The sequence below is a fragment of the Cryptomeria japonica genome, chromosome 5 (genome assembly GCF_030272615.1).
Source record: "Cryptomeria japonica chromosome 5, Sugi_1.0, whole genome shotgun sequence".
NCBI lineage: Eukaryota > Viridiplantae > Streptophyta > Pinopsida > Cupressales > Cupressaceae > Cryptomeria > Cryptomeria japonica.
Window position 1 is genome coordinate 549,850,093 of NC_081409.1, and position 72,089 is coordinate 549,922,181.

The following is a 72,089-nucleotide window of genomic DNA, read 5'->3' on the forward strand; positions in this document are numbered from 1 at the left end:
TTGTGGTTAGAAGGATGCTTAGGGAGGCATGGCAAAATATTTTTGATAGCTTTTGAGCGAAATTTAATCACTAGACACATAGATGGTTATCCTTTGTAGGGGGAGTTAAGTTAATTAATTTTGTGGTGCAAGCACTACCCATTTATAGGTGTATGCTCCAGGTTACCCCATTGGGCTTTGTCAAGGACTTGGATTATGTTACTAGAAAAATTTTATGGGTTGGATCTTTGGAGTCCTCCAAATGGAGTTTGGTTAGATGGGAGGTCATTTGTAGTTCGAAGCAGTTCGGCGGTCTTGTGCTTAGGTAGATGACTTGGGTTGGAGTGGCTTTGGCTATGAAGTTGTTTTGGCGATGGTGTGTTGAGCAGGAGAGGGTTTGGGATAGGGTTTTATTTCAGAAGTATATCTCGGGGACCTCCCAGCGTGATAATCCTCATTATCCCCTCGAGGGGAAAGGCTCAGGTATTTGGGGTATTTTGAAAAAAGGGGCGACACTTATTAAGGAAGGTTTATTTTGGATTTGTAAGAAATGAAATGAGGCTCATTTCTAGTTGGATTATTGGGATGGTTATCCTCCCATCATCTCTTAGTTCCCTAACATGTTGAATCTTTGCTAAAGGTTCCTAGAGGTGGGTTGGTCTTGGGTTAGTGATTTAAAAACCTTCACTTCCTATGGGTAGCTGGAGAGTTCAAGGTGGAAGGCTCTGGATGATTGGGAGGGATTCTTCGAGGCAAGTGATGTTCTTTTTTTCATTTTATGAAGGGGTGTATAGAGGGGGTCAGTTAGTAGCTGGCTTTGGTGGTGCAACAAATTTTGTAGATTAGTTATATGATGGATTCGATGACTTGTGTTCATATCCCAAGGGAGTGAAATAGGGCTTCTAATTGCCTGGCAAAATGGGATTATAAGAGGTTAGATGATGGACAATTTGAGGACTGGGAGTTGGTTCCCTTGGAGCTTTGATATGAGATGGAGATATTTCTTGCTGACGATAGAGATGGTTGTGGCACAGGATGATTTTGCTTGATCTTTGTGCTTGTATCTATTTCTTTCTGGGACCTTGCTTCTGTGTCCTTATGTAATGCCCGCCAAAATACCCTAGACAAATACAACTATCTAACATACAATTAGAGATACTTTTAAAAAAAAATATCTACTAATGCAACATAACAATTAACTACTCAAGTACATAAACAATCATTAACAAGATAAACACATAATCAATCATGAACATAATCACAAGACCATAACGTAAGTGAAAATAAACACAATTATATGCATCAATAATATTCCCTAGGGTATCTTAATGCTATTACCTAATCCAAACATATAACATAAACTACCTAAGAATATATCTTCATAGACATGATAACACAATTACCACCATGATCTAATGCATCACCAAATTCTAACATTATTTATCCTTTCGACAATATATATGATCATTTACTATCCTTGATATGAATACATCCATCTACCATGCATACATTAACCATCCCATTAGGTTCATTTTAAAACACCATTACTAAATGTTCCTAATCCCATACATGAAACTAAATACATAACAATATATCCAATACCGTTATTTCCATTAATGAATCAATATCCAAAGAACATATGATACATCAATACATCCACTACTATACCATATACTACACAATATCGGACTACATTAAGAGCATAGATCTCAATTGCAAATACAATTACATCATGAGTCTAATACGTACATATGCCATGTAAATCATATACATCTATTTGCTACTAGTATCCATCCATAGTTGAGAATACAAAAGATCCACAACCACACAGAAGCATCCAACAAAGAACATCCCAATGGAAGAAGGCATCAAACCACCCGACCATGTGGAACCATAAAGAACCACCCCCATGCTAGGAGATGATACAAGACCCCATTCACACTCTAGATATAGGTTGACACCTAACTACCAAAGAGATGAAACTACTCCAAGACACAACATATGACATAATCCATCATATAGGACATCTAGAGGCACCACAATACAAGGCATAATGAACTGGGACCAACATGTAGGGAAGAGTGTCATCACATGCTATCACCAATAAAGATATCCTAGAACACAGTCCAACATCCGTGATACACATGTGGAACTATCTCAACCTTTGAGGAAATCAAGGGAGTTCAATTTATCCGGTTACCAGATCTACCACCTCACTCCAGTCTTCCAAGTCATGAGATGGGACACAACAACACAATTCTTATCTTACTTAGATGAGTTACTACTACCCAACCCACATAAGATTAATTATTATGATATCACTTGGTTATTACAATAAACCTCCAATGAGCTATCCAAATGGCCTAGACCCTGGCTCCAACCAACAAGGAATCCTAGTAGTCTATTCCTCATGACCTCGATAGACTGATGGAATCCCACTCTCCCTAACCATGCACTTAGGCCTTATCAACACATGCAATCAAGCAAAAAGGATCACAAAACATAATTCAGCTAACCAAGATCTCCTTAATATAAGAGTACCATAAGAGAACAACAAGCCTACATCACAGCCTTATAGGCCATGTAAATCACATATCAAGTGAAGACCCTAGAGCTCTATACATTAGCAAACTATCAATCATCTTTCACACAACATATCAATGAAAAAACCAATATAAGCCATATCACAACTCTGATTCATCCAAGAGTACTTAGTAAATACAACACAACCTTTGGACAATCATAAAATCCAGTTAAGAAACCCAGAAACCCAACTGAAAACACCAAAACCAAAAATACATAGAATAGTGCATATGACAAGTGATTCAACGCCTTTGTTAAATACTTTAGCGTATATAAGAAATATTCTAGCTCTTTTATAACATCTCCTGGTGTATTTCCAACAGGAAGTATATTTACTGGTGCATTTGTGACAGGAAGTAGCGCATTTGCCACCCAGTCTGGCGCATTTGTGACATGAAGAAGTGCATCTGTCGCCTAGTCTGGTGCACTTGCGACAAGAATTAGCACATCTATCACCCAATCTAGTACATTTGGGATAGGAAGTAGCGCATCTAAAACAAATCCTTATAAACTCAGACTAATGGAACACAGTGTGACGATTTGCTTAGAAAAATACTAAGGCGCAAAAATATGACCTGAAAACACTATAGATAGAGATGCGAGGAAGAAAGGAATCCAAGGAACCAAACTAGATCCGAAAATGAATTCAAAACATGGAGATTATATCAAGTTCCCCATGAAACTCAGTCACAAAGAAAAAACTAAAACACAAAACCATTCTAGAAAACTACTCATAGAAGATTCAAAAAAAACTATTCTCAATCTTATACATTTATCCCAAACCATATAATATATCTATAGATTTAATCTGTAACTAAAAATAATTCCCAAAGCTTCCCAAATATAATCACAGAGAAAACAATCTTTCAGAATTGAAAATGCAAAGGAAAATCACTCCAACCTAGGAAAGTAGAAGTGGTCTATGAAAATATGATGAAGAAAATTCTAATCCAAAGATCAACCAAATCAATCCAAGCTCCTAGAAAGAAACTCCAAAATCCAAATCACAGAAAAACACATTCGATAGCCAACCTTCGGGCAATCACTAGAAATTAATTAAACAGAAATCAAACCCAAACTATACAAAAATGTTGGCCAATAAGAATAATAGAATAAATAATATTTCTTACCAACCCTTCCACATACCAAGGCAAATATTAATATAATAATATTTAATTTACTTACCCAATTGTAGCGTCCTAAAATTGTGACACTTGCAATTTCGACTGCATTTCGGTCTTCACGATGGCGACGCAACACGCAACCTGAATGGAGACCCCGAAACTTGCTCACGACACCAAAAACTGCATTTTTCAAGTACCCTGGCCTGAACCTCCTTGCACCCTGATGTCCCGGGAGGTGGGACCAGAGCGCCCAACGCCCTGGTCCCTCAGGACCAGGGCACCCAGCGCCCTAGTCCCCAGGACCAGGGCGCCCAGCGCCCTGGTCCCTGGGTCCTATTTTGGGCTCGGTCTCCTAAGGGGTCTCGGGTCTTTTTGTTTGCAATTTGGAAATTAACTTTCCTGGTCGGCCTAAGGTCGGGAAAATCAGTCTATCAGCCCTAATTGACAAGTATATAAACTACATTTTTTCTCTCTCATTTAGGGATAACACATACATGACGGAAAAAGCGTGGAAACTATACTCAAGCATTCAAGCATTCAAGCATTCCTTCAAGCAATTGATCATTTCAAGTCTCCATTCAAGGCTAAGTGTTGCATTCAAGACAAGGATTCAACCATTGAAGAGGAGATCACATACTACATGCTACATACAACATACAAACATACAACAAACAACAACATCTAAACTTTCGCACATAAGGATACAAACATCCTTAGAACAAGGTATTAGTATTTGTTTTACAGTCATTTACATTTACAGCTCTTGCTCATTTCTTGGTTAATTCCAAAACCGGGGTTTGACCTAAAGGCAAACCCCTAATCCCTAACCCCCCAATCATCTTCGCTTTTCTATGTGTAGGTTGCAGGTACGCGGCTGAAATTGAAGATCTGGAATCCTTGTGCAGAGACGAACAGATCCCCCTTCGTTCCGCGGATTTTTCGGAGGACCATGGTGCCGGGTGCCATCATCCTGACAACTTTTGCTCAAATTTGTAGGACAGCGCCGTATCGACATTTTACTGCTAATTCCAGGTCCGCAGCTTCATACTGTATTCCTATCTCAGTTTATAAGCGAATCTTTGTCACTTTCTATGCATTCCTAGCTTAATTCCTTTATGCACATTCTTTACAAAAGAGGGTAGCCTTGCTGTCTTAACCCTTGAAACTCATTTAGCATTCAATCTTGCATTGTGTGGGATTGGATCTTGTGGGTTTCAACCCCTCTTTTGAATGTAAAGTCTCTCCCCTAAGTGAAAACCATCGAATCCTAGCGAACCTCCCTTCTCTCTCCTTGGAGTTGGAAGAGGGGAGAGTAACTAGGGTTCGATCGTGATTTTCCGCTTTACATTTTGGTGAACCCGATGTGAACATCCTTTCTGATTTTTCATGCTTAGATCTGAAAAAATTGATTACATTTCCATGTTTGATCTTTTGCAAAATTTTAGAGGTGATTGCATAAAAACCCTAAAATTTCTTTTTAGTAATTAAACTTGTGAAATAGTTAATTGTTAATGCTTGTTTCAGATCTGTCCTTCTATTACAAATTATCAATTCATATCTATGCTTTAATTTTGAAAATTAAGTGGTTAAGTGTCAAAACCCTAATTTTTAAAACCCTCTTGATTCAACCTTTGTCCGATAATTTCACTGATCAAAACATCTCCAAATCAGCTGTAACTTTGGATTCCGCAATAAAATCACAATATCTTTCATCCTTGAAAATTTGGAAAAAAGTTGCGAGGACCGTGGCGCCAAGCGCCATCGTCCCCGACATTTTTTCCAAAATTTCGGGAGCGAGATCTTACTGTATTTTTCTGCTAAAATCCAGAATTTTGGCTGATTTTATCAATTTTAACACCTTCAAAATTACAGTCAAAGTTGGTCTTGTGATTGCTTGGATTAAGGCTTTTAAACATTCAAAAATCATTGAAACTGAAATTTTGTGTCAAAATTGTGTTCTTACTGTCCTAAATCTGAAAAGTGCGTTAACATTCATTAAAAATTTCAGTGTTTTATTCAAATTCTTGCATTTTGTGACTTTTGAAATTAAGTGCTTAATTACAACAACTTTGATTTCCGCTTTCAAAATTGAATTTTGCGTGAAATTGAGTCAATTTTTAAATTTCAAAATTTGCATTGCTTTTGACATTCCCTCTAAAATCATAAAATTCAAAATTTCAGTTTCCCTCTCTCTTTCAAAATTCAAATTTTGCATTTTTCAACAATCTTGGTAGGGTTCAATTTTGAGATTGCAACTTTAATTTGGCCTATCTACAGATCGTAAAATCACTCAATTTTTTCAGATTGGCTTTAAAATCATCATACCTTTCATCCCTGCAAATTTCGAAAAAAGTTGCAAGGACCGTGTTGCACTCCGAGCGCCACGGTCCCAGACATTTTTTTCGAAATTTCGGGAGACTATCGTGATTGCATTTAATAGCTTAAATCCAGAAGATTGGCTGATTTTACTGAAAATTGCTACCTCTAAAATCAAAATTTTCTCTCCTTCTCTAGTGCATGAGTTTTACAACAATAAGCCCTACTTACACTATTCCCGTTAGACGAAGCCATAGAATTAAGTCTTTCCGAGGTTTAACTACTGAGGAGATGGAACCTAATTTGAATAGCCTTTTTAACGAGGACATGGGTAATTCCTCTAATCCTCCTAATGATGAAGAAGCTGTCCATGAGGTTTCTGAAGAACAACTTTCGAAATTGGATAACCAATTTGACGATTTTCGACAATGGATGTCTCAAGAATACCCTGATAGTCAAGCTCTTCCTTTAATTGAGGGTCTAAAACATATGCTTCAAAGTGATAAGAATGGAATTGATATTTTGTGTGGTATTTCACACATTGTGAATTCGAACGTGATGCCTATGAAGAGTTGTGCCGAAACTTTAGGTTATACACAACCTCCTACACAAGTCAATCATTCTATTCCTTTGATGACTTCTATTGCTAGCATACCTACCTTTACATCAAACATAATGGCTACTTCTACACAAGACATTCCTCCTATGATCACTAGTCATGAGGGCAATCCTTCCTTTTCAATTAACCCTCTTCCTTCATTCAATCTGACTTCTTCATTTACTCCTTCAATGAGTGTTCCTATGACATCTCCGCAAATGAACATGACGCAAGGGGGCAATTCATTTAATCATTCCATTCCTCCTTGTAGCGTTCCTCCTGTCCAATCATCTCCTATGACTAATTATCATAGGGTCCCACCACCTTACTCTTTACCTTCTTTCAATAACATAACACCTCCATCTCAATCTAACACATCTAATATGAACCCTTCGAGTGAAGCGACCATTAACAATCTTGCACAAACTGTCTCTTCTTTACAGCAACAAATTGCCTCTATGAATCAATCTAAGTTTAGTGTGCCCACATTTGATGTTGCAAGCCCACTTTCTCTTGACATTGTTCAAGCTATCCCTCCTAAACATGTTGAAATCCCGCATTTGGAGCTTTATAATGGTAAAGGAGATCCTCTAACACATGTTAAGACTTTTCAAACAATATGTACTGATTTTGCTTATGACCAAAGGTTGCTTGCAAAACTATTTACGAGAACATTAAGAGACAAAGCCCTACAATGGTATTGCTCGTTGCCTTCCTATTCTATTACTTCTTTCGAACAACTTGCAAATGCTTTCATTCAACAATTTCAAAACAATATAAGTCCTAAAGTTACTTTGATTGATTTAATGCATTGTAAACAAGGTGTTAAAGAAAAAGTGACTGATTTCATTGGTAGATATAAGCATTTGTATGCTCAAATTTCTTTTCCAGTGCCTGACAATGATATTCAAAGAATCTTTATTTCTAATTTACAAAAAGATATTCGAGACAAACTTCTGTTTTCTGAGTTTACTTCTTTCCAACAGTTGTGTGCAACTCTTCACAATTATCAACTGACTGTGAGTCAAATGGAACAATCACATCCTATGGCTCCGAGTGATAAGGGTGATAGCAGTCAACAACCATTTGGGAAGTTTAAACCGAACAAAGATTCCATCAAATTCAATGAAAACATCATCAACAACAATGTGAATGCAGCATCAGGTGTGCCTCCTATTTCTAAATTTTTCAAGAAAGAAAGAAAGTATACTCCTTTGAATGAATCATTGCATAGTATTATGAATAAGTTATTGGAACAAAATGTGCTTACTCTTCCTCCTATAAGACAAATTGATCCTGCAAAGATTACTTCACCTTATTTTGATAACAAAGCCTTTTGTCAATTTCATCGTCAGCCTGGGCATGATACTGAAAAATGTTTTTCTTTAAAGGGTAAAATTCAAGATTTGATTGATAATAATACTATTTCTATTTCTGGAGTGAATGATAAAGGCAATACATCTGTAGCTCCTCCTAATCAAAATCTTCAGATTTTCACTGATCCATTACCTTCTCATACCTCTAATGCGATTGAGACTAATGATTCCTCTCTTTCATCTGATGGTCTTGTGTCTATGACTCCAAATGTGATTAACTTTGTAGAGCAGCAAGAAAACCCTAAAGAACCTTCCATCACATTTGATTCCAGTGAAACCATCAGGGCACCTGATGGTCCTTTATACATAGTTGCAAAAGTCAAAAATACACCTTGCCATGGAGTTCTTATTGATCCTTCGTGCATGGTTAATGTTATTACTGAAGAATTTCTTTTTACTTTGCAATTGAATCAAGTGATTTATGACAAAACAGATGTAATTGTGAAACTATTTGATGCATTTTCTTCTCCCGCAATTGGTTCTATTACACTGCCTATTGAGGTCTATAACAAATCCCTTGATGTGAACTTTGCTATTATTCCATCTTCCGAACAATTTCGTGTGAAGCTTGGCTATCCTTGGCTATCTTCCATGAAAGCTATTGCTTCTCCTATACATAAGTGTTTGAAATTTCCCCATAATGGTGAAGTTGTTATTGTCAATCATAGTCTCTTTAAACCAGTTGAAAGAACCTCTAGTGTTCCTCTTGATTACTTTTGGCCTAAACAATTTCAATCCCTTCCTCCGCGAAGTGATCATCTTTTCAAATCTTATCAAAAGTGGAAAACAGATATGATCCTATCTTTAAGTGAACCTAGAACACCTAAACTTGACATTCCTATCATTCTTGAGAAGGAAGTTCTTCCTTTGAAAGATAAAACTAATGTCTTTACTCAAGAAGATTCCCAACCCATCCCTATGGATGTGACTATGTCTATGCCTAATAAACCTTCTACAAGTAGACCTATACCTCCTCGTCATGATGGACTTGGTCTTCTTCCTAAACCAAAAATTCCTCCTTTATATGGAGCAGTTCCTCCTCCTTCCTTTTATAGAGAGAAGAGACCTTCTTCTTCTCCTATTATCCAGCCTAAGAGACCACAACCTAAACACCCAAGTGATAGGGATGAGAACATTCCTCCTCCTCAATCTTCTTCACTTCCTACTAAGACTAGACGAAATCGTTCTGCACATGAACGCCAACGAAAGCGTCGTCTTAGGGCTCAAGCAGCTGCTTCTCAAACTTTGAAATCTCCAAAAACACCTTCAACAAGCATTATTCCATTTTCTCCTCAGCCGGACATTGAGCCTAAATCTCCTAAACATAAGATGCATGATGGTCTTGATCCTGTGCGAGTTAAAGATCCTATTTTTATAAATCTTGATGATGATATAGATGAAAATGTTATTCATGATGAAAATATTACTTCTCTTGCTTCTGATAGTGAATATGAACTTGTTGATGTTGATAACCATTTATCTAATGAATTTTCTAAAGCACTTATCCTAGCTCCTAGACAAGAACAATGTGGCTCGGAACATGAACATAGCCCTTGTTTGGATCTTGTGATAGCTCCATCTGTTGTGTTGAATGTTCCTCCTCTAGCATGTTCCCTGCCTTCCCGAAACATTGATCAGCAAGATCAGGGGGTAGATGACGTGCTAGACTAGTTACATTAGCATAGCAGATTCTCTCCCCCTCTCTTTTGTTACTTCTTCTATACGTTATTCTCATTCTTCTATTTGTTGTCCTTAGTGTTGTCTACTTGAGGACGATGCAAAGCATTGAGATCTCTCGATCTCTCTCATGTTGACTCAAAAGACACATGTGTTCCCTTCTTCTAGGTGACCTTCCTTGATTGGGGAATGAAGAACAATTATGCATACATAAATATGATATATATACATGACTTATCATACAGCATACTTACCCCAAGGAAAGCGAAGTCACCTCGTGCTTTGTGTTTTGTGTCTATTATCCTTGGGCTTATCTCACACTTGGGGGCTAAATCCTTGCGATAACGTGCTCCTTTCCTTTCTCATTTCTTATGTGTATCACTATGTTAAAACAATCACCCCCGGTGAGGTTTGTGCGATCGCTTTAACGTAGGGGGGCATACATACCGTTCATATCTTTTCAAGATACTTGAAAATTTCTTGGCAAATTTAACCTTGCCTTGAAAATTTTTGATATCTTTCTTGCATGACTCATAGTGAGGGAACCTTACTACTGACAGTCATGGTTCTCCCTCGTGATCTTCCCTTTTACTTTGTCAATCGAAGTCGTAAGATCCTTAGTCCACTGGGGGCTTGGTGTGTCTTGCCTCCTTGATGTGGTGAAAGTTTTTCAATGTTGTTTCCTTGTACTTTACCGGAAGTATGAGCATACATACTCCCGCTAAAGTGGGGGCTAAATGTAGCGTCCTAAAATTGTGACACTTGCAATTTTGACTGCATTTCGGTCTTCATGATGGCGACGCAACACGCAACCTGAATGGAGACCCCGAAACTTGCTCACGACACCAAAAACTGCATTTTTCAAGTACCCTGGCCTGAACCTCCTTGCACCCTGATGTCCCGGGAGGTCGGACTAGAGTGCCCAGCACCCTGGTCCCTCAGGACCAGGGCACCTAGCACCCTGGTCCCCAGGACCATGGCGCCCAGCGCCCTGGTCCCTGGGTCCTATTTTGGGCCCGGTCTCCTAAGGGGTCTCGGGTCTTTTTGTTTGCAATTTGGAAATTAACTTTCCTGGTCGGCCTAAGGTCGGGAAAATCAGTCTATCAGCCCTAATTGACAAGTATATAAACTACATTTTTTCTCTCTCATTTAGGGATAACACATACATGACGGAAAAAGCGTGGAAACTATACTCAAGCATTCAAGCATTCAAGCATTCCTTCAAGCAATTGATCATTTCAAGTCTCCATTCAAGGCTAAGTGTTGCATTCAAGACAAGGATTCAACCATTGAAGAGGAGATCACATACTACATGCTACATACAACATACAAACATACAACAAACAACAACATCTAAACCTTCGCACATAAGGATACAAACATCCTTAGAACAAGGTATTAGTATTTGTTTTACAGTCATTTACATTTACAGCTCTTGCTCATTTCTTGGTTAATTCCAAAACCGGGGTTTGACCTAAAGGCAAACCCCTAATCCCTAACCCCCCAATCGTCTTCGCTTTTCTGTGTGTAGGTTGCAGGTACGCGGCTGAAATTGAAGATTTGGAATCCTTGTGCAGAGACGAACAGATCCCCCTTCGTTCCGCGGATTTTTCGGAGGACCGTGGTGCCGGGCGCCATCATCCTGACAACTTTTGCTCAAATTTGCAGGACAGCGCCGTATCGACATTTTACTGCTAATTCCAGGTCCGCAGCTTCATACTGTATTCCTATCTCAGTTTATAAGCGAATCTTTGTCACTTTCTATGCATTCCTAGCTTAATTCCTTTATGCACATTCTTTACAAAAGAGGGTAGCCTTGCTGTCTTAACCCTTGAAACTCATTTAGCATTCAATCTTGCATTGTGTGGGATTGGATCTTGTGGGTTTCAACCCCTCTTTTGAATGTAAAGTCTCTCCCCTAAGTGAAAACCATCGAATCCTAGCGAACCTCCCTTCTCTCTCCTTGGAGTTGGAAGAGGGGAGAGTAACTAGGGTTCGATCGCGATTTTCCGCTTTACACCAATAAACTCAATCAATAATACAATAGGGTAGGTAGGATAAATAATTATTTAAAGTAACCCAAGAGGGTAAATAGCAAATAATAATATAAACAACCAATCATAAATAAACCCATGGGCACAATTAAATATAAAGCCCAATAAATACAATAATCAAAGGCTATATAATTAAATATTCCAAATTAATATTTAAGCCTTAACTTTAAAAATGGATAATAATTCCAAAAGGCCAATTAATAAATAATAAATAATAAATGATAACTAGTGAATATCAAATAATATAAAATCACTCATCAAATATAAATCCAATATTGCTCTTCCCATGATATTAAATATTAATACCAGCTATTTATTTATTTTATTATTATAAAGTATGTAAACTCATTAATTTAATTTATCATTAATTAAACTATATAAATCAATCAATTAATTAATTAATTAATTAATTAATTAATTAATTAATTAATTAATAAATCAATCAATAATCATAACACTCCAAGCAAACAAACAAAGGATAACTCAAGAGACCACTCAATACTAAACAACAACTCACACCAAGACACTAAACTAGCAAGGGTAATCAACTTAAACCTAGAGTGTAGAATGAGTTTTCATGTCATCTCCGATCAAGTTTGTTGGCAATTTGGTGGAATTGATTACGTGTTGCATTGATGTTTTGTCATTGATGTCAACACTAGCTGTTTTGGTTGCTTTACTAGTATCCTTCTGATCCCGGTAAGTTGTTTGGTTTCTAGTTGGATTAGATCATGATCATTCGGCATGCATCGGTATGTTTTCCTTATGGAATTGGCTTATTCATGCTACTCTGATTCATGCTCAGTCATTTGGTTTTGATTTGGTTATCAGATTCTTTCCTATATGCTGGCAAGCTTGGTTTGTTGTTTCGATGAGGTTTTCACCGACAGAGCATTGTTGAAGATCTTTTGGTGATATGCATAAGTGGTGTTGGTGTAGCCTCTAGTGAAGTTCCAAGATGTTGATGGTGATTGTGTTTAAGGCTTGGCTGATTGGGATCATTACTTTAGCACGTATGGACCTAAATTGGGTCCCGATATATCTAGGTTATGGTCTGACTTAATGTAACATGTGGATTGGTCCTCTTGACGTGTTTCCGAGATGTATTATGTGTTGGATATTATTTGTTTGGTCTTTGGCTGACATATTTTGTAATTATGTAATTGTTTTATTCTCTGGTGGCCGACCTTATTATTTATGGTCGAGGGTTTGTATATATAGATGTAAGATCTCATTGTAGATCATATATGGGTTCTGGGATTATGAGATTATCTGTGCGAATAATGTAATTATCATTCAGATAGAGGATTTGGTTGATCATTGGTGATTGAGTTGGGTTTATGTAAGAGGATTTAGTCCTCCGGTATAGAGATTAACAGACACTGTACTCAGGCATAGGAGATGATATCTTTGCAGTTCAAACACTTCTCTAGATTGTAGTCTTGATTTCTATGTAGTCAGTGAGACTCCTTTTGTGATGAGCAGTGCACTCTAGGCTGTTGGCCTTTCTTGCAAGTGCAGGCTCCTCAATTGTAATTCACATACTTATTGCTGAAGTATTATCTGACTGTGGGTAGGCTTCCCACCGTGGTTTTTCCCTTTATCGAGTTTTCCACGTATAAATCTTGGTGTCACGTGGATGGTACTTATTTTGTGATTATTGTTTATGCTTAATTGGTTTAACTATTATTCCGGTATTTGGTTTAAGCATTCTGGTATTAATGTTTTGGGTTCTGGTATTAAAGTTTTAATTGCTAAATATTCTGGTAATCTGTGACAACTTGTTCACCCCCCCTCTTAGTTGTCTTCTGGTTATTTGAATTGTCTAACAATTGGTATGAGAGCCTTGTCCTCTCTGCAGAATCTTAACCGCTTGAGGAAGATCCTATGACATTTAACAGTTCAAGTTCATCATGCACATCTGTAGCTGTGTTCCAGAGAGAAATCCCTAGCTTGATGAAACAAATTACAGGGTATGGAAGATTCAGATGGAGACTCGTCTGAGATGTCTTGGAAAGGAGATTTGAGAAATCACAGAAACTGGAGTTATACCTTATAATCTGGCATCTGGCAATCCTTGTCTAGCAGGCCTGAATAAGGAGCTTGAGAATGATTGTAGAGCTAGAGAAGCACTTTTGTGTGCACTCTCTGATCAACAAATAATGAGACTAATTGACAAAGCAACTACAAAGGCTATATGGGACAAATTGGAGACTCTAAATGAAGCTGACCCTACTATTAAAATTGCAAAACTTGATGGTTATCAGGTGAGATATGAGAATCTGAAGATGGAAGAAGATGAAAGGATTACTTCTTTTATGGAAAGAGTTAATGAGATTGTTATGGGAGTTCAATGTTGTGGTAGATCTTTGAGAAAAGATGAAATAGTTTCTAAAGTTCTGAGAGCTTTACCACTGGCTTATAAGATGAAGGCTACTATAATTAATGAGTTGAGAACTATGGATAACACTACTATTAACTGAGATACTTTGGTTGGGAAAATATCTTCTTTTGAGCTTGAAGAATTTGGACCTTCTGGAGCTGTGAAGTTTGAACCTACTTTTCATGCATCTACATCATCAACCGGCAATCAAGATTGGAAAGCTTTGTATGAAAAAGAATTGGATGATATGAAGTGAGAAGATGAAGAATTTGAGCAACATAAAGCCCTATTTTCTAGAAGAGTACCTAAAGGACCGATAGGAAATAAGTATGAAGGAAAAGTACCTTTTAAATGTTCTGCATGTAATAAGATAGGTCATTTTGCATCTAGATTTCCTGAAAGGAATTCAATATTCGAGGAAAGAGCTAGAATATCTTTTAAGCCTAATCTTGATTATCAGAACAAACATAAGTACAAGATAAACAAAGAAAAATCATGATATATTGCTAATGAGGAAGGTGTGACTGATTATGATGATGAACCGACATAAGATTCTGCTAGTGGTTTCGGCAATGGAAATGAATGGGTGTTTCTGGCCATCAAGGAGAATGTTTCGGCACTGGAAGAGAATGTACCTAAAGAGAAGGAGCATGCTGCTAAAATTGAAGACATGTATATATCTTTAATGATCTCTCTCTCTCTCTCTAAAATTAATGGTAGATCTCTCTCTCTCTCTCTGAAATTAATTATGTTATCTCTCTCTCTTTGTCATGAAAATGATCTCCCTCTCTCTCTCATTAATGTTTTAATTTAATTTAAAATGTACATATATATATATATTATGCGAGAACTTCACGTGAACATTTTAATTTTTAATGAGCTCAAGATTAACGATCTCTCTCTCTCTCTATCTAGAATTTAACTGATTTTAATTTTTAATGTTTTAAATTGAATGCACTTCATGTGTGTGTGTGCTTACGTATTTATTTTAACTTTGTGACCTACCTAGATAGATGGTGTCCAAGGATCCACCTGCACAGGCTCTTGATCAGGAGCCACACATTGATGATATAGATCCTCCACACTAGGATCTCCTGTTGCCCAACATTTCTACCATTTTCCAGTACACTGATTGTGAGTTGCATAGGTTGAGGGTCATATTAGATGACCCCCATACTGATGGCGTGTACAAGAGTACATGCACATCCATTTTTGATAGTTTGCAGACATTGAGGGACCGCTTAGTTTCTCACACCTCATTCTCACCTGAGGTTATAAAGGATATTTATAGACAGTTGAGGAGTCCTGATTCTTTTGCTAATGTGGTGAGGGTGGTCTCGAAGGAGACCATCAAGGAGAGATGATTTCCACAGTACTAGGAGAAGAGTAAGGTGAGAGGATATTATGTCACGAGATGTATCAACCCACAGGTTGCATCATTGATTTGCCCACGCTTCTTAACTGCCCATGGTTGTTATCCTAATAACGACTAGATACTATTATACTTTGCACAATAGGTATTTACTGAGGTTCATTGTCAGATAAAACCAAGCTACCTTGATATTCTAGCATATTATGAATAGGGGAGGGGTAGGATTGCTCATAGAGATGCATATCGTAGGTGTGATAGAGCTCTGCCTAGACATAGGGACCTTGTTGGCTAGAGATTTCTGGCAGTAGTCCGAGCCCTCGCCCCCATAGTGGATAACGTTGTGATTTCTTCTCAAAGAGAAGCAATTGATAGGATTGGACAGATTGCATCAGCAACAACCACCATATCATTTGACAGGCTAGGCAGATATATGATGAGCCGACCACGTTCGAGATCATCCACGGATCATGCATCTTCTAGTCACGGGGTGGCTTCAGATTTAGATGATCATTATATTACTGCTAGCATCCCCTCCCCAGATGAGATAGTAGCTATAGTTAGAGGTAGTAGACATTTACAGATGTTGCAGTATTTAGCCAAGGACCTACTACATTCTTACCATTTTATTTCATCTCGACTTGGGATACCATTGGCTATTGTTAGAGAGGAGATTCTCAAAGATGGGCAGGCTACCGCTGCATCGATGCATACCCCAAGACAGTCACAACATTCTCATCACTCTATGCATGCTCCAGGCACCGACCCACCTATAGATCACTTTGTTGCTGCAAGGGAGGAGATATGAGCTGATTAGGTCCATATCACAGATGAGGGCTTGGATTCATTTGAGGAGTAGCTGCGAGGTTTGAGCCATACTAGGTTTATGGATATGCTACTATAGTCAGACACTTCATCCACGATGCCTAGTCATCTAGTTAGCCCCTTACACTCCTCAGTCATACGTACAACTAGAGAGAGATATGCAGGCAAGAGTGATGTGGTTGATATGATCACAGGACATGATCAAACTATACAGCCTACTCCTGATACACAGGTATGTACATACATGTGCATTTAAATTTTTACAAGACATGTATATGTTGTAATGTACGATAAATCTATATGTAGATCATTTAATAAATAATAGTTCTAAGTTAATTTGTATCTATTTAAATTGATCCTGGAGTAATCCTTAAATACATACATACATACATACATATATATATATAATAGTTAGCTCATGTCACTCCTATCTTGAACTCTGAGCATGTGCATAGGAGAGATTCTTTCGATGCTGTTAGTGGGCAGGTTAGTTATGTTTTTTTGTATATACGTACATGTATGTATGTGCGTTACAATTTATATTTTAATTTTAATTTAACTAGATAGTCGGGTTTGATGTACATGTGTCTAGAGATCTATATTTAATATTTAAATAAATTCTACTTTTGCAGGGGTCTATTGGACCTCCAGACTCTCACCAAGACTCTCCCTTAGATGGTCTCTCTGTTCGTGGCCGACATGATGCATGTTGATTTGCTGGACTTTATATCTCATTTGTTTATCTTTTTATATACACATGTATATTTTAGAATTTCATATTATATATTCATGTATGTATGAAGTTTAGACTAGATTATACTTTATACAGTTTGTGTTTGATCAGATTATATATTTCATGCATGTATGTTAGATTATGTGTAGTTTATACATTTTGTGATTGATGGACTAGATTATATATATCATGTGCATGTATGGTTACATTATACTTTATATATGTATAGTTTGTACATTTGATCCTGGATTAAATATATCACATCATTTGTATTCAAATAATTATATATGATTGAATGCACATGTTCTCTAAAACTTTCAAATTTATATATATCTATGACTTAATTTACATTTACATGTAGATAGATTAAAAAACGATTGATACATGTTTATAATTTAAATTTTAAATTTTAAATTTTACTACATGGATCATGTATATATAGATATGCATTAATTTAAAAGAATTTGTGAACAATATATATCCACTCCACTGTGCAAGCCATGAACAATATAAAAATCACACTTGTTCATATCAAATGAACAAACTAAAGTTAATGAACATATTCAATAATTTAAATTCTAGGTGTACTAAATAGTTCACACCATATACTTCTAGGTATATATAAGTTAAATAGTTCACAACGCATCACTTAGTGGTTCATACCGCTCTTCTAGATTATTACACACATGTCCTAATTTAATATCAAATTTACACATGTACATTCTAATTTAAATATGCATTTTTAATTAAATTTACATGCATGTGCATTTTTAATTAAATAAATACAAGTCCTAATTTACTTTACATACATGCTTTAAAATTATTTTAACAACTTACAAATTACATATGCATACATGCATTTAGAATTAGATAGACTATACATCCTAATCAACTGCATACATCAGGGCTTAACACATTTTAAACTCATCCACATGTCCTAATTTACTTTACATACGTGCACGCAAGTATTATTTAACATACATACAAAAATTAACTTCATACATCCTAATTTAATATAATTGAAAATATCATATTTAACTACACAATATATGGTCCACACAAGCCATATATATATATAGATCAAATATTAAATTCAAATATTTGTCCAAGTTTCAAAACAAGTAAGTTCTAATTTATCAAGTATTAATTCAATTCATCCCAGTTGAACCACATGTACTTTGGTTTACTAAATACATCATACCACATCAAGTGGTTCAGAATGCTCTTCAATAACACCTAATATTTTGTCATGATCTTCACTATCTACTCTCCACTTTTGAGACCGCCCGCGACGTGGAACTGTTTGAAGAATTAGGCCAACAACAATGACCAAGTGGCTATACTGATATACCTTGTTGTCAATTTGGTATTCAGTGAAATGAATCCCATGTTGAACATTTTTAACTTGTTTGAAATATGTCCCTTGCACTACAACTGAGCCTGCATGTACATGTATATAAGAAATGAGAAATTAAAAATTTGCACATAAGCGATCTGTGTACATATAAAAATGAAAACATGTGCAGATGTGTGCATGTTTAAAATAAATTTATTTAAAATAATTTAAGCGTAGATTGAATCAGTTCAAACCTATGGGAAAGGACATTCCATCGCTAATTTCAGATTTTATTAACTTCTTTCTCTCTTTTGTGCAACACAATAAATAATAACTAACACCTTCTATATTTCCATCTTCTGCTATGACTGAAAAAAATATCTCCTGCTATTTGAAACAAGTTAAATAATTTTTAAACATCATGTACTCGATTTAAAACATTTATATAATTTATTTACATGTACGCAACATTTTTTAAGGAAATAAATATATGTGTATGTCATATACCTTTTTTAATCAATCCTGAAATATGATCATAATCACCAAAAATCAAAGGAATGTCTTCAAAGATTTTGTCCTCATTTGAATCCTCGTATGTGTCAAAAACATCTAGTGGCACCAATTTCCATTCACTAACATATCTAAGCTCTTAGTTCTTGCAATCAACATAGTTTTCCAAAATGCAATCAGAACAAAAACATGAAAAATCCCTAGTGTATAATGTCCATGGGAGATTATCTGTACTCATGACACAATGCAAAGATCTTGTCCTCTCCACGCTCTTGCATCCATGCATTTATCTTCTATCAATATCAGCATTTAATGTACACGTGTACATGAACATACATGTAGATCAAGTTGTTAAATTAAAAAAATTGAACTAGGAACATTTTTTAAAAAATTAATTTTTTTTAAATAAAACACTAAAAGAGAGCATGTGCCGGTTATCTCCGAAAACACTCTATATGGAATGGGTTTGTATGTTCTCGATGATGATTCACCAAGATAATTAGGTTGCTCAAAGTGTTTCTTACACCATTCAATAACATCATGTGCATCGTCTATACAATCTCCTGTGTAGTTTATTTGATGCTTTCTTAGAGCACGCTTGATACAAGCTCCTGCACCATCATGTTCACCCTTTCCATGACCACTCTCAAAAAAACTCTAAACATGTGGTATTTTGTCATTTTGATGATATCTACATAATGCATCAAATGGCCTCGAAGATTTGAATAATGCCACACATCCTTCAGACCAAATAAAATGTTTAACTATTGTTGTGCCTCTCTCTTTCAAATATTCAAAAAACTTCTTAAAGCAATGTTGTACAAAAAGTGTGTCATGCTCCTTATCTTCAATGATATAGAAGTGGTAGTATTTCTTAATGACATGATTTTCAAATGTACTATCAACACCATCCAAATCCATCTGTGCATATCGATAACACACATGCACCCAAATAGTGATTTGCTTTGAAAAGTAATACTCTGATTGAATCTCTTTTTGATGTGCAAAAGAGTAATTTTCTGCGAAGTCCACTACGGATAGAATAGTTCCAAGTGGGAAAGTGTCTCTTAATCTTTTAAATTGTTCTGCTTGACACTTGGTAGAAAAACCATGGCAAATGTATGGCTTTATCAACTTACGAAAATTTTCCATAAATGTTCCAATAGGTATTTCGTCTTCTACATAATCTAACCTTGTAGATTCCTTTCCAAATTTTGTTTCAATTTTTTTGTACTTGTAACTCTTGCAATTTACCATCTTCCTCATGTCAGTATCTTCATCTCTCAAAGGCAATTTAGCCAAGTCCCCAATGTTCCACAAATTCCTTTTATGCAATTTTTTTGACCGGTTGCATTATCATTTGATTTATCACATAAGATGGATGCTATGAATTGACTTGTTCATTTAAGAGGATCTTTTTCATAACCATCACTATCTTCTCTAATCTTTCGAAACACCTAATAGTATAGATCAAATTCAATGTGATAACAATAACAACAAGTTTCAAAAATGTTTTTTACCTTTACATAATATGGCCTTAACCATTCAAACATGGTTTGTCCAATCTTTATATGAGGGTTTGTTTTAGTAAACAACACATACAATTCATGTTTTGTTGTGTCTATCCAATGTTTTACATGGAGATCATAACGATCAGGGCCAATCCTTTTCTTGATAACAACTCTACTGTTTGATGAAGGATGAGTATTATCATTCCAAAAACTTGTCACGAAGTTCCTAACAACATCTTCAATTATATCAGATTGAGGAGCTCTACGCATAATTGCCCAATTCCCTTCCGAGGTAGTATCATCCAAACTCTTTCTCCTTTTAACATATTTTGATATTGTCCTTCTACTAAAACCAAACTCAGATGACAGTGAAGAGATTCATCTTTTTTGAGGCAATCTTTCATTTACTAAAGATGTCAACATCACTCTTCTTGAAATGGTCTTATCTATTGTTCGAGATTTTTTACCAATGTTCACCAAACCTTTCTTAACATTATCAACAATAGATTTTTGTAGCTGATAAGTTTTCCTCTTTTGACTTGTTGTATCTATACCTAACAATTTCAGTGGATCTATTAAGTCTTTACGAGTAAGTACAATTGATAACAATTGAGCTTTCTCTAGTGTAGGATCAAGATTGTAGAAATGAGACATTATTTATTTTGTACTTTTATTCATTAACCTCCTTTTAGTATGTCTAGGTTCTTCACTAAGACATTTCAACTCATCCACATCCATTTCAAGTAAATGATATAATTTTTTGTAAGAAATATTTCTCTTCACCTATTTAGCTAGATCCACAATATGCTCATCCATACCAATGGTAGGAGGTAAGGAGCCTGACCCCTCTCCTTCAACCTCCATTGGTTCGACTTGGGCAAGCTCCTCCCTATGTTCATCAACTATATTGTGTTCTTCAATAGGTTCATTTGCCTCGACTCCCGCTTCAGAACTCCCTTCTTCTTGAGCCCGTTCTGTACATAATTTAAGATGACAAAGAATGTTTTTAATGCAATGAAATTCCAAGTTTAATTTGAAACCAAAATTTCAAGACGTTTAAAAATTATGTCATAACAAGTGGACTATAATGTCTTGTATTTAAGACCTATTATTGTATAATAGACCTCCTAATATCACATGTTATAGGTCCTAATATGATTTGCATAATATAGGACTCTTGAGTATAATGTGAAATGTTTGTGCATGTACATCAAGTCATATAAATAGAAATAATAGGTTCTAAATTTACGTCACATTTAAGACATATAATCACATAGTAAGTCCTAATATCACATAATAGGCCTTATTATTACTTAATATGACCACACATGCAAAACAAATTCACATTAATATACTTGACTCCCCTTAAGATAGATATATTATGTGATATTAAAGGACCTATCACATGAAATTAAGTACCTGTCTTAAATATGATATAAGTTAGAACCTAAATTATGACATAATAGGTCTTATTAATTTTATGACTTAATACAAGACCACATATATGAAAAAACATTTCACATTGTACTTGACTCCCCTTAAGACCTATATTATGCAAATATTACCTGACCTATTATGTATGTGATATTAGGACCTAAATTATGCGATAATAGGTCATTAATTTATCACATTTACATAATAGGCCCCAATACATCATAAATATAGACCTTTTAAGGCCCGAACTCAAGTATATAATGTGAAATGTTTTTGCATACGTGATCATGTTATTAAGTCACAATAAGAACTATTATGTCATAATAGGTTCTATTATGTCATACTTAAGATAGGTATTATCGCATATAATAGGTCTTAATATCACATAATAGGTCCTAGTATTACATAATATAGGTTTTAAGGGGACTCAAGTATAATGTGAAATATTTTTACATACACTTGAAAACAAAGAAGACACAATGTTTGTTTGCTTGAAAGTGTTTGATTGTTTTGATCATGCAAGCACAAATCATAGGGATGGACGAGATAGTAGTTGTTGAATCTCACTTGGGGGGTTACCCTGAGCTACGCAATTCAGAGCGGATACTTAGGTGCTTGACCCCACTGGCTCCCCTCCATGACACTCACTTCTCTGGGGAAGCCAAGCACCAATCCCCATGAAAACTCCCCATGGCGAAATTTGTCTCTACTAATAACCGTAAGAATGTGAGCCGCTTCAAAGGTCCGACCTCCTGCGCCAACAACTAGAAGGTTTTTGGCTTCTAACACAAAAGGTGTCTAGTACGAGCATTCGTTCGGGTGGCTATAATCAACAGCGTGTTATGCTCCGTTAAATGGAAGGCCTCCCAGCCTATAGAGGTTGCGCTCTATAGTGTTTATAGGGAGTCATAACGTCGTTATAGGAGCATGTAACAGTCGTTTCTTGCAGCTTTCGTCACAAACACATTTATTTATAGTGGCTTGGAAGAGCTTGGCTTTAGCTTGTTACCACTTTGGTTCATTCCCTCTCACCAAGCCTTAGGGGCTACTCGGGAGGCAAACCCCTTTCTAAGGAAAAAACAAAAAGAGCCTATTGTTGAAGACACAAAAGACAAGTTTGTTAATTTAAGAGAACCAATTGAAGTGTTTGCTAAACCATAAAGACACATGGTTTCAAAATCTAAATCAAATTATATATTTATGGACTATCTAAATTAAATTATAAATTATAAATAATAAATGGGAAAGAGAGGGGTCCAAAAGATCTAAATTTTAAATTAAAACCACGATCTATTATAAATGGACTTAATTATATAGGACAAAAAGTCAATTACACAACAAGCAAGTTAATGGAATTTGAAATTTGCAAATACACATATTATTTCAAATTAAAGCATAATTAATTTTAATTAAAATGAGATTATTTTTAATCCTACTATTTCCAATTAATTTAATAAAAATAACATCATTTATAATTAATTAAGATAAAATTATTATATAAATTAAATTAATTTAATTAATATTATTTAAATTATTTTTCATTAAAAATATTAGATAAAAAATATTTAACTAATACTAACAAATAAACACAATTTTTGGTACATAATACATATAAAATTAAATAGAAATAAAAATAAAAATACATACTTGCATCATGATATCTTTGCCTTCTTTGTTCTCGATATCTTTGTTATGTTTCGGGAGAATAATTTCTTGAAGTCTTAATTTGCCTTCTCTTCTTGTTCCCCATGCTTTTAAAAAAACCTTCAAATATCTTCAAATTATTGCCCTCAAAATAATTTTCAAATGTCTTCTTTCATCCAAAAATGTGAATTGTTTTAATCATTTGTGAGTTAAAAAATGAAAAAAATTATGTATATTTATATGACTCTACTAAAATGGAAAAAAAAAAAAATTGAGTCGGCTAGGGTTCAAGTGAATGCCAACAATTAGAAAAGGTTGGGTTCGTTCGAACCTGGTCGTTACATAAATATGCGCATCATACTTTTGCCTATGGGTTCGAGCAAAGGGGGGTTCGATCGAACCCCTTAGGGTTCGAGCGAACCCCCCTTCGCTCGAACTAGTGTTCATTCGAACCCTCTTCTTAGAGGTCTCTCCCAAAAAAATTCAGAGTTCTGAGGAATTTTTGCTTTCGGACCTTTGGTTCAAGGCACAAACTAGATAATCTTGATAACCAAAAAATATTATATGGTAGTACTTGGAGAAAGCTTTCCAATGAGTATAATTTATTACATTGTGAATTTATTATGTTCTTGTTTTTTTAATTTTATGGAATATTGGTTTTTCACCGAACATGAACTTCTATGTTCAACGCATTGGGAAAAATAGGAAACGAATTCAAAAAAAATCTGAAAAATATCTCTTCCCTAGGTATTGATGCCTTCTTTCTAACAAAAAATAAATAAATTGAATTTCAATATATATAGAACAATTTATGTGTTCAAACTTAAACCTGTGTCTAAATTATGACTAGCCAGACTTCAAAACTTAATAAAATGAAAAATATTCAACATATCACTATCAAACCAACTGCAAGCTCTGGATATTGATGTTGCAAACCAAAATTCTAAAGAATTTAGTTTGTATCATTCATAGAAAAAAAATTAAGCGTTTCAGGAGGCACATCACTCTTAAAAAATGTAGTTTGTTGTAAAAAACTACTTTACGGGGGAGATGGAATTTTTAAAAAAAAATCTTTGAAAAAAAATTGAAAAAAATATATATAGAATCTACATACAAAATTCTATAAATCACTAATTTACATCATCTTCAAATTTTTAATAGTTTAAAAGTTATAGTTCTTGGAAGTTGAAGATTATTTTAAAAATGTTCATCTCAGTGTCAAAAGTGGCAAAAAAGTGGGAATCATTATTGTGAGTTTACTCACATACAAATTTACTAAATTAAAACACACACACACACACACACACACACACACACACACATATATATATATATATATATATATATATATATATATATATATATATATTTGTCATTTAAATCTTGAATACATAAAAAATTCAAGAACATGATAATTTTTTTATAAGTCAATAACAAAAAAAATTAGACCTAAATTTTATTGTAACGTATAAATATTTTTGTGTATATCAAAATTATTTTTTTAACATTCACTAAAACATGGGCATTGATCTACAAAATGGAATGTAACTTCTCTAAATTTTTTGATATTGTTTGTTATTGAACTCCATATCTCAAAAAAATAGAGGTCATTGTATTTTTGTAATGGGCATATGATTATAAAATAATTAAATATGTAATATGTGATCCTAAGGGGAATGTCGTATGTACACTAGGATGTTATAAGGGGTCATATGTGGTCTTAAGGGGTCACACATGCGTGACCCCTTAGGAGCACATATTCAACCCCTTAGGACATTGTACATGTGATCTTAAGGGATCGTATGTTGTAGACACTAGGATGTTATAAGGGGTCACACATGTACAGTGTTAGAACACACATGCATGACCCCTAATGATTGGACACATGACCCCTTCTAGGACACTATGTGATCCTAAGGGGTACATGTTATATACAATAGGATGTTATAAGGGGTCATATGTGGTCCTAACGGGTCACACGTGTTAACGCATGCGTGACCCCTTAAGACCACATATGACTCCTTAGGACACTATGTGATGGACTAAGGGGTATGTCGTTCACACTAAGATTTTATAAGTGGTCATATGCTGTTTTGAGGGGTCATGCATGTGTTAGAACACATGCGTGACCCCTTAGTACCACATATGACCCCTTAGGACACTATGTGATCCTAAGGGGAATGTCATATGTACACTAGGATGTTATAAGGGGTCATATGTGGTCCTAAGGGGTCACGCATGTGTTAATGCATGTGTGACCCCTTAGGACACTATGTGATGGACTAAAGGGTATGTCATTCAAACTAGGATTTTACAAGGGGTCATATGGGGTTCTAAGGGCTCACGCATGTGTTAGAACACATGTGTGATCCCTTAGGAGAATGTCATATGTACACTAGGATGTTATAAGGGGTCATATGTGGTCCTAAGGAGTCATGCATGTGTTAATGCATGTGTGACCCCTTATGACCACATATGACCGCTTAGGACACTATGTGATGGACTAAGGGGTATGTTGTTCACACTAGGATTTTATAATGGGTCATATACGGTTCTAAGGTGTCATGCATGTGTTAGAATACATGTGTGACCCCTTAGGACCGGATATGACCCCTTAGGAGACTATGTGATCCTAAGGGGAATGTCAGATGTACACTAGGATGTTATAAGGGGTCATATGTGGTCCTAAGGGGTCACAAATGTGTTAATGCATGCGTGACCCCTTAGGACCACATATAACCCCTTAGGACACTATATGATGGACTAAGGGGTATGTTGCTCAAACTAGGATTTTATAAGGGGACATATGTGGTTCTAAGGGGTCACGGATGTGTTAGAACACATGCGAGACCCCTTAGGCAATGTCGTATGTACACTAGGATGTTATAAGGGTTCATATGTGGTCCTAAGGGGTCACACATATGTTAACACATGTGTGACCCCTTAGGAACACATATCACCCCTTAGGACACTATGTGATGGACTAAGGGGTATGTTGTTCACACTAGGATTTTATAAGGGGTCATATGCGGTTCTAAGGGGTCACACAAACACATGCGTGACCCCTTGGGACCACATATGACCCCTTAGGAGACTATGTGATCCTAAGGGGAATGTCGTATGTACACTAGGATGTTATAAGGGGTCATATGTTCTCCTAATGGGTCACACATGCATTACCCCTTAGGACTACATATGACCCCTTAGGACACTATGTGATGGACTAAGGGTTATGTCATTCACATGGATTTTATAAGGGGTCATATGCAGTTCTAAGGGGTCACACATGTGTTAGAACACATGCGTGAACCCTTAGGACCACATATGACCCCTTAGGACACTATGTGATCCTAAGGGGAATGTCGTATGTACACTAGGATGTTATAGGGGGTCACACATGTGTTAACACATGTGTGACCCCTTAGGACCACATATGACCCCTTAGGACACTATGTGATGGACTAAGGGGTATGTCGTTCAATATAGGATTTATAAGGGGTAGTATGCGGTTGTAATAGAACACATGCGTGACCCCTTAGGATCACATATGACCCCTTAGGAAACTATGTGATCCTAAGGGGAATGTCGTATGTACACTCTAGGATGTTATAAGGGATCAATGCATTTGTTAACACATGCATGACCCCTTAGGACCACATATGACCCCTTAGAACACTATGTAATGGACTAAGGGGTATATCGTACACACTAGGCTTTTATAAGGGGTCACATGCGGTCCTAAGGGGTCACGCATTTGTTAGACCACATGTGTGACCCCTTAGGGTCCACTATGCGATCCTCTATGGTCCTAAGGGGACGTATAGTGTCATCAGGGGCATATGTAGTCTTAAGGGGTCGTAAGGGGTCATGTTGTGTGTGTAATAGGATGTGAAAAGGGGTCACATTGTAGAGGATTTATTTTGTCTAATTTGTTTAAATTTGTTAACTAAGTTTTCTAATGTTTTTTTAAATTTAAATTTATTATTTTTTCTAATGTTTTAATTTATTATATTTATATTTGTAAAAATTTTCTAATTTTTTTTTTGCTAATGTTTTTCTAAGTTCTAATTTACTACCTTAATTTTCTAAGTTTTTCATAACATTTTTTTAAAAAGTTGAAAAAAAAATACATATACAGTTATTTAATTTTAAAAACAAGTTGACAAATTTAAATCAAAACATTAAATTAACAAATGTTTTTCTAAAATCCTGAAAAATAATAAATATACAATTATTTAATTAAAAAAATAAAATAACAAAAAAATTATTTATTAATTTTTAAATAAATTTAATAAAAAAAGACATTATTAAACAAAAAAAGGGTTATTTGTGCACCTGAAATAATGTAGGTCGAAAGATGAAAGGTGAGACGCGCTGGCTGCTGCACACAAGGCACGGTGACGTGGTGTTGATGTCGGGTTCGTTCTAACCCCCTCTAGACATAGAAAAACACAAGTTTGAAAATGACAGTTTAACTGTCGTTTTCGGATTTTATAAAAGTTAAAAAAAAACCAATTTTAAATAGGGTTCGATCGAACCCGTGTCCGATGGAGGGTTCGATCGAACCCTGAGGGGGGGGGAAGTTCGCTCAAACCCCCTTAGTTCGTTCGAACCCCCCCCCCCCTCCCCCCCCTAAAACAAATTCTCCACTTTTGCCAATTTCCTTCGTTGGCAAAAGTGGGAACCATTAATGTGGGATAGCCCTTTATTATGTTGAAGGTTTGAGGCATAATCTTTTGAGTGTAGAACAATTGGTGGATAAGGGATTTCAATTACAGTTCAAGATTGGAAAATGCAAAATCATTAACAGATCAGGTTTGGAGATTGCAACTAGTACATAGACTAAAGGTAATATCTTTCAATTGAATTCTGGTGAGAAGACATGTTTGATTGCACAAATTGATGAGAGTTGGCTATGGCATCAGAGGCTGTGTCATGTAAATTTTGATTGCACTGTGAAGATCAGTTCAACTAAGGCAGTTAGAGATACACCTAAGATTGTGAAGCCCTATAATCCGGTATATAAAGAATGTCAAATGGTTAAACAAGTCAGAACCTCTTTTAAGAGTATACAAGACAAATCTAATGATGTTATTGATCTTATTCATACTGATTTGTGTGGCCCTGCTAGAATCAAAAGTTTTCAAGGTGATAGATATTTTATGCTAAGCACTGATGACTATTCTAGAATGATGTGGGTTACTTAGGGATAAATCTGAGGCTTTTGAAAATTTTAAAATCTTTAAAAATAAAAGTTGAGACAGAGACAGGTTTGAAGATTAAATTCTTAAGATCAGATCATGGTGGAGAATTCACATCCAGTGAATTTAACAACTATTGTGAGAAGAATGGGATAAGGAGATAGTTGTCTGCACCCCGGACACCTCAGCAAAATGGAGTTGTGGAAAGGAAAAACAAAACTATCTTGGATGCAGCTATAACTATGATGGTGGAAGCTAATCTACCTCATGTCTACTGGAGAGAAGCTGTAAGCATGATGGTATACACATTCAACAAAGTTCATATCAAAGGAGAAATCGGTAAGACATCTTATGAGTTATGGTTTGGTCATACACCGACAATTAAGTATTTCAGAATCTTTGGTAGTAAATGCTATATCAAAAGAGATGATTCCATTGGAAAGTTTGATTCTAGATGTGATGAAGGAATATTACTTGGTTAATCTAATGAAACAAAAACATATAAATGTTATAACAAAGATTGCAGAGAATTTGGAGAGCTCTAATGTCAAGGTACATGAGGATAACAGAAGTCAAATCAGAGCTTATGAGAAGGAACTAGTAGTGAAAATGATCACAACTGAACAGGTAGCACCTACACCAGAACAAAATGTTGAACCAGTTACCCCGACAATATCAAAAAATTCAATAGTAACTGAAAAATAGAGCAGAGAAACAGAAAACTAGAAGACTCCTAGGTATGGGAGGTTGAATCATTCAGAAGATCGAATCATTGGAGATAAGAATAAAGGAGTGATGACAAGAAGGAGGTTGGCAGCTAATGAGGTATGTTTAATTTCTCAAATTGAATTGGTATTAGTAATTGAAGCATGCAAAGATGAATGTTGGATGAAAGCTATGGAAGAAGAATTAGATCAGATAGAAAAGAACAACACATGGACTTTAGTTCCCCGACCTAAAAAATAAGAATGTTATTGGAACTAAATGGGTTTTTAGGAATAAATTGAATGAAGATGGACAAGTTGTAAAAAATAAAGCTAGATTGGTTTGTAAAGGATATTCTCAAAAGGAAGGAATTGATTATGATGAAGCCTTTGCCCTGGTAGCTAGGATTGAAGCTGTAAGATTATTTCTTGCTTATGTTGCACATAAGAACTACAAGGTTTATCAGATGGATGCTAAGTGCGCCTTTCCAAATGGAGATCTTGAAGGGGAAGTTTATATTGAGCAGCTTGATAGTTTTTCACTTTGAGATGATAAAAACATGGTTTGCTGGATAAAATCGGCTTTATATGGATTAAAACAGGCACCTAGAGCTTGGTATGCAAGGTTGGATAAATATCTTTTGAAGCTTGGATTCACTAAAGGTAATGTTGCAGTAATTTATATTATAAGACCATTGATGATGATATACTAATTATTGAGGTCTTTGTTGATGACATCATTTTTGGAGGTGAAGATAAGTTGTGTAAGGAATTTGCTAACAATATGAAGAATGAATTTGAGATGTCTATGATTGGGGAGATGAAATTTTTATTAGGTTTGCAGATTACTCAAACTGATAAAGGTATTTTCATCTATCAAACTAAGTATGCTAGAGAGTTATTGAAGAAATTTGGTTTGGAAAACTCTAAACTAGCTAGTACTCCTATGGTTACAAGTGCGAAATTGACAAAGAAGGATGCATCTGCACCGGTATATCCTACTGGTTACAAGTTTATGATTGGAGGTTTGTTATATCTGACTTAAACTAGACCGGATATAATGAATGAAGTTTGTATTGTATCAAGATTTCAGAGTGATCCTAGAGAAATTCATGTGAGTGCGGTGAAGAGGATTTTTTAGGTATTTATGGGGAACAACTGAATATGGTTTATGGTACCCTAAAAATTGACGAATTTATATTATGTGCATATACAGATGCAGATTGGGCTGGAGATGTTGATGACCGAAAGAGAACATCCGGTGGAACTTTCTTTCTTCAAAAGAAACATTTCATGGATCAACAAGAAGCAGTCATGTACCTCTTTATCTACTATTGAAGTTGAGTATGTTTCTGCTGTTACTAACTATACACAAGTTCTATGGATGAAGCAAATGTTGAAGGATATAAAGGTGGATTGTAATGAACTAGTAGTTATTCAATGTGATACTCTGCTGCTATTGATATATCAAAGAATCCGGTATTTCATTCTAAGACAAAACACATATCTATCAAGTACAACTTTTTGAAGGAAAAGGTGGAAGCAAATGAAGTTACACTGGTTTATGTGAACACTAAAGAGCATATTGCAAATATCTTCACTAAACCTTTTCCTAAGGAATCATTTGAGTACTTCAGAGATAGATTGGGAGTTTCTGCCCCTCTGGTAGAGACTTGATTGATGCAGTTTGGCATCAGTTTGGTATGCATTATAAGAGATACTACTCCTTCCGGATTGATTTGGGGATGCTACTACTCAAGGGGAGTAGTTAGCCTTGTGATTCAGTGGTTTATATTTTTGCTTTGATATTTTTGTCAGATCTCTAACATTATTGTCAAAGGGGAGAGATATTTGTGAAAAATAGAGCTTACAAAGCTTTATTGAGATATCATTCATAGGGGGAGTTTTTGGTTCAGAACTTCATCAAAATATTATCTTGGAGAGTCTGTTGGATGTCTTCCATTGGGGGAGAATTTTTTGGCATTTCTTGGCACTTGGATGTTTTTCACATCTAGTGTTGCCATCAATGCCAAAGGGGTAAATTGTTGGAAATTTGGTGGAATTGATTATGCGTTGCATTGATGTTTTGTCATTAACATCAACACTAGCCGTTTTGTTTGCTTTACTAGTATCCTTTTGATCTCGGTAGGTTGTTTGGTTTCTAGTTGGATTAGATCATGATGATTCGACATTCCGTGGTATGTTTGGCTTATGGAATTGGCTTATTCATGCTACTCTGAATCATGCTCAGTCATTTGGTTTTGATTTGGTGATTGGATTCTTTCCTGTATGCTGGCAAGATTGGTTTGTTGTTTCGGCAATGGTTTCACCAACATAGCATTGTTGAAGATCTTTTGGTGATATGCATAAGTGGTGTTGGTGCAGCCTCTAGTGAAGTTTCTGGATGGTGATGGTGATTGTGTTCAAGGTTTGGCTGATTGGGATCATTACTTTAGCATGTGTGGACCTAAATTGGGTCCCAGTATATCTAGGTTATGGTTCGACTTAATGTAATGTGTGGATTGGTCCTCTTGATGTGTTTCCGGGATGTCTTATGGGTTGGATATTATTTTTTTGGTCTCTGGCCGACATATTTTGTAATTATGTAATTGTTTTATTGTTTGGTGGCCGACCTTATTGTTTATGGTCGAGGGTTTGTATATATAGATGTAAGATCTCATTGTAGATCATATATGGGCTATGAGATTATGAGATTATCTGTGTGAATAATGTAATTATCATTCAAGCAGAGGATTTGGTCAATCATTGGTGATTGAATTGGGTTTATGTAAGAGGATTTAGTTCTCTGATATAGAGTTGAACCAGAACTATACTCATGCATAGGAGATGCTATCTTTGCAGTTCAAACACTTCTCTGGATTGTAGTATGGATTTCTATGTAGTCAGTGAGACTCCTTTTGTGATGAGCAGTGTGCTCTAGGTTGTTGGCCTTCTTACAAGTGTAGGCCCCTCAATTGTGATTTACATACTTACGGCAGAAGTATTATCTGACTGTGGGTGGGCTTCCCACCATGGTTTTTCCATTTACTGAGTTTTCCATGTATAAATCTTGGTGTCATGTGGATGACATTTATTCTGTGATTATTGTTTATGCTTAATTGGTTTAAGCATTCTGGTATTAATGTTTTGGGTTTTGATATTAAAGTTTCAATTGCTAAATGTTCTAGTAATTTGTGACAACTGATTCACCCCCCCTCTCAGTTATCTTCCAGTTATTTGAGCTATCTAACAAACTTGCCATTGGGATAAGACACACTCAGACCTTTGAAGCTAGGTGGAGCAACCTATTACCACCAATACATGTACAAAAACATATATAATAACATATATCATAAATTATTAGGCAAGTGAAGAGATTCACAACATCATATCATACTCGCGATGAGTGATATGACATCGTCTCTATCACAAATGCAGTATAAGACAATCATGACAACCAAGCACTATCAAAATTATCATCATATCCAACATAATCATGAATTAGGGTTAGTACATCATATGATGCCATCAAATCATCATAAAGTAGACTAAGCTATATTAATATGGTCTATGGATGAACCTAAAGCAAAATAATCAGAGAGGGGCACTACATCTTATGTAATGTTGTTTTTTGAATTTCAATAAAGTTTTACCCCCTTTTTATTTTACAAAAATATTTTAATTAAAATAATAAATTAAATTGTAAGTTTAAACTAAAATTATATCTTGGAATGTTAGGGAATTAAATGTCCCTAACAAAAGACGCTTGATTAAGTCCCAATTAGACTTAATGAAGTGTGATATTGTGATGGTGCAAGAAACTAAGTTAGATTTAACTTCTTCAGATTTGTTATTTTCTTCTTGGAGATCCTGGAAATTTTGTGCCTCTCCCTCTTTAGGGGCCTCAGGAGGGCTTGCATTTCTTTGGAAAGGTTCTACTGTGGACCTCTCTTTGGTTGCCTCTTCATCCAATTGGATGCTTGGTTTAGTTAAGAGTAGGTTATCAAATATTAAATTCTGGCTTTTTAATGTTTATGGCCCTATTGGGGTGGTAGAAAAAAGGAAGCTTTGGGAAAGTTTAGCCTTGATTTCTTCTCCTTTGTTGAATTCCTTCTTGATTTTTGGGGGTGATTTTAAAGCAATTTCTTGTCTAGAAGAGAAAGCTGGGGGTATCATTTCTAATAAGCATACTATTGCTGATTTTTGCCTCTTTATCAGTAAGTTGAATTTAGTTGATTGTAAACCTCAAAATGGTCCTTTCACTTGGACTAATATGCGAAACGATTTTTGTCAAATTGCTGAAAGATTGGACTAGTTTTTGGTATCTGATAATTGGTATAATTCTGGTCTAGACTTCTTTTCCTCAATTTTACCTTTTACTGGGTCAGATCATTTTCCTATAATGCTTTCTATTCTTGAGGATGGGGCTCCTAGGAAGCTTCTTTTCAAATTTGAACCGATGTGGTTTAGGGACCAATCTTTTTTGCCTTCACTAAAAAAATGGTGGTCATCTACTCCATATGTTAATGGATCAAGGATGTTTTAGATAGTTAAGAAATTGGCTTTTTTGAAAAATAAAATTAGAGGTTGGAATTCTTTTAATTTTAAGAACATTTTTGGGGAAAAGGCTAGGATTTAGGAGGAAATAAAACAGATTAATAAGATTAATTTGAGCTCGGGTATGACTTCTTTGTCCTTTGATAGGCTTAAATTTTTGAAAGTCCAGTTAGAGGAAGTTCTAGCTAGGGAAGAATCTTATTGGAAGCAGAAATCTAGGGATCTTTGGTTATCAAAGGGGGATAGAAATACCAAGTTTTTTCACTCTTCAACAAAGTTAAGGCGACAACGCAATAGAATATCTTGTATTATTGATTCTCATGGGAAGAGTTTATCCGATGAAGATGATATTGCTTCTGAAGCAGTAAATTGATTTAAGTCTTTGCTCTCAACTGAGCCTATTTCCTTAGATAACACCTTTGTTAATTCGGTTCCCCCTTTAGTTAGTCATGAGGATAATAGGATGCTTATGGCTCCTTTCTCTTTGGATGAGTTAAGGGGGGTGGTATTTTCCATGAATCTGGGAGAGGTCTCGGGCCCAGATGGGTTTACGACTTTATTTTTTCAAAAAGTGTTGGAACTTTGTGGGGAATGATGTCTTATTAGCCTTGGAAGAGTCTAGGTGGAATAGAATTATTTTAAAGGAACTTAACACTACTCTTATTGCTATTATTCCTAAAGTGGATAATCATAGCTCCTTTTCTGATTTTATTTCTCTTTGTAATACTTTATATAAGATTTTCACCAAGGTAATTTTGGTTAGGTTGGATAGGCTCCTTCCCAATATTGTTTACATTGATCAAGGTGGCTTTGTGCCTAGTAGGGAAATATCAGAGGGTGCGATTGTAGCCCATAAGATTCTGCATTCCATTTTGTGACAGAAGACTCCAACTATGATTCTGAAACTTGACATGCTTAAAGCTTATGATTGAGTTAATTGGCAGTCTCTTATTGTTGTATTGAAGTGCTTTGGGTTTGTTCATAGTTGGATTAAATGGGTATTTTCTTGCATATATTCTGCTCAATTTTCAGTTTTGATTAATGGGTCACCTTCTGGGTTTTTTTCTTCCTCTCGAGGGGTTAGGCAAGGGGATCCTCTTTCCCCTTTTTTGTTTATACTATTGGCAGAGGCTTTAAGAAGGGCCATTTCTGATGCTAGAGAATCTGGTCAGTGGAGTGCTATTAGAATAGATGGTTATCCTTCTTTGCAATCTCATTGTCTTTTCACAGATGATACTCTTCTGTTTGGTTCCGCTTCTTTGACAGAGGCTAGAGTAATCAAGAAGATTATTACTGATTACTCTTCTTTTTCCGGTTAGAAAGTTAATATTTTGAAATCTATGGTTTTATTTTTAAATGTATCCCCCTTGGTCAAGAATAGGCTTATTCAATTTTGGGACTTTCAAGTGGGTTCCTTTCCTTGCAAGTATTTAGGCATTCCTTTTTTTGTTGGTTCGGATAAAGCCATCTTTTGGGATAAAGTGGTTCATGCGATATCTTCCAGAATTTCTTCCTGGAATCATAAATGGCTTACATTGTCGGGTAAGCTTCTTCTAATTAAGTCATTTCTTAATACCATTCCTACATACTTGATGTCTATTTTGAAAACTCCCCCCAAAGTTATTCAGGATCTCAAGGTGTCTCTAAGATCCTTTCTTTGGAATGATAACATTAGGGGCAAGAAGAAGCTTCCCCTTCTGGCCTGTGATAAAATTTGCCTTCCTAAAGAGCTGGGAGGTGCAGGTATATGAGATTTAGTGTCCCATAATAAAGAATTAGGGGCTAAACTTATTTGGAAATTATACAGGGATCCATTGAGTAAATGGGCATCCATTATGTTTGCTAAGTATTTAAGGGAGGATCCTAGAGAAAGGATTTTCACAGCCTCATCTCTTCCAAAAGGTTCGGCTTTTTTGAATTTTATGGTTAGTAGTAGATCGGTCATCCTTCCACACCTTTCTTGGGTTGTCCATAATGGGAAGAAGGCCCAGTTTTGGGATGAAGTCTAGAATGGTCATCCTGCATTATCTTCCACTCAGGATTGGTCTCCTCTGTCTGATTTTCTTTCTGATCTTTGGGGCATTTTATTGTTGATTATTTTGTTATTGATTCCTCGGGTCCTTATCCAATATCTCGATGGAAGTCTATTGCTTTCCTGCCCATTGAGAATGAGCTTAGAGTTGCTTTTGAGGTAGAGCTTCAAAATAGATCTCTTGTGTTTCAAAATAAAGATGATACCTTGGTTTGGACTAAGAGTGCTTCAGGTTCCTACTCAGTAAAGGAGGGATATAAATCCTTGTCTCAGTCCTCTTCTTCCTTCCATTGGCCTTCTCAGCTCTTTTGGCATTCGACGTGTCTTCCTAAAATTGGGTCTTTCATTTGGTTGACAGTTCAAGATAGAGTTCTCACCGGTATGAGATTGGATAGGCTTGGGTTTACTGTGGTTTTTCCTTGTATGTTTTGTGGATATTTTATGGAAACCATGGATCATGTGTTCTTGCATTGTCCATTTGCTATGAATTGTTGGTATTAGTTATTTGGAATGCTTGGTTGGTCCTCAGCTATTAGTCCTAGTTTATTATCACATTTCATGGGTTGGCCTTTTTTTTGTTTTCATCCTCTTTTTATTCCTCTATTTGCATTGTGGCACCTTCTATAGTTATTTGGAACATCTGGCCGGAGAGGAATTCGAGTATGTTTAATCGCAAGTCTACTTCATTTGAGGAGGTTATTGACAAGATTCAAACCTCTATTTCTAAGGTGTTTCTTTCTTACATTTATAAAAACTTGGAGCATTTGAGGTCCTTCTCTCATTGGGATAATTGGGTAACATGGAAATGGAGTTCACTTCGAGTCATTCCTTCCCATGGGGCTTTAACAATTGGATTATCATCACTTGCTAAACATAGGATGGCCAAATGGATGCCCCCCTCCCAATTCTCCTTCAAGTTAAATTTTGACGGGGCTGCTAAGGGTAATCCGGGGAAGGCTAGGGTTGGGGTGGTCATCTTTGATCATAATTCTAAGATTGTTAAAGCTACCGATAAATATATTGGTGTCATCTCCAATAATGTTGCTGAATTTCAAGCGTTATCTTTTGGTTTGGATCTTGCCATATCTTTGGGCATTAAGGACATCATCATTGAAGGGGACTCAATATTGGTCTTCCAGTCGGTCTCTGCTAAGAAATGTGTCTCTTGGCATCTACAGTACTTGTTGGAGCACATCCTTACATAGTTGAAGTGTTTTTCTACCTTTACTATATCTCATTGTTATAGGGAGATAAATGTTATTGTAGACTACTTGGCTAATAGGGCTGTTGTTGAAGGGGTTGAGTATTTGGAGGTTTCCCCTCGAGATATCCCTGCCTCTTGCATTGGTATTCTCCTTTAAAAATAGATTGGTCATGGTTGTAGTCTACTTCACACTCCTTGCTGGGTGTGGTTTTTCTTTCGCATATGACATTGAGGAGGGTTTTGTTTGCCTTATGGCAACTCCCTTGTTAATGACATATTCGGTAAGTATCTCCGCATGGAGCATGGAGGGTGTGGAGACTACATTCGCATGACCTGTATCCTTCCAGTTGGCTTTGTATTTGCTTTGGCTTTTCATCACCTATTTGGATGTGATGTATTTGATCTTCATAGGACTGAGGTTGCCTATTTCTCATGATATTATTCTATTTTCTTGAGTATGGCAGTAGCATGAGTACTCAGGCTCATGAAGCTCATTGCTTGGGATGTGCTCATTAGTTGTGTACCTGTTGTTTAAGTGGGCATACTCCTGGCATTATATCTTTCTAATTGGCGATTTTGTTTGCTAATCATGTTGTGGTAAGTTCAGGGTGGATGTCTCGGGTATCATTGCTTGGTTGTTTTTTACTACTTACTGTTCACTTGCTAGGTTGTTTAATGATGATTGCTCTGAGATAGCAGTGTCTTCTCTATTGATTATCTTTTGATTGGGTAATCAGTGGGGGATGATTTTTTGTAACATAGCTTTGGTTAATTATTTTTGGGTGACTTAATTTTGCCAGCCTTGTTTCTCCTTACATGCTTATGATTATGTGGAGCGTGTTCCCCTCTTGCACGTTCTTTATTTATCATAATATGAAGTTGGTTTTTGCACATTCAGAGAGGCCTCGTGTTTGACTTTGGTAGTTTTCATAATTCTTTTTTTGTTGGAATGGTATATATCGGGGCTCTACCGTTGGCCTTCTCATGTTTCTTTCTTTTATGGTGTCGTTTATCATATGGTAAGATGCTTTGTTTTATCCAAAAACTCTTGGTTAGGTTTGGAGGATGGTGGTTGTCTTTAAGAGCTTGGAATTTGCAGATTGTTTGGTATATGAGATGGCTTCTCATCTTGTTGCTCTTTTCTTGGTTGCTTCAGTGGGCATTTTTGTGGTTTGGTTTTATTTTGGTACCTCGAGGTCTTCAACATCCTCTCCTTCTCCTTCTTTGGGTTATATTATGTTTTCTCACAATGTTTGCATTGGCAAGATCTCTAATAATGATCTCTCTTCTGCTCTTAGTATCATTCTAATTAGTGGTTTGGAGAATTTTGTCTCATAGACAGGTGTGGTCCAGCTCCAAATTATTGGTTGATCTTTTGGTTTTTTGGATGGATACAGTTTTATCTTGTATGCCTTCTCTGGCAGCTTCCTTTATATCTAATGAGGCTTGGTATGTAATTGGGATGGGTTTTTTGGATGGATTGTGCCCATGGGCTTATTGTAATGGGTAGATAGGCTTGTGTTACTTGAGAAATACTGAAGGGTTTTCTTACTGGTTCTTTCCCTTCAGTGCTCTTTGAACCAGACACTGTAAAAATAAAATAAAAAATTATTAATATATTTTAGTGGTTTATCCACTTTTATCGAAAAATAAATAAAAAATTATATTTAAGAATTTCATTTAAGATTCATTGTAATTGTATATTTCTAATAAATTTAATGGAGAGTTTATAATTAATATAGAGATATAATTAAAACAATATAATATTAAAATAATAATAAAAAATTAGATTTAAAATTAAGTTTATTATTATATTTTATTACTATAATTTTAATTATGTATATTAAGTTATAATTATAATTATGTAATTTTTAATTAAATTAAAAAATATTTAATTAATTTGAGCAAGATTTAATTTTGTAAAATAGAGTTAAAAATAGAAGTAAAAATGATATTATAGAGATTTTTTTTATTTTATAATTATTTAATTCAAGTGTTTAAATATATATAAAATATTTATATAGGTTATTAATTTATTTTATTTAAATATAATTATAAAATATCTATAAATATTTTAATCAATTATATTATGATTGCAATCCTAATTAATAGTTATTTTAATTAAATAATGTTTTCGTTCGGTTAGGCAATTATAATTAAAAAATTTAGGGTAGTTGTAAAATCACGTATTGATGGAAGGAATGAAACAAGTGGTAATGCACATGAAGAAAATTATATTTGCACCCAAATTTATATGTCACAAAAGAAATGCTCTATTGGTAGTAACAAAGTTTGATATCAATGTTTCCATTGGATCGCATCAATATCTACAAAATAAAAGATATGAAACTTATACATATAATTTTAATTTATATAATACATATAAAGTCTAATTTTAAATATAAGAATAAATTAATTTCTTATTTCCCCTTTATATCCCCTCCCCACTAACTCTCTTTCTCCCTTCCTTTCCCTCCCTTTCTATCTAATGAGTTATATCTCATTATCTCTATCTCTCCCTCTCTATCTAAATATCATTATTTCTACATTTCTCTCTATATCTCTTCATCTCTCAAGTTTCCTCTCCCTCTTTAGAGATTGATCTATCTCTATCCCCTTCTTCCATATCTCCCCCTCCTCCCCCCCTTTCTCTAGCTCTCCACACATCTCCCTCCCTCACTCACCCTTTTCTTATATATATATATATATATATATATATATATATATATATATATATATATATATATCTTTCTTCCATCTCCCCTGTTTCCTTTGTATCCCTCCATCTCCTTCTCTTCATGTCCCTCTCCTCTATCTCCATCTCTATCTCTATCTTCTTCTATTTGTGTCCCCTATATGAAACTCTTGATCCCCTCCCTCCCTTCCTCGCTCACTCTCTGATCCTTTATCTCTACCTCTATCCTCATTCCTCCCTCTCTATCCCTCTCTTTAAACAAATGAAATTCTTCAAACATAGATATAAATTTAAATCAAGTGTAAAGGAACTTTGAAGCAAGAATAAATAGATTTTAAATGATGTATTGAATTTAATATTTTTAAAGTGTTGTTTTGCATAAATATATGTATGTTTTATGATTTTCATATATATATATATATATATATATATATATATATATATATATATATATATATATATATATATATATATATGTATATATATGTCTTATTTTTTGCATAATGTACAATTTTATATAATGTACAATAATTATAATGTCAAAAATCAACAGTAGACATGATCACATAATCAAACATAAGGCTTCTTAAAGAATATTTGTATTCCTTTAATATAATGATATACTATAAAATGCCCACCTAGCTTCCTATCATAGTGTTCAAAAAGTATGATAAAAATTGAAAAATAAAGTTCCAATAAGATTGTATCTTCATCTAACTTATAAATCTTTAACAAAACTATAATCTTACTAATTAATTTTTTTAAACATGATTCACCAAATGCCAACTCTAGTCTCATAGACAAATAATTATATATAAGAATGGTCCTTAGAAAAGTTACATTTTTGCAATTATTATAGTTTTTGCAGAATGTATATGTTCTGCCAAATCATATATGTTTTAGAAAAAAATAGGCATTGCTAAAGAAAGCGAAATTCAACCGTTCAGATTCTATTTTATCCTCCTTTCTTTTGACTATTCAAGTAAGCTCATGTCATTATGAAATTCATTTGCATTTTTCATAGTGTGTTCGGTTGGCACGATTCAATGAACACGTGTCTTCATTTGTATCATACTTTATTGTTAATTTCTCTACTCCTATATGTGTCCAATAATGTTAAACTTTAGCCTATTCATAAGCGGCCAATCATAAGATGCTTGCTACTCATATTAAAAAGGGATTTTCCTCAACATTTTTGATGACATAATCCTTGTCTTCTTGTGTCCAATAGTTACTATTACATTTTTTTTTTCCATCATTTTTAACAAACACCTGTGCAAAACAATGTTCCATTTCACCCTTTCATAGTCAACCAACCTCAAAATGCTTGTTGAACTCTTATAAACAAAAATGTTGAATGATAAGTCACCATAATCTAATTCAACCATATGCAATTTCACACCTTGAGGATAATGGGTCCTTAACTTTTGGTTCATGGTTTCTTCTCCTCCTCCTTGTTACAATGCCTAAAAAATAATTAAATTTTTTTATTAATCTATAAAAATATGTATATAGAAAGGTAGATAATTTTAAAGAGAAATTTTATTTATAATTCTAAATATTTATGTATATATACTATTCCTATAAATATATTCCTCTTTCAAAAATGGAAAAAAAAAACAAGAATTGAAGTGTATTATAACAACATTAATTAACCTTTTATTTTATTTATTTTGTGTTTGTAGGAATCAATAGAATTTTCTATATGACTCACTATATTTATAAAATTGAATTGATAAGGTACTAAACAATCCTAAATAACAAAGAACATACTAGCCATATAATAAGTACGCCTACAAATAAGTGCCCACATTTATGAAATAAGGTAGAACAAAAGAAAACTACACCTACAAACCCTTCCCCAGAATAACTTTCAAAACTTAGATACATTAACTACATACATAACAAAGGTATTTTTACTACATACATTAAATCATCTGCTTGAACCCTCAAACTTACACATAAAACAAACACACAAGAATATTTTTACTTAAGCCAATAAAATATGCCATTACAAATAATTGTCCTAATTGTCCTAAAATCAATGCTAAAATATAATTAAGAGAAGAAGAATCGATGGATAGAAAATAGTTAAACAATTTGATAATCTAATGAAATAAAAAACAAAAATTAGAAGAAAAATAGCAGAACAGTCTGACATTCTCTATAGTGTGACTGCAATACATTGTTATAATATTTTTGATGGACCTGATTGTATGAAATGAGAAAAATCAATGATACATGTAAAGTAAATTTAAAATTATTATTGACATTGTATTTATTAACACATAAGTACATTAAAATTGATATTTTAATGTTCAATTATTAATCTACATATGTTGTATTAACTAATCAAAATATGTTAACAACCTTTACAACTATTAGAACATGCTCAAGTATTAGATCTGAAATAAAAGACACTTTATTTCATTTTGTTATAAAAATTGAGAATAATTTTCAGTCAACCCATACATACTAAGACTAATTGAAGCTTCCTCCTCTGACAACAAAGAATCAAGTAAATTGTCAACCAATCTCACCAAATTTCAGTTCAATATTTCTCTAATAGATTAAAAAAGCTATAGAATCTAACCAATTTAATGACAAATGTTGGAGAGATGAGAGTTTCACTACAGATTTCCCTTCAACCACTTTTCACCCAATTACATTGGAAGATGAGAGAATAATTCACTAGATTCAACCTTCAAAGAAGAAGATAGAATTCTGAGTGAAATAGGAATGATAAGCTAATCCCCCTCTTCCTATTTTAAATGGAAATGAATTGATTGAGTTATGTAGTGCAAAAGTGGCAAAGAACTAATTATAATTTGAGATTGGAGTATAGGATGAAGTTGTGCACCTGGATCTAGCAGTAATATGCCGAGACGAAGTCACCCTATGAATTTGAGGAAAAGTTGCCCGAATCGTAGCGGGAATGTACACGGTCCTCCAAAAAATCCGTGAAACGAAAAGGGTTTTTTCGCCTCTGCAAATGGAACCCAAATCTGAAAGTACAGCTCCATACCTGCAACCTACACATAGAAAAGAGAGGAAAATGGGCTGGGATTGGGGGTTTGTCTTTAGGTCAAACCCCCGTTTTGGAATTAACCAAGTAATGAAAGAAAGTACTTGAAAGTAGATGTAAATGAAAGATTGAAATGCAAATCACCTCAAGGGAGGTTGTGATAGCAATGTTGATAGAAATGCTTGTGTGGAATTGAATGTTGGAATCAATCTCCTCTTCAATGGTTGAATCCTTGATTTGAATGCAACACCTAGCCTTGAAGGGAGACTTGAGAATGCTCAATGCTGGAGAGAAATGCTTGAATACTCTTGAACACTTGATCACAATTTTATCCAACTTGACCAACTTGTCACTTACCCAAATGAGAGGGCAAATGCAACTTAAATACATGTCAATTAGGGTTAATGAAATTGATTTTCGTCACAGGTCGACATCGGGGAAGTTTCCCACTCACTACACAACCTACAATGCGTGTTTAGGAAAGGTCCTACCCCAAAATAGGGTAGAGACATGGGTGCCATGCACCTATCCTACCCCTTTCTCCAAGGAAGAGTGCAAACAGGGTGGTGTAGAGACCATGGAAGAAGCAAATTCCAAGGGTTGAAGTCTTTGATCAGGCTAAAGGATTCATCTTGCGTGCGTGAGGACCCTAACGTAGTCGAAAATTGCTAGGGTTGCAATTTTATGACACTACAAAATCATTGTCAAATCTTTAGAACATATGCATGAATTTCCGATTGACAGCTAGCGTGACAAGTTGAGAGAAAAATATTCATTTTCATGTTCATTTTCAAATAAAATAGGAAAATATTTAGGACTATATCAAATTCAAATTCATCATTAGTCTGACTGATTTAGAGAGAAACTATAATTTGATAAAAAACGAGTCTTCGGAAATCTATATCTAAGGATTTTCTCTTTCAAACTTTCTACATTTTTAGATCTTAGCTAAATGTATAATGCATAATATTATAAACCAAATAACCATTACTATTGTAATTCTTAAAAACCAATATAATACAGTATCTTCTGTGTATCTTTCGGATACAGAAATCAAGCTTAAACAATTGTACAAGATATATAGGTAGGACTCTAGTAATGTATTATACTAAACAAATCAACCCAGGATACTACTATTTATATATGGACTGCTCCTGCTGCAGTAGGAGACACCGTCAGCTCAAATTGAAATAAATATGGTGAGAATTCATTTTTTGATGAATATCTCAAGAGAATTCAAGGACATCATTTAATTATTTTGTGGATATCAAAATGGAAGAGATCCTTCATATATAGCTCATAATTAGTACCATAAGCTTGAAGCCTTTTATGTTATAAAACTTGTGTAGGAAATTCGTCACTAAAAATTCTATTATTGTACTTGAACATTTCACTCAACACATGGATACCGGGATGGACTTCTTTTTTCATGGCTCCTTCAGATTCAGAGACCCTGAAAATGCTACTGGTCAATGGCTTGGCCTATTTAATCATACATCTGGAGGAAGTTTCTCTATGTTAAGAGTGCTGTTTGCAAGGCAAGCATCTCTGCAAGTCATGTAAAGCTCAACAACGTGAGGATTATGATGGCGTAGCCCAGAAGCATTAACTAGTGCTTCTGCAAAACCCACAATACTGATAAATATTGGCTTCCCCACTTCCACGGGAGGGATATCAACTGACTCTCTTCATAAAATTATTTATTGAATGTTTGAAAAAAACCCTACTATAGCATGAGTGTCAGTGAACATAGTAGTAGTAGAGAAAGAAAGAAATCCAATGGGATGTAGAAAAAGACCAATGAAAATAAGGCATTGGTAGATGAGAACTTTCAATCATTGTGAGACTGAACAATATGGACATTAAATAAACCACAATAAATATGACGAAAGTTGCCACAACATGAGTTTCTTGTATATCTTGAATCTTCTATTTGTGTATTGTATATGTACATCCTTTATATTAGATTGTCGTGGGGATATATGTACATCCTTTATATTATATTGTCTTGGGGATTTTGAGACTTCACATTTAAAATTGACTTAGAAATGTTTGATTACAATATTAATCAGGAGGATTAATTATGTTTGAGTATTGTTATCTGTTCTGACAGTTCAAACAGTTTTCTGTTGAGACAGTTTTGTTCCAACAATTTTATTTGTCACTGCCTTTAAATGTGTATTTTCTATGGGATTGGAATAATACAGTATTTTTGTTTTTGCTCTTTTAATTTGAAATTTCTGGCCTGACAGTTGTATCAGAGCCCAGGCTTTCCATTCATTAATGTTCTATTTATCATGCAAGCAAATAATACCTATTATTAGTTTCAATAACTTGGTTAATATTTTTTGTTTAACCGTCCACAAAAGAGTTATGCTAATGGATGGTGACTAAATGCCCTTGCTGTGAAAATTTCTTAACACAAGGTAAAATTTGATTTGGTGAAATCAATTTAATATTCTCTCGTCATAGAGATTCTTTTTCATGCTCCTCCATTTCAAATTTGATGAGAGAAATTAACTGTGCAAGCTATGTACAACTTTTTACAATTCACAATGCATTCTATTCTATAAATTGTTAGTGAAATCTTAACTGGCAAAGATGGATATAATGGCTTTGAAAAATAGAAAAATTAACTGTGCAAGTTATGTACAACTTTTACAATTCACAATGCAGTCTATTGTATAAATGGTTGGCAAAATCTTAACTGACAAAGATGGATATAATGGCTTTGAAAAATAAAAAACATTGTTATTTTAATTATTTGTAATGTAATATTTGTGATGGAGACATTCAATTTGTAACACTTATTGTTTTAAAAGAAAAAGAATTATGGAAATATTAAAATTTGAAAGTCTTTGTCTTGATAAGAGTTTTCGACAATGCAGATGTGTTTTTGATAAAGATAAACAGGTTTTATATGGACCCGAAATCAAAAGTTTTACAACAGTCGGCCATCAGCCAAACAGACACGACACAACATCAAAATAGGGGAGCAACCTGGGGCAGTCATGAAAACAAAGGAAACGCAGACAGACAAGACAAAACAAAAGAAAAAGCTCTCAATTAAGAGAGAGCATCAGATCCTTGTTCTTTTGGACGGAAATCATGTTGATTTCCTCCAGCTCCTCCATAATGAATCTGGAGGTACCCTTGTTGCTGCTTCTGCTCCTCATTCTGAAACTGGTCCAGTGGTTTTGCTGTCTCCAGTAGCCATATCATCTCCTCCAAGATCTTTCACTGGTTCACTGTGGTAGTATCTATAATCTACAACCATGGCATTAATCTTTTCAAGCCCCTCAATACTGTTGTTCATGGCTTCTTTGCTTATATCGACTAGGTTCTTGAGATTTTTCTTAATCTCTTCCATGGATTGCTCCACTTTATCAATCCTTTGTTTGTGATTTCATTTCATCACGTCAACGTCCTGGGAGAGTTTTTGTGTCATAATCATGAGTTTCTCTGATTTGGTGGGCCCAGGGGAAGCAGTGAAGATATAAATTATCTCTTTAACCCCCATTTTGAGGGTATCAATTTCGCGCTCAACCCACTTCCAACAGTTCTCCTGGCTTCTAGTAGCTTCCATAACTAGATTCATCAGATTACCAGTCTTCTAATTCCCACTATTCTCTTCATTGGCTATGGTCCCCTGTTTTTCTTTCACATGTGTTTTTCTTCGCGACAATGCAGATGTGTTTAGACACATAAAGGCTTAAATTTTCTTGGGATGTTCTTAGAAATTTGAGAGTTCTATATGGTTGTCATAGTTGAAGTTGAAGTTGTTTTTATCTTGAGTCAAAAAATAGAGATGTCTTGAGTTTGGCTTATCAAATTTCAGCCATAAAAATAAGATGTTGATGCTATTGGTAGGAATGTTGATATCTATCTTACACCCTTTATAAAGGCAACTTTCACCTTTGATCAAATAAATTTGTCTTTCTCACCAAAGAGACAAACATGCAAATAAGAGCCTCTTCTAGAGATGTTCATAACAATAGATGAAAAGATAGAGGTCAATGTAAAAATGGAGGAAGAAGAGGAACATTAAAAAAACCCACCCTTAATCTAGCAATAAAAATAATACGCACCACTTGTATTGTAAATGATGTGGTCAAAAAGATAGTCATGAAGCACATGAATGAAATATCTCATGGGATAAGGTAGAAAATTCTCTTAAACAAAAAGATAAAAGAAAAACACATTATGATGATAACTCTAAGAGAAGCCAAGTTTGCTTGAGGTAGAGATAATGATCAATATGTGGTTTATGCTTCAGATTTTCTTATAATAATTTATTTTATGCTTAATAGTATGATTCTTGAACCTTAGATACTAAAGCCACAGAACATATGACATCTCAATTTGATTATTTTGAAGAATTCTATGAATGTCTTTGTGGTGCAAAATCAAGCCTCAAGCCTACTAGAAAATGAATCATTTGACCAAATTGCTTGGCTTTCCAGATTTGTATATTCCTCGATTGCAACCTAATTTATGTCACTAATATTGATTTGTCAAATAACCAAGTTGCATTTATTGGTTATGAAAATGAATTTTTTTTAAAACTCCGTGGCACTTAAGCCCTTTCTAGGAGTTTTCATATATTATCAATGAAGATAATTCATCTCTTAGTATTTTATGGCATACTAGCTTCGGGAATATTAAATACAATACCCTTTCTATCATGCAAATGAATGGTGTTGCAAGTTTTTCCAGTTCACTCAAAACAATTATGTAATGAGAAGCTTGTATTCTTGTAAAATAGTATAAAGATTCTTTCCTTCATTCTATTTAGTGAACACACAGAAAATTGCAACTCATTCATTTTGAATTAATGTGGACCTTTACTATTGATTTCTATTGGACGATGTAAGTATATTATGTTATTCATTGATGATATATTTGCATGGATTTCTTTCTTATGTAGCAAAAATTTAATTTTTTTGAAACTTTAAAAATATTTTGCATTATGATTGAAAATCAAGCACAATCTCAAATTGGCACTCTTTGAACAAACAACGGTGGAGAATTTACATCCATAGTTTTGGAGGGTTATCTTCATCAAAATAGGGTTCAACATCATCTCACTATTTCATGTACTCCTCAACAAAACAATATTGTTGAAAGAATGAATATAACTATCATGAATATGTTTTAGGAAGTTATATTTCAAAGGCATCAAGTTACATTTTTCAAAAGAGTAGCAAGAACAACAATTTATCTTTGCAATTGATCTCCTTCATCTCCTCTTTACTAGGCAAATAAATATGAAGTTTCATTTCATTATCCTCCATCTACTTGACAAATTCAAATCTTTGGCTCCACTTTCTATGTTTGATTCCCAAGGAAAGATGAAATAAGTTGCATAATTGAAGTTATAAATGTATTTTTCATGGCTATTATGAACCTTCAAAAGCCTATGGGTTGTATGATGAAGTTAGCAAGAAATTTTTTATCACACATGATGTTGTATTTTGTGAATATTTCAAAAACAATGCAAATACTAAATCTCAATTAGAAAAACTTGATATATTTGCCAGACTTACTCATTGGATAGAAAATAATTGTGCGATCCTTCACTCATTTTTCTAGGAGGCAGTAGTGTGGGGGTGGAGGTGTGTGTTGCTAAATCATTTAGAAGTGGAGGTGTGTGTTGCTAAATCATTTAGAATCACCTTTGATTGATACACATGTAGATTCTCTATCCCAAGATGTTCAACCTAAAGATGCTCCATCTCTAGATCTGCAAGCACCACTAATACTAACCTTCCCTCTTTAGATGAGCTTTAAATTTCAGAATAATTAGCCATCAATGAAGCTTTTAGTCAAGAAATGGAAGCACCTTTGGTCCAACCAAATCTTCCCACAAGTGGGCAAAATAATTCCAGCAAACTTTGGAAGACCTAATGAAATAGGTAAATTGGGCACAAGAAGTTCTTACAAAGCATGGTACCAATCTCAATTCAATATTGAAGGTAACTGGAAGTCTATTCATGAATTGAGTATCATAATGGACTCAAAACCAACTTCCTATAAAGAAGCTAAGGATATTATAATCCTCCCTATGATTTATTGGTTAATAGCTCTTACAAGAACGAGGTCTACTTCGACACTGCAGAGGAAAGCTATGCAAAATGATTTTATGATTCTCTTTTGAAAAATGGCACATGGGAGTTGGTTGATCCTCTACTTGGTTGCAAGTGTGTCATTAGAATCGATTATAAAGCATATGATTCACTTGACAAACTTAAAGCCTGACTTGTTGCAAATGGTTATGCTAAAAAGAGGGCATTGATTATGTTGAAACTTTTACACCTACAATGAATTGGATTACCATTTGTGCTTTGTTGACTCTTGCAACATGAAACCATTGGAAAGTTCATAAAAAGACATCAAAACTGCATTCTTGAATGGTGATCTCAAAGCAATATATATGACTCAATGAAAAGACTATGCAATCACTGATTAAAAAAGATAGATATGCAAGCCCAGAAAATTATTGTATGGTTTAAAACAAACTCATCGAACCTGTTATTTAAACTTGCCAAACATCTCTTGAAATTGAATTCTAGCATTTTGAATTTGATGATACAACTCTTTCGAAAAAGGCTGATGGCATTGTTGCGAACAATCAAATCTTTTTGGAAGCCAGGAAAGAACTACATGTCTTCTACATCCCATACGTTGACCATGGGAAAGACATCGAAACTATGAAATTCAATTCCCTTGACAAACAATCAATACATAATTTAGCGAACAAGCATGACAAAAATCTTCAGCAACATTGTACAGAGGCACCTTGGCTGAATCAAAACAACCCATGGTTGTGAGAAGAATATTTCAAGGATTTAGACAAGGGGAATAATTAATACATTTTAAAAGAGAGAGAAGTTCATGGATTTGTGTCATGAAAATGGCCAACTACTTCTCGTCTACGAATTTCTGCCAAAGGGGAGTAGATAAATTTAATTTGATTAAAGAATGAGTCATCTGAAATAGATATCAAAGGAATTTCTCTGTAAAACTTTCTACATTTTAAGATATTAGCTGAATGCGTTATGCCAAAAGAACATATGGCTAATTTTTTAACTACACCCATTGATCAATGGAAACTATTGAAAATAATCACAATTTTTTTGAAACCTTGGTGAAGATTATGAAAACATGTAGTGCTTACCTTGACCACTGTAATCAATTTTTATGCTCCTGTACATCTTCTACAAACACGAAAAACACCAAAACACTATCAGCCACCATAGAAAATATATAGGAAAACCTAACTATAAGAAACGAATGAGAATTCAATGATATCATCATATGATTGTTTCCTCAATATTAAAGTTGAGTGGATGGCATTTATGCTATAAAAAAACTGGGTGGAAAATTCATGGATAAAAATTTGGATACTAAGGTTAATTGTAGCTTCCTCGTCCGATAACATAGAATCAAGTAAAATGTCAACCAATCTCACCAAATTTCAGTTCAATACTTCTCTGACAGATTAAATGCAGCAGAAAAATATAACCAATTTAATGACATTATGAAGCAGGTTGGTAATCTATGGCTTCCAAATAGTCATTATTATTGTTATTCTTGAGGAATGATGATCTCTCATTGTCATAAGGCTGTGCACTAGTCGATCTAGATCTTGAAAAACAATCTGAAATGGTATCCTCTGTGTATCTCTCGAATGGAGCGTTGGCTACACAAATCAAACTTAAACAATTAAAGAAGATATATTAGGTTGAACTTTAGTAACCAATTATACTAAACAAATTGACTCAAGACACTAATAAATATTGTGAGAATTCAACTGTAGAGATTTCAAAGATAGAGATTCTGAATATCTCAGGAGAATTCAAGGATATCATCATATGATTGTTTTATCAATATCCGAGTGGAACGGATGGCTTTCTGTTATAAAACTTGTGAAGGAAAATCAATTCTATTATTACACTAAGTATAAAGAAAGCTATGGTGTGGAAACGCTCTCCTAATGTCAATTCGCAGAGGATGCAAGCAACAATATCTATCTACTTCCTAAATTGTAAAATCTCGAGATGACTTAAACAGAAGAATAGAGAACATGTAAAAACCATGCACATATACACAAAGATTTTTACCGTGGGAAACCCTTTCGGGAAAAAAACCCACACACCAAAAAGCCGAGCGTCTCCCTTGTATTACAGTAAACAAAGTTACATACAATTGACAATGGACTTTTTGCATAGGCTCAGATTGTGCTACAATCAACCCAAATTTCTATCACTCTCCCAATGAAACTTGTAGCAGTTTATACACACTACAATCCGTTATGAAACCTGATACTGCAACTGTCACTTCACAAACAGTCAACTAACTCAGCCTTGTCACTCGTCCATCCATCCTGCGGTCATCAAACTATGTATGGACACCACCATACGATGGATGGTACACTGCGGTCATCATACGCCTTTGGAACCACCATACGGGTCAGCATTGGGCAACCACCGGAACCACCATATAGATCAGCATTGGCAACACCTTTGTTCGTACGGGTCTGCACAAAATTGCCACATACTAAAATGTCATATGAATATGTCTTTGTTCGTACTAATCTGTCCATACTAATATGTTTGTACTAATGTGTAACATTCCATACTTGGCAATGCTTCCCGTCAATCTGGCAATGATTTCTGTCGATCTGGCAATGCAACTACCGTACGGGTTAACTCAGTACATACAAGGCAACAACCGTACGGTACACATGAGGTAACAACCATACGGTCTGTACGTACTTCAACAATCTCCCACTTGCTGAGGTACGTACTGATATCCGCAGAGTTACTCAACAAGACTAATAAGAGTCAGGGGCTTTAAGCCTCATGGAGGTTGTGCACCATTTAAATTTAACTATGATATCACAGATGAATGCCTTTCAGTTGAACCTATTATCCATTTCAACTCAGCACCATCTACATTTCCATGTTTCCAAGAACACCTATAGCTAATCAGCCCATGCCAAAACTTCAAATGCAAAACCACATTATCATGAAGTACCAAACAAATGATCAGTGTACTCTAAGAACAGAAACAAAACCAAGATCATTGTTAAAATTCCAACTGCAGAATCAGGAACTCAAACATGACAACCATGATCTGAAACATCTCACCCAAAGAGATAACATGCTCCATATGAACATAAACACATTATGTCAAAAATCTAAATGCATCTCAAGAGTATATCCCGACATAAAAACATCCTAACGAAGGATTACAACATCTCTACCAAAGACCCCTTATGAATCTTCAAGATGTTAACATCTCTAGTTACATGAAGAACTTTCACCAATACATGATAAATCTGCATCACTGCCAAAGACCCAAGGTACCCTGTCCTAATGGCATTGTGATTGAACAAGACATCGACTGATGTTTGACTTGCCAAAGCAGCTTAGAAGGCATCTCCATCCTCATTCTGAGAGGACCCATAATCAACAGAACTCTTATTCTTCTTCTTCTCTTTGCAATCCTTTCGGATATGACCAGTCTGCCAACAATTTTAGCACTTCACTTTGGACTTCTTTCCAGGAGCCTTGGAGCTTTCCTCCGACTTGGATTTTGACTTCTTGTTCTCTTTCTTGCCTCTAACAGTGAGAGCATCCTTGACCATCTCAAAAGATTTTCTTCGTGTTTCTTTTGACAGCAACGAAGCAACCACACCTTCCACTGTGAGCTTAGTTGTTGTACTCCCAATGGCCATTACTAGATGATCCCATGAGTCAGACAAAGAACACAACAGAAGCATACATCTATCCTCGTCATCAATCTGGACTCCTACAGAGCTTAGTTGACCAACGATCATATTGAAAACATTCAAATGATCTGCAACAGATGTACCCTCGTCCATCTTTAGGGAATATAACTTCTTCCTCAGGAACAACTTGTTTACCAGAGACTTTCCCTGATAAATGTCTCCAAGCTTCTTCGATAGAAGATTAGCAGTCTTCTCCTCATGGACATTCAACATAACAGAGTCTGCCAAACAGAGTCTGATTAACCCTCTTGCTTTTCTATTTGCAAGATCCCAGTCTTCTTGCCTCATGCCTGAAGGCTTAGTGGTTACAATCACAACACCCCAGAGATCTCTATCAACCAACAAGTCTTCCATCTTGTCTTTCCACAACTCAAAACTCGTACCATTGAATTTCTCGATCTCCACTCACCCAGAAGCATTCACCATCTCAATTTCAAAACACAATCGATAACCACTTCGCAACCTAGTGAAAACAAATTGACACAAACAACCAACCCTACCCAACAAGGATAACAACAACTGGCCAGGCTCTAATACCATTTGTAAGGAAAGCTACGATGTGGAAACACTCTCCTAATGCCAATTCGCAGAGGATGCAAGCAACAATATCTATCTACTTCCTAAATTGCAAAATCTCGAGATGACTTAAACAGAAGAATAAAGAACATATAAAAACCATTCACATATACACAGAGATTTTTACCGTGGGAAACCCTTTTGGGAAAATAACCCACACACCAAAAAGCCGAGCGTATCCCTTGTATTATAGTAAACAAAGTTACGTACAATTGACAACGGACTATTTGCGTAGGCTCAAATTGTGCTACAATCAACCCAAATTTCTATCACTCTCCCAATGAAACTTGTAGCAGTTTATACACACTACAATCCGTTATGAAATCTGATACTACGATTGTCACTTGACAAATGGTCAACTAACTCGGCCTTGTCACTCATCCATCCATCCGGCGGTCATCAAACTATGTATGGACACCACCATACAATGGATGCTACACCGCGGTCATCGTACGCCATTGGAACCACCATACGGGTCAGCATTGGGCAACCACTGGAACCACCGTACGGATCAGCATTGGCAACACCTTTGTCCGTATGGATCTGCACGGAATTACCACGTACTAAAATGTCATACGAATATGTTTTTATTCGTACTAGTAGGTCTTTGTCTGTACTAATCTGTCTGTACTAATATGTTCATACTAATGTGTAACATTCCGTACTTGGCAATGCTTCTCGTCAATCTGGCAATGATTTCCGTCGATCTGGAAATGCAACTACGTACGGGTTAACTCAGTATGTACGAGGCAACAACTGTACGGTACACATGAGGCAACAACCATACAGTCCGTACGTACTTCAATGCTAAGATTATTTGAAGCTTCCTCCTCCAATAAGATAGAATCAAGTAAGTTCAATATTTCTCTGATAGATTTAGTGAAGCATTAAAACCTAAGAAATTTAATTTAAAAAACATTTACATTGATTTCTAATTCATAACTAGTATGACTGATTGAGAGAAAAAAAATCTACTAAAATGGTTATTAAAGTTTTAGGACATCTGCATCGATTTCCAATTTACAGCTATCGTAAAGAGCAAAAAGTATTCATTTCAAATAAAGTGTCGAAACATTTAGGACACTATCAAATTAAAACTCATAATTAGTTTGACTAATTTAAAAAGAAACTATAATTTGATAACAAAAAAATGAGCCTTCTGAAATCTATATGTAGGGATTTTCTATTCAAAACTTTCTACGTTTTTTTTTTTAATATTAACCATCGAGAGTAACAGAGAAATACAAAAGAGAACCGGGAGGCTAAGCCTCAACCATCAAAGTCACAGCAAAAAGCACCATATACAAACGGAGTAGTATCATAGAATGTAGTCCTGATTCTCAACCCACGTGGTCCAACTAGTTGGGCCTTCCATCCAAACAATGTTCTTCTGGTCTTGAATCTAGGCAAGCATAGAAGCCTGAGCATAAGAAGGTTCTTTGTTGTCACTAATATCTTTGATCAACTTCTTGAGAGTCTTCTCAAAGGAGGAAAGATTCTTAGCACACCTCATCCAGTTGCAACCATCCTTCATCTCGTAGGCAAACATAGTGGCAGACCCATCCTTCAGAAACTTGAGAAGCTTATTCCTTTCCAAGTCCATGACAATGGAAACTTGAACAACAATGTTATAACATGTGAGTCTTCGAAAGGACTCAGTAAGGGCTCTGGTGTGACAGGATATAGATTAGCTTCCTTATTAAGCTCATGAATAAAACCAGTAATAATTTCCAAAGTATTAACATAGTGAGGAATCAAAAAACCAAATAAAAGCCAGACTTCCTTAGCAATATGACAGTCAAAGAAGATATGCCTACAAGAATCCGAAACTTTACAGATAGAGCATAGATCAGGAGAAGACATATCTCTTCTAAGAGGAAGCCTATCAATAAGCATTAACCATTTAAAGCATTTAACTTTAGGAGCAATGAGATTTTTCCACAATTTATTAAGAAATTTTTGCCATTGAGAAACATCCAAATCAGCATACTAGAGAGAATTAAGATGCTGGATAATAGAGTCATCAAAAGTAAGAACATAATACACATTATGAGCTTTAATTTAATGGAGCAGAGTGTCATCCGGCCATTTAAAGGAAAGAAACCTGTGAGAATCAACATGACAATCTTTAGGAAGGCCAAGATCTCTACAAGCAAGCTGGATTAATTTATAAGTTCTCTTCTGAGAAAGGGGCAGGTCAAACTTGTTACTAAGATCCTCCCAAGAGATAAGATAATTATTCTCCAGAATGTCCATAAAACAAGAAATTCCCTTATGAGCCCAAGATCTAGTAGAGCACCCCTTCGTGAGAGCGAGGGGTTTGGAGGAGTAAAGAAGATTTCACCAGATGGATCTTTCGCCATGCACCACACTGTTAGAATGAAACTCAGTATTAATCAAAAACCTTTAAACCGATTCCCAAGCTTTCCAAATAGATTTAAAAACACAAGTACCTTGAACGAAGACAGAGAAGTTCCCAGCCACATTCGTTGGTGGGACACCTATGTCATGATCTCGATATTAAAGTTTAGCCTTTCAATGGAGGGGAAGAAAACACATAGAATTACTGCTAAAAGGGTTATAGAAAAGAAAAGACTACTCATTTCCTTGGCCGCCCATTCTCTCAACCACATTAACAAGGGTGTGGTGCAAATCTGGAGTCCAACAAAGCCCGGGCATTTTGGATCTAACATACTGCCTTAAGGATCCTCCTCCATTAGTATTATTACTATTACTAATCTTTTTTCACCCATTGCATTTTTTACTGCTCTTATTTGAACTCCCACGCTTAGGATGCCACTGATAATGATGATAATAATCATCGCTCCCCACCACAATGATTAGAACACCTCTTTCTGGTTTTCTCCTCGCTACTGCTCTGCTCATTCACCTACATCCTAATAAGCTTCAACCCACTAAACCTAACCAAAAACCGAAACCATCTCAAGAAATTTCCAAACCAAATTCAAAACCAGGACCATTGTAGCCACCCAAAATTTGGCCTCCCATTTCAGCAATACTAGGGAAATGAAAACGCCTGTTATCTATCTCTACAATGCTATGTATGAACGATACAAAAAACGGCAGCAGGATTTGAGGATTTTGAAATCGCAATGATTTCCTTCAACCCATTTACTTTTTTAACCCTAAAATTGGGGGTTGAAGAATACGAATCTTCCATGCCATCTTGAAGCATATCATATTTCTACAAATTTGATACTATTCAAGCGAGCGATTTTGTTTCTTCTATTTTTCATGGGGAAAGATGTTATGCATGTCTCCAAATATTCTAATGCTTTTTTGTGATCGATAGGTTATTCTTATTATTATTTTCCTTAAAATAATTAAAAATCTTCTCCCTGTAGACTCAAAGAAATAATTAAATAATTTAAGTGTATTATTTTATATTATTTTGAGTTATAGTTAGGTGTCTTTTCCGACAGTTATAATTGAAAATCTTCTACAGATTGCTTGAAGATGGATGTGTCTTCCGAAACTCTAAGGCCTGGAGGTGGAGATACTAATGTTATTTTTGCTCCTCTAGTCTAGAAGAAATAAGATTAAGGGAAAAGGATCTTAGAATTTTGAGACAAGAAGTTACTTTAGAACATTTTTTCAAACCACTCTGATTTGGGTTGGCTACTTTCTTTAGTTTTGCTTTTGATGTCTCTTTGATGTTCGAAGTTTTATTATTGATGTCTCATTGCTATTTCTTGGTGTCACATTGTGCTTCATGTTATGTTATATCTTTCTCTTTGTAAAAGATTCTAGAACTTTTCAAAACATTGCTTACCATAATCAAAAACTCCTTTTATTTAAGGTAAGAGATTGATGCTATTCTATCTTTTATCAATTAACTCATATTTAAATTTCTAGTTCCTTTTCCTCAAAAATACATTTGAAATGATCTTCATTCCATTTCTTTAACATTCGTTTCAAATAGGAAATTTTCTCAAAAAGATTAAATAATATTGATCCATTGGTATCAGGTTGTTGAGTCCACCATTCTTCTATCTCATTTTTCAATATCCTTATCCGTAAGCCATACATTTTTGAATTTAAATGAGAATGTCAATAGCTTGAACTCTAGGGCAAAAAGGATATACGCATTAGGGAGTGATCAAATACACTTAGTGCCAAAATGTTATCTCTCCGAGCTAATGAACCTTGGTCTAGTCAACACCCAAAAAAATATGTCAAGTATTTCAGCAATAAAGAAATTACCCCTTCATCTATTAGACCACGTGAATATCCCATTCTTTATGATCATATCCATAAGTAATTTTCTTTGGATGAATAACAACAAATATTAAAGAACTTGATTACATCTATAAGGACTTCCTTTCTTTTATTTATAGTATGTAATAACACTGAAATCACAACATAGCAGATACTTGTATACAATTTACAGATCAGCTTTTTATTTGGCCGGTTTAGCTCTTGTTGAGTCTACCGTTATAGCCTTCCATCCATCTAGAAGTTACAGAATGTTCAAAATGGCAGAAATATAGGCCAACTGTTTTAGAGCGTTTATATAAGATTTTAAACACCCATATTTAAATGCAGCAGTTATATAAGTTACCCAATCTTCTGGGGAGGTTATATAAGCTCAAGTGCTCTTTCACATTTAAGTGTTGGAGCTGTAACAATCGTGCATTTGGAATGTCCCCTAGTTTTTCAACCATCTATAGTTTCAAGGAGGTTATTCGAGCTGTCCAACCATCGTAAGACCAAATACCGCGACTATGATGGGAAATCAATGGTGTCAATTTGGTTATTAAAGTCATTATGGTCGGCTACTCTTAAATCACATACATTAAGCAACATATTAAGTCTAAAGAATGTTAGTCAATTCTGAGTGTTCAACGCTTTTAAGTCTAGAAGTGTATTCTTAGTGTGATCACACACCTTAAGCAACATATTAAGCCTAGAAAATGTCAGTCAACTCTGAGTGTTTAACACTTTTAATCCTAGAAGTATAAACTTAATGTGTATGATTTAAGTCGTTCTCTTAAGACCCCGCCTGGCTTTTCCAGTATTTGTCATTTTCATATCAAATCGTTGTAGCTGAATTGCTCTCAAAAAAATTAAAAATAAAAGAAATTACTAATAATGAAGTTATGCATGCAATGCAATAATACAAATTACTCTCTGACAACCTATCACAGCTGCAACACTTTGACACTTGAAAGATCATGGCAAAGTGTCTAGCAGTTATTATCTCCCTAGATGGGCATACATCCTTATAGCTAACAGTAAATCTAAGCACTGCTTCTTGTTAGTTTCTTTTGTTTTGTTCTTTGCCATACTTAATTTGGACAGAAAGCTAGCGCCAAATCCCAGCTTGGTTCAACGCTTTGTGCATGTCAAACTACATTTTACATATATATTAACTAGAGTATTTACAGATACAACATTTGACACAATTCTTGTACGTTCTACTGTTTGGTGATTGCCCTTAACCCATCTCAAGCTTCCACCCTGACGTGCAAGCAGGGAAGGTGCTGACAGTGATTGTTGACGACTAAACGCAGCATTTTAGACTATAGACAATGTATTATTTTTTTAATGTTTATGGAATCACGACTACCACAAACCTCAATGAGATGTTATATTGTTTTTCCTCCTTGACTGGAGCTTTTTATATATATATTCTCCTTAGAATACACCTCGATCCCGTACTTATTCTTGCTAGTTTTTGTAATACAGATATATATTATTCTTATGTTAGTTAACCTGAGTAAAGGACTGAGATTTTAAATAGACAGGAGCAAATGAATTGCAGGATTAGGAGGGTGATAATTTCTGTGTGTTACAGCAGCCCCTGCATGTAAAAATGTAAAGATTATAATGAGTGTCTCAGTCGACATATTGCTTGTTTCATTCATATTTGCTTCTAAAGAATGAGTGGGTAGTTTCTTGTCCATGATACTGAATTAAATTTATTTAAGTTACGACAGTAATGTATACGTTCAGAATTCAATGCACAGTGGAATAATACAATATATGTATGTACGATTTAATGTCCCTTAATAGTTTGGCGTGTATGTGGCCCTTCAAAGACCATGCACTAATAATACTCTCTTTAGGTGATAAGGTAAGTGTGATAAGGTAAGTGGAAATCTGCAAGTATTGTTCAATAAAATGGGCAATAGCAAAAAATTCGAAAAGTCGGAATTGTATGTATCAAAAGTCACATAATATTATCTAAAATTAAATTTTAAACATCAACATGGAATTCCAATAGTCTCCAGATTGAAAAATGAAGACTCTATAGAAAATAAAATAACAAACAAATTACAAATTTTCAAAAAACTAGGAATTTAGGTACCTCAACTTGGCAGGGCCATAACTTTCAGCTCACAACTCGAAATTCAAAATGGCTCACACCATTGGAAAGGTCTCAAAGAGAATTAATTTCAGTCCCTTAACACCATGGCATTTGAATTAATGAGTTAAACGACCGAGGAAACTTTCGACCCCAAATTCCGCTGCGAAGACCTCCGAAAAATGAGATTTACTAGAATGTAGAAAATACTGAAAATTTTGATTTTTGGTATTTTTCAATTTTATCACCTTTGGCTTGTTCTAGATCATTCTCAGAAGCCTTTGGATCATTCCTCCCCCCTTGAAAGGCAATGGGCCCCATTGCATTAACCTGTTGCAAGAAATGAGGGAAGCGTGTAGCAATCTATTTACCAGTAAACCACTTGCCTTGACGTGGATGCTTTCCTGCTTGAACAACACGATACAAAGGAACATGTGTGCCACAAAGAGTTTTCATGAGAGCATCAAGAATCTGATCACTATCTAATGGAGCAATGGTTGCCGGGTTCAATTCGCCAACATGAATTGTATCAGCAATATCTGAAGTGTCCAACAAAGGTGGAAAATATGGATGAAGTAATTCCACATAAAAAAAAAGGTGAATGCCTAAAAATGGTGGAATATTCAATTCAAAAACATTCTCTCCAACCTCCTTGAGGACAGTGTATGGACCATATTGCAGAGGGCGGCATTTCTTATGCGGCCCTTGAACTCTTTCTTTTCGAAAATGAAGCCAAACCTTGTCACCCACCTAAAAATGATGTGGTGTGCGATCCTCATCATGGCGTTGTTTGTATTTTTTGTTTTCTTTCTGCACTATCTCATGGACTTGTTGCTGCAAATGATGAATTTGTCAATAAATTTGGAAGCCTTGTCTACCTGCTTCTCTACATACGATATTGGCTCATGTTCCATGGCTGGAAGAGATACATCTAGTGGAGCTAGAGGTTGATATCCCAAACACACCTCAAAGGGACTATGTCTGGTAGTACCATGAATGGCATGATTGTAACTATGTCGCACATATGGAATACTCTCATCCCAAGTGCGAGGATGATGAGAGTGGTACATACGAAGGATGTAGATAATCATGTGATTGGCTACTTCTGTTTGCCCATCTGTCTATGGGTGAAAGGTTGTGGACTTTGTGAGTTTTGTATCCATCATTGCTCAAAGTGCTGACCAAAATTTTCCAACAAACCTGCTATCTCTATTTTAGATGATGCTCTATGGTAACCCAAAATGAACCCAAACATGGGTGAAGAATAGCTTGGCGGTGTCTTCTGCAGAAATTTCTTTCTTGCAAGCTACCATAATGGCCATCTTTGAAAACCTATCCACCACTACATACATGCAGTCATGACCACGCTTAGTAGTAGGTAAACCGGACATGAAATCCATGGAAACAAAGTGCCAAGGTCTATCAGGAGTGGGAAGGGGCATATATAATCCTTTCTTACGATTTGCAGGCTTTGCAATTGCATAGGCTACACAAGATTGAATATAAGAACAAACATCAGATTGCATCTTGGGCCAAAAGAAATACCTTTGAAGCACAACAAGATTTTTGCTAATGCCAAAATGTCTGACAATGTGACTATAATGTGCCTCCCATATCATCTTCCCCCTCTTTTTTGCAAGGAAAAATATATGGCCCATATAGCAAAGGATGCCATTTTGTAGGTAAAAGTTAGAAACATGCTTACCCTATGTCAGCTAAGTGTAGACTTCCAAAAAAACATCACCCACGACATACATACTAGGCCAAGTTGTTGTCTCATATCCAGAAGCATCCAAGACTATGAGCAATGATGCAATTGGGGGTCTAATCAAGCAATCTACAACCTTGTTACTACTACCCTTTTTGAGATGAATATTAATGTGGAATTGATGCAAGTATGTTGACCACCTCTGATGTCTATCATTTTGCAACTTCCCTTGTGTCTACAAGAATTGCAAGGGCTTATGGTCTGTGTGAATGACAGTCTCTTCCCTAGAATGTAGTGCTTCCACTTTTTGCAGGCCTACACAATCGCATACATCTCCTTGTCATATGTTAGATAACGACAAACTATAACACAGAATGTCTCACTATGATAGGCCATTGGATGACCATGCTACATGAGGACTGTTGTAATGCCCCGTGAGGAAACCCCAAAGGGATTAAGCTAAAACACAAGAATAGAGTGCAAATATTTTTATTTAAAAGATAAAACAAGATCAAAGATACAATAAGATAGCATTAAATTCAGATTACACAACGAAAGACTTAAATAACACCTAAAGAGTTTCCCAACGTGATTACTTGATTCAACACTCAACTCAACTCACGCTAATAAATCCAATTAAGTTAATTAACTTAATGACATGATAATGCTTTAAACAAGATAAATTCTTTTGTTAAGTTAAAATTATAGATAACATGATAACTTCATCCATTACAATTTAACCATAAATTTCGTTCAATCAGCATTTAAAACAGAAGTCACGCATCTAGTTTCCTTACATTTTTTAATTGCATTAAAAACTAAAGAATACTTTTCATTATACCAACCTACATTCTTCATGATCCATATTACTACATTTAATAAGATAACCACATAAATGCATTTAAAATTAACATCATCTCATCCACATTATACATTTTAACCATAATGCCATCCATACATGCTAAATAAAAAGGAAATAGATGAACACAAACACCACATAACACCAAATTGATATCGGAATTCACCCTTAGTGGGCTACATCTCCGGGTCTGCTCAACTGCAAGACCCCTCTGATAAATAATAGGGTGAAGAATACATAAGGTTCACATCCATACATCCTGCCATCAAGGCATACATAAACTAGTAACACATACGACCACATTGGTCCAATAGATACATGAATGATCCCTGAAAAGGAAAAGGATCCATCTGAACATGATAAGAAGTAGTCTCAAAAGAACAACTGGAGCACCCGCGAAACCAAGTCCTCGCAACCCATCATAAGAAACCCATGGTCTAACATGAATATCACGTTCTCACAAGGGCATAAACAACCAGATATGACTCCACAATAGTGCTCCTAGGAAAGACTACACAAACTGCACACTAGCGAACATAAGGGACAAGTGTCATCACATAACTTGGTATGGTTACCCTGGCAGGCCTCCATAGGTTCCAACCCCATCTACTGGGTTACCTTGGCAACCTTTCCTAAACCTCCTGCCTATCCAAGTCTCATGTGGACCCAACACATCCTTTCATGAAGACAAGGTTGTTGGTTTACCATTTCAGGCCTTCTCACTACATGTCAAGTATGTACTAGCACTCATCCCATGTGTCAGGCATGTTGGATCTCAAATCAACATATTGGATAGGTTCTAATGAAATGCCAACTCCTATGATCAAACCCTCCAATTGATTCGGCCAACTTATAGAGTGAACCTATGTGGTTACTAACTCCCTCACTTCAGACTCTACAAGACCTAGGCGGGTATACCTATTCACTAGTGGCTTTCGATGACTAATGCTTTTTATAGAAGATTGTTTATCTTAATCTAACTTCCTCCTATCTCTAAATGGCATAGGTTCCTAGGATGGGTGGCTTTTAGATGAGTTCAAGATTGTTGTTGTGGAAGCTATTCGATCTTTGTACTTGAAATTTATAAGTATGTATACTATTGATAACTGGTTTTATGTGTCCTACTCAACTAGTCCTATTGCTTTAATGTAAAAGTAATTAATATGGTAAAAGTTGTGATTTGTGAATGACCAGTGTCTTTCCTATTATTTGGGCTACAAAGTCTTATATTTCTCTAAGACTTAATGTATGATTTGTGAGACAGTTTTTAAACCTACCCCCTTTGGTAAATCTGTCAGTTGCTGTTTCTTATGAGATCTACTAAATGTTTATATCATAAACCGCTTGAATGAATTTAACCTTAACCTTAAAGGACCATCCAAGGAAGAGCTACAAGGAACAATTACAATTCGCAAGTAGATCCTTTTAATCCAAGTTTATAACATAGAAACATAAACTTCACTGCAAGAATACGAATAAACTTATCTCCTTTAGATAATATCACAAACAACTGCCTACAGAAAATGAAATAACTCACAACACATATGCGATGGAAAACAACTGATTGTATTAAAAGGTTCAAAATAGTACAATATTATCCAGAGTCTCCTATATTTTTCTCTCACTCTCCCCCTCATATCTATATTTTTTAACCACTTATATATGTGGTTGAATGGGCACCATACCCCTTTTGGGGTGAAAAGTCACCATTTTACATTAAAATTAACAAAACCCTTTGAAATTAATATGCAAACTAGTTAGTCAATAACCTTGCTTTAAGCTATCTTTCGGGTTTTTGTTTGGTCGACAACCTTAATCTTCAGATACAAATCTAAAAATTGTTTTGGTGGTAGGAAACATCCACTTTTAAAATGGGTCTTCATCAGATTTGATATTTGCATATATTTGCATTCCAAGTCGACATCGTCTTTCATGCAGGTCTTATGTATGGTCTATAGCCAAAAACACATTGTACAGATCTAATATTTTTACGGGAGCTTGGAAACTTGATTTTCAGAAATGGGTATATCTTATATTTTGATGTTTCATTCATTTTAATTCTTTGTTCATATCATATTTTCTACATATCAAAAACACTAGTCTTTCATGGGGTCCATTGGAATTAATTTATTCATATCCTCCTTTACTCTAGTTGTTCAAATGATTAATCATCCATTATGTGTCATTTCCATGAAGTGACCACCATTTTTAATATTAGGGTGCTTGAAATTATTTGAAAATTTGAATCCCCAACAAGGTACAATTATCTTAGTGTTTTCATTAACTAAACTCTCTAATATGCTATTAGTTTATCACTTATTTAGACATACTTTCAATGGGTTACCTTGCAACCACTTTAGGTGCAACCCCCACTCGAAAGCCACTTTCCCATATGACACTAGACCATTATCAAATGAACTCCTAAAACCAAGGAATACACCAGGACAAACATATAGAGTTCAATATGGTAGGAATACCACTTGGCCAAACAAGTCTTTATATGAGGTGCACTGATACTCTATCTAGAGACAAGACCAACTATGGTCAACCACATACCAACATTTCAACACTCGCATAAAGGATATGACCGGATACAAAACTATCACATGAAAATAGTCTATACTTGAGATCAAGGACATAAGTAGATACCCAAATCAACATACGACAATATCCAACAATCACAATCAAGGACTTGCCATTTCTTAAGCAAATGCGAATACAGAAAATTAAACATGCATAGACATAAATCGGAAAAGCCAATCTTCTTCCATATTGTTTAAACATTACAATCGATCCATTTTTCTAATAGATCTAATTAGATTGCAATTTGCCTACCTTGTCTAGGTACAAGTCACTCATGGTTTACTAACTCACTATAATTCATTTTGTATAATAAAATAATATAAATACTTCATCATGAGTTTCCAAACCAAAATCACAAGAATATAATTATAATATATGCAAAACACACAATGATATAAAATCAAATATTCATTAATCAACTAAAATATGATATTATTTTTCAAAATAAAACATCATTTCATACTAGTTCGAAAACAATTTATCTAAACTTATCCTTTCCAGAACCAAGTTACACTTTCCAGAATATGGAAACATACATTTAAAGAAACTAAAATAGATACACATTTCCCAAATTAACAAACTATTTCCTTGTGTATATTTAAAATCTACAAACTAAAATATGAATTAGTATATATATATATATATATATATATATATATATATATATATATATATATAAATAAAAATTAATAAATTACAAATTGGGTATCAATTAATTTATATTTATTAATATACATTTAATTAACAATAAACTAATCACCAAATATTATTTAATAAAGTTGAATTAAATAATATTTAAAAACTTTATTTACAAATATAAATATTATTATTTTTGTTTTGTTAAAACATGAAAGAGAAAATTTTATGGGGTAGACCCACGTGCCCTCCTCACCCCTCCTTTTCTCCAAGGGTCTATTATGGTGGCAGACGCTACCATTGGTAGCACTGCTACTAAATGGTAGTAGACCGCTACCTTTGGTAGCCCTGCTACCATATGGTAGTAGGCCGCTACCATATCGTAGTAGGCTGCTACCTTGGGTAGTGGTGATACCATATGGTAGCATTTTTCTACCATCGGTAGCATTGCTACCATCCCACATGGTGGGGTTTTCCCTGCCACATGGGGGTAATTTTACTTCTTCTTTTTTTATAAAAAAAATAAAAATCCAAAACACCCAATTTTTGGGTATTCTCAGAAATTTTTTGAGACAAAACTCTGAGACATTTTCTAGAGTTAAAATAATGCTTTCATATATATATATATAAACAACCAAACCCAAAATAGATAAAATTGGGCAAATCTGTCCATCCAAATACCATATTTGGGCAAATAGCATTTATTTACTCACATTTATTCAACCAATCTGCCAAACCCCAAACTAATTTCCAACTTAAAACTAGAACCTGAAATTATTTATTTGGAGCTTTAACAAAGTTTAATTAAGAACATCCAACCCCAATTTTTTATTTTAAAAACAATTTGAGCAACCAAAATTTAATTTGGAGGTTTGGAAAGGAAGCAAGGAGGGTTTGAATTGGAGATTTCACTACAACTCTTTCATTAGTCCCAAAATATATGAGATTATCAACAAACATAACCAGAATTCTTCAAAATCAATACAATCTCTATTTAGCGAAGAAACCAAAGAGATAAACAAGAACCCTACCTTAAACAACAATCCTGGAAAGATTTGATGAAGAGCCCAACCTGCAAGCTCAAGAAAATCCTTCTTCCCCAAATGCCCAAAATTTTCCTTCCAAAAATAACTCTCCCAGAAATATTTTCCAAACCTAGGTTAAAAGGAAATGTTTGACCAAAATTCATTTTTTTTAATTTAAAAATATTTTCCTCCAAATTAAAATGAAAATCATTTTTTTTCAAACAATTCAAATATGCTAAACTTGCTTTTCTTCTAAAATTGTTTTTCTTGATTTAACTAAAGCTAACATTTCTATTTTAAAATGCCAAAGAGGGTAAAATATTTCTATTTTCGAATACAATTTAGCCTTTCCTTTCAAAATGCATAAACTTAATTAATTCATCATTTAAAATAACCATTTATTCGAACTTACTACAAACAGGAATTGAGAAATTCTAATTAATGATTAATCACACAAAAATGGGTCTGATTTAATTTAGTCCCTTAATTTACTAATGCGTAAAAGAAAACTTTTAATCAAATTAAATAGTTAGGATTAAATACTCAATTTTACTACACGCAAAACATGCAACCCAAGAACTCTAACCAGATACACGACCCGCATACCCAACCCAAGGGAATACTTATGAACGAATGACGATGCTCACTTGAGCACAAATAGGGTAGACGAGGGACTTACGAGTACCTGATGCAATTCCTTAGGACCAATGGGGTACACTCAAACCTGCAAATCTAGGTGGAGACGAACCTCGTACCTATGCGGTTCTGTACCTGCAATCTCATGCAACCATGAGCCACACACGCATACATATATATTTAATGAAAGTGTTAACCCAAGATTAATAAAACGAATCAGGAGAACAAATAAACTTACGTAAGAGTCGATGCAAAAATATATTTACAGGTACGAACAATAATCATAATATCTGACTATAACATTACATCATGGTATGTCAACCAAGGTCAAACCAAAATTTAAAATCTTATTAGGGCAGGGGTACTACAACTGCCCCTAGAGCATTATCAGATGTATCTGTCTTAATTTCAAAGGGTTGTTGCAGATCCAGAAGTCTGAAAACTACTACAAAACATAACTTACTCTTCAATCCCTCAAAAGATCGATCGTGTGCCTATGTCCAAACAAATTTTGCCTTAGACCCCCCTCTAAGTACTTGATTCATAGGCCATGTCAAATGAAAGAACCAAACACAAGTCTATGGTAGAAATTCGCTAATCCCAAGAAGATAGTAGCTCTATAATATTAGTAGGAGAAGGCCAATCCCTGATAACTTGAAATTTGGTAGGATCTACATGAACACCCCTATTGTCCACAACATAACCCAAATATTGAATGCTCTCCAATCCAAAAGAACACTTTTCTCTATTGACATAGAGTTTGTGTTGCTGCAACATTTAAAGTACCTGCTCAACATGTTGTAAGTGCTCATCCCATGTTTTACTAAAGATGAGTATGTTATCTAGGTAGACTACCACAAAAGAATCAGTGAACGGTCTGAGAACATCATTCATCATCCTCTTGAAAGGGGTAGGGGCATTAGTTAGCCCAAAAGGCATCACCAACCATTCAAACACCCCTTCTCTAGACTTGAAAAAAGTATTCAAAATATTTGGAGGATCAATTGGTACTTGGTGGTATCCGGACTTCAAATAAATTTTGGTCAAGAACTTCGCCCCACGAAGTTAGTCTAGGAGATCATCAATTCGAGGAATTGGATATTTGTTCTTCATAGTGATCCTGTTTAAAGCATGATAGTCAATGCATAGTCTCCATGTACCATCTTTATTCTTAACCAAAATGATTGGACTACCACAAGGAGATGCACTTAGCCGGATATGGCCCTTCTGAATCAACTCCTCAATCTGGTGTTTGATCTCATCAATTTTTAAAATATACCTCTTATACATTGGCCCATTTGGCAAGGGTGTCCCTGGAATAATGTCAATTGAATGCTTGACTTGACAGTGCTCAGGAACCCTGTTGGTGAATTAAAGATATTCTAATATTTTATCAATATTGACTCCATTTATTTCTATTAAATAGAGATGGCTGCAGTTCTAGTGTTATTGTTGCCTATGATATTCTTATTCCCTTCTGGCCATATCATTAGCAATACAAAAGTGCCAATGTGGGCAATCAAACGTTGACATTGTTTTACACTAATTATAGAAGAAATTTTTGCAAGGCTTACCTCATGAATTTGATACTTTTGTTCATTCACCTTGACAATGACACTGCGTGGCCTTGACTCATAACACCATGGCATTGATACATATATGGTTGTCCTAGAAGCACATCACTTACACCTAATGATGCTACGTCACAAACAACCTCATCTTTGAATGGTTTGATGGAATAGGATAAGAAACACTACTTGTTTACCTGAATGTCCCTTCCTTGACTCACCCAACGCATGGAGTATGGTTGTGGATGAGGTTTTGTCTTCAAGTTCAGTCACTTTACTACTTTAAGGAAAGATTAGATTCTTTTGACTCCCACTATCAAATATGAAATGTAAGGCCTTGCCACTGACCCACATCTATGAATGAAATAAGTGCTCCTCATCTTCCCAATTTATAATTTTTATAGTGGCAATAGTGGCATAAGGATCTGCTTCAATAATTGTTTCGCCATTGTTCTGTTCGATAGAGTCTATGGGCAACATGTCAACCTCTTGTTCTACTTCATATGTTTCTGTCATCAATGCTTTGTATCATTCTGAGAGATTTTGTATATGTAACACCACATACCTGTATCTTTAGGTGTCTTTTTTGTTTCCGTGCTCCATACTGGTGATTGAGAAATAGACTTACTAGTGGTAACTTCTTTTCCTGTGAACTTGTTGCTATTCTCCCCCTTGAATTTATTAGTTGTAAATAAGTCTTTCTTCCCCTTTTGCCTTAACTGCTCCTCAATTTTTGTAGCATACTGATAAGTGGTCCCCAATGTTTCAATATTCAAGAAATACATCTTTGTTTGAATGTATCTATGTAGTCCACTACAATATTTCAAAACTCGATGCTTCTCTGAATCTTGAATACCAAGCTTTGCTGGTAAAGCATGAAACTTATTGGTGTAATCCTGTACAATTTGGTTGTTATTTTTCTATAGTAATTTCCACTCCATATATTTTTATTCATGCGTATCTTCAGGAAAATACTCCTCTTTGATGAATTCAACAAATTCATTCCATGTAGGAACGTTATCTATTATTCTGTTCAATCCATTATCCAAATTCTTTGTGATGATTTTGTTTTCCCATGATTGGTTCACATGTGCCTTGGCTTTTAGCAGAGCAAAGGTTATCTTTTCAGCATTCAAAATGATATTCACAGAAAAATACCTATCCAGTTTTGTTATCCATTCCTCCACAACATCATCATCAATTTTACCTTCAAAATTTGGATTGTCAAAATTTACCTGCACCTTGTAAGGGGTATGAGCACTGAATGTTTTTCCTCCTTCATTTGATTATTGGGGATTTTATAAAATCTGTGAGAATTTCCTCATCATTTCTTCTCTCTATTTGTTCAAGGCTTCTTCCACCATAGCCTTAATAGAATCTGCATTTGGGTTTGCCATCTTTGGTTGGTTACACCTCAAGAGAAGATAAATTGATGGATTGTGCATTTCCAATCCCAACCTCCAATAACTAGACCGCGTATGATGTAACATACAAGAGTGTACCAACTCTGATACTAATGATCTGAACTCAATAATGAATTCATAACAATACAAGGTAAGTAGAAACCTACATGTATTGTATAATAAAATGGACAATAGAAAAAAATCGAAAATCCAGAGTTGTATGCATCAAAAGTCACATAATATTATCCAAAACTTATTTTTAAACATCAACATGGAATTCCAATAGTTTCTGGAATCCAACACATTCTAAAATGAAGAGTCTATGCAAAATAAAATAATAAACAAATTATAAATTTTCAAAAAAACTAGGAATTTAGGTACCCTAACTTGGTGGGGCTATAACTTTCAGCTCACAACTTGAAATTTGAAATGGCTTACACTATTGGATAGGTCTTGAAGAGAACTTATTTCAGTCCCTTAACACCATGGCCTTTGGCTTATCAAGTTAAAGGATCAACAAAACTTTCGACCCCAAATTCCGCTTCAAAGACCTCCAAAAATGCGATTTACTAAAATGTAGAAAATACCGAAAATTATATTATCGATATTTTTCAATTTTACCACCTTTGGCTTATTTTGAATCATTTCATTATTAAGTATCACTTAAAATCTCCACTTCTTTAAATTTATTACAACATTTTATCAATAACATGTATTGCAAAGATTGTATTCTACTTTTTTACTAAACACATTTAGAAAGCCCTTAATTTACCCTTTGAAACAATAAAACAAGGCTTTATCTTCCATTACATAATGCTTAGCACCACCATGGAAATAACAAATAAATACTTTCTCTTAAATTTACCTACTCAAAACATCAAGTAACCATCATTACGTAGATTCCAAGGACAAGCAATAACACAGCTATTTTCAAACATATACCATCTTAAAGACAACATATAAATCTTAATCAAAGTGTTATATTGACAAAATAAATGCCAAGTCTTTCTCTTCACCCTTTCATAATGACATCATAAGGTTTCATGAACCCTAGTCATACCCCCAAGAAAGAGAGTAACACTACATAACCATCAAGATTAACAGTTGAGTTTTATTATCAAAACACATTTACTTACTTTATGATGAGTACTTTTGTGTTCTCTCTCAAATACATATAACTAAATAAGTTTACTAAAATTATGTATAAAGGAAGGAAAATGTAAAACTTCTCTCAATATAATCTTTCTCCTACCCTCCACCTCCATATCCAAGGTCTCTCCTCCATCTTTCAAGATCCTTCTTCAATTCCACCTCCAAATCAAGACCTCCCTTTCTCACCTTCTCTAAATTTCCTTCTTTTTTATTTTCACAAGCAAGAGCTCCCCAAAAGGAGAGGTGGGTAATGGTGTTATCTCCAACCCTCCCAAGATATATAGTGATCTCAAACTAAGCCATTCTCATCATATTCCAAACCCTAGGAAATTTCACGTGCATCTCATGTGCTCACACATGTACCATTAGGAAGAGGGATGCACTTGACACAACCCCTCAACCAAGCTTTGGTAAGGAAGCTAGGATGGTGACAAGTCCCCACAACTTCTCCCATACTCCAAAACACGTTACTTTTTTTCAAGTAATTTTTAGAAGGGTCAAACAATGACCAAAGGACTATGTTATGCGACCAATAAGCCCCCATACCCTAGGTACTTACCCTAGCGCTCTATTTCTACTCAAAAACCAATTAAATTGACCAATTAAAATACTTTAAAAACCCCCTCAAAAATCAATTCGAAATTTAAAACATAAACAAGGGTTCTCACCCCCCTAACAATATTTACAGAACCTAATCACATGAATCCACAATGATCATACTTACAGTAAACTAACCACATAAAATTTATACACTTCCTTATTTCATATTGGAGAACTTCACAATTGAAGTACTTTGTTGGAGATAGACGATTCTCCCTTGTGCACCCTACTTTCTTGCACAATAAACTATGTAAGAATGTAATAAGACCACGAAGATAACTTATTTGAATAGTTAATTTATATTTATATTGATGAAATATTTATTCCGCAACTAAAGTATAAAACACCT